Source organism: Ascidiella aspersa, chromosome 9 (genome assembly GCF_963924565.1).
Source record: "Ascidiella aspersa chromosome 9, kaAscAspe10.2, whole genome shotgun sequence".
In the NCBI taxonomy this organism is placed as follows: Eukaryota; Metazoa; Chordata; class Ascidiacea; order Phlebobranchia; family Ascidiidae; genus Ascidiella; species Ascidiella aspersa.
In genome coordinates, this window is record NC_139455.1 from 24,939,808 (window position 1) to 25,002,815 (window position 63,008).

The 63,008-nt window shown below is 35.6% G+C and overlaps 4 protein-coding genes across 4 annotated transcripts; 3 read left to right on the top strand and 1 right to left on the bottom strand.

Moving 5' to 3' along the window:
* Window positions 1-7,874: 7,874 nt before the first annotated feature.
* LOC146134603 (uncharacterized) lies at window positions 7,875-32,321 on the top strand. The gene is made up of 30 exons (XM_083397855.1): window positions 7,875-8,120; window positions 8,727-8,855; window positions 9,333-9,510; window positions 9,683-9,767; window positions 10,666-10,773; window positions 12,324-12,479; window positions 13,867-13,974; window positions 14,601-14,723; window positions 14,838-14,905; window positions 15,074-15,262; window positions 15,696-15,838; window positions 16,648-16,754; window positions 17,723-17,849; window positions 18,680-18,738; window positions 19,646-19,820; window positions 20,335-20,565; window positions 21,509-21,696; window positions 22,471-22,682; window positions 23,337-23,468; window positions 24,197-24,356; window positions 25,156-25,303; window positions 25,577-25,782; window positions 26,207-26,465; window positions 27,366-27,556; window positions 28,033-28,210; window positions 28,947-29,079; window positions 29,518-29,731; window positions 30,554-30,721; window positions 31,511-31,579; window positions 32,157-32,321. Exons 1-30 carry the CDS (start codon window positions 7,934-7,936, stop codon window positions 32,319-32,321), a joined length of 4,596 nt encoding a protein of 1,531 aa, XP_083253981.1. The 5' UTR covers window positions 7,875-7,933.
* Window positions 31,516-42,904, top strand: LOC146134604 (protein mono-ADP-ribosyltransferase PARP14-like). Its single transcript, XM_083396991.1, has 13 exons — window positions 31,516-31,579; window positions 32,157-32,261; window positions 32,755-33,099; window positions 33,481-33,631; window positions 34,258-34,530; window positions 34,658-34,882; window positions 35,769-35,884; window positions 36,358-36,509; window positions 37,296-37,485; window positions 38,140-38,284; window positions 40,067-40,200; window positions 40,707-40,884; window positions 42,076-42,904. Exons 3-13 carry the CDS (start codon window positions 32,923-32,925, stop codon window positions 42,345-42,347), a joined length of 2,013 nt encoding a protein of 670 aa, XP_083253117.1. The 5' UTR covers window positions 31,516-31,579; window positions 32,157-32,261; window positions 32,755-32,922; the 3' UTR covers window positions 42,348-42,904.
* A 5,476-nt stretch (window positions 42,905-48,380) lies between these two features.
* On the bottom strand, window positions 48,381-51,441 carry LOC146134605 (NTF2-related export protein-like). The gene is made up of 4 exons (XM_083397856.1): window positions 51,433-51,441; window positions 50,295-50,393; window positions 49,594-49,683; window positions 48,381-48,880 (listed from the first exon to the last, which is right to left on the bottom strand). The coding sequence occupies exons 1-4, from the start codon at window positions 51,439-51,441 to the stop codon at window positions 48,665-48,667; spliced, it is 414 nt and encodes a 137-aa protein (XP_083253982.1). The 3' UTR covers window positions 48,381-48,664.
* A 1,015-nt stretch (window positions 51,442-52,456) lies between these two features.
* LOC146134606 (adipocyte plasma membrane-associated protein-like) lies at window positions 52,457-56,839 on the top strand. Its single transcript, XM_083397857.1, has 6 exons — window positions 52,457-52,719; window positions 53,400-53,572; window positions 54,143-54,367; window positions 55,002-55,199; window positions 55,878-56,025; window positions 56,533-56,839. Exons 1-6 carry the CDS (start codon window positions 52,457-52,459, stop codon window positions 56,837-56,839), a joined length of 1,314 nt encoding a protein of 437 aa, XP_083253983.1.
* The last annotated feature ends 6,169 nt before the right edge of the window (window positions 56,840-63,008 follow it).

Below are 63,008 nucleotides of genomic sequence, written 5' to 3' on the forward strand. Positions count from 1 at the left end.
GGAATGAACTAGTTTGAAATGCCTCAGCAGACTGACTGCGCTCAGCCTAGTGCAACGCGATCTTAAGTACAGACCCTTTTTTTCGTGGCTTCTGTAAGAGTAGGCGACAAAAAATTGCTGAGAATCACCGACCTATGAAAGATGCACACACAGACGTGAGTTTACAGCTGTGATCTAGCCCTTCTGAAGCTGCTTTTTGACCAACGATTACAGCTTACGTATAATTGCGATGGCTTTCGGTGTAGCCACAGATCTATGCCCAATTGCTTATTGATAAATAAAACATGTTAGGCAAACCAATAATTTTGTTTGGGCAGTTTTTTTTAAGTTTTTCAAACGGTTAATAAGTGGAATAAATTAGTTTAACTTAATGCAACATATTTGCGCCTTAAATGTAAACTATCGCTGAGAAATCAAATTCAGTCCAAGTTTTGGTGTTAAAATAGTGAATTCCCCATTTTAAATGTGTTTTTTTACTTTTTTCGTCAAAATCGGAATTTTAAATTCACGAAAGCTATTTCGCACTTATTTATTCTACATTTCGTGCAAGTTTAGGGTTGTATAATCATAACAGGCAGTGTTATAGACAAGTCTTTTTAATGTAACTCAAGTCCGTTTCAAGTCATTTTAATATAACTTGAGTCCAAGTCAAGTCATTCGCAAAATAACTTAAGTCGAAGTACAGTCATTTTCAAACAACTTTAGTCCAACTCAAGCCATTGTTAAACCTGGCTTAATATATGTTTTTACAAATCGTTGTACGTTATTTTTTACGGTTATACGCAAATTGCCAAAATACTAAATATATCGATGAGTGAAATGTTATGCATCTCGATTCAGTGAAGTCTAAACCTCTTTGTGTATTGAGTTAGAGACAATGAGCCACGATATAACACAGTTCGGTATAACACCAAAATATGACTAATACCTAATAGTCGTAATAACGTCAAAATCGGAATATGTCCTAAATTCGTAGGAGCTAAATGGTCACAATCGGGCTTAGGTCTTATTCAGACAGTTTATATCTGATTCAGTTGTGGATATTACTGCGATTTAGGCTTTTTAGGTAATTTATCTTAATACTCTGGTATGATAGATTTTTCTGCTTCTTCAGATATTGTTGCCTTGCGGACTAAGTCTTGTTGTGTGTTCCCTCAAAATAACCACAACTTACACACATGCCGGATTTACCTTGAATTAAAAATTGCACAGTAGGCTACACAAACGCGATTTGTGATTCTTGTAGCAGGCCAGTAAATCCCATAACGCTGTAAGTTTAAAAAAATTATTAACTTGAATCTACAAAAAGGCATTTTGTCTTAGTCAGAACCGGCAATGATTGTCAACTTAAGCAAACGAAATTGACACTGTACAACTACAAACACAACATGAATGTTAAAGCAAATGTATGTCAAAGGCCATACAGAAGAGGTTGCATATTGGATTTTAGGTATATTGCAACTGTATAAAAGTTAATTTAGACCTTAATACAATTGCTATATATCGCAAATACGTACTCGCGCCCACGCAAAAAAATTTAATAGCTAGATAAATTAAGCATATAACATCTTCTCTTCTGGTTCCGCCCTTATACACTGTAGCATTTAACATGCAATATTACTCGATTTTGCCTTAATTTGACAAACGTCGAACTGTGTGTTTTCAGCGTTTCGCATTTCAATTCACCTAACTTTACTTTTACTTTCATGAGCTACAAATAACTGCCTGAGTTTTTCTCCCTTTTTAAAATTGCAACACTTAATTTTCACACCACCTTCATTTCAACTTCACCGTGCTGCCAATATTTTAAACTGGCGCCGTTTGTACAAGTTCTGTGCTGCCTTTCAAGGCTTGGCTTTGTGACTGCTGGGACATTTTAAGGGACACAACAATTTCACTCAAGGACTTACTGTCGTTGGTGAAAGTAAGTTAGAAAACGGCTTACGAGACGGGTTTAAAACCAAAATGTGCGCTTGTCATATGTGCACGAATCAAACCGTGCACATTGTGCGCTTGTCATATATGCACGAATCAAACCGTGCACATTGTGCGCTTGTCATATATGCACGAATCAAACCGTGCACATTGTGCGCTTGTCATATATGCACGAATCAAACCGTGCACATTGTGCGCTTGTCATATATGCACGAATCAAACCGTGCACATTGTGCGCTTGTCATATATGCACGAATCAAACCGTGCACATTGTGCGCTTGTCATATATGCACGAATCAAACCGTGCACATTGTGCGCTTGTCATATGTACACGAATCAACACGTGCACATTGTGCGCACAAAGTGCACTTGCGATATTTGCACCAAATGTTCGCTAAATCTGCATCTAATGTTCACCTCACGTGAGTTTGATGTGCTCATCATGAGCATGTGCGCCGAAAGTGGGTAAAAAGGTGCACGATTTGTTTTCCGTGATCACTTTTTCACCGTTTGTGATGGTAAGGCGCTATTTGTCCGGCAGCCGATTTTATTTTCGAACTTAAAAACAGACAGACAGATGTAGGATTTGTACGTGCTAAATTCTGACCAGAAGATATAGGGCCTACAGATAAAAGAAAAACGTTCTCGGTGGAGTAGGACCACGCAGTTCTCGCCAAATTTTAACTTAAAATTGTATGAGAAAATATATATTTTACAAACACGAATAGATAAACACGGAAAGCAATATTATAATGTAATATCACAATGCTATAGCATGCCACGTCAGATAATGTCACCTGTAGGGCTGTTAGACAAACATTGATTGCTCGAAGTCTTTGGCGAAAAGAAAAATGAATACATTCAGATTCAGGTGCCGGGTTAAAAAATTAAGTGTGCAGTTTTGCAGTAAAGGTTTTTATGCAAGCGTGGCTAAAAAAATAGGTTTGCAATTCGCAATTATTTAATGTGAAAAAATTTGCAAACGAATGCTGGGAATGTCAAGTTTGTGTTTGATTGTCAAGTCAACAAAATTAAAATGCAATATTGCAGTAGAATTAGATTTAAAATGGTCAAACATAAATCTTTTTTACACAAAGAAGTGTTGCCTTACGTCTAAAAGGTCCTATCAACATGCAATTGGGTTGGGGTGCCCAAAACTTGACATTTTATTCCGATAACTAATATCGTGGACAAACAGTATCACAATCCAATACCCAATGACGTCATAACCATGCCCACATAAGCAGAATAGATGAAAATTATAAACGTTTAAAAGTATTTTTACAGGTTTTAAAGCTAAATTTGCAGGTTTAGTTACCTCCAGCTGTGAACTTATTTTTTAATTAAATTTATCCCATATATTAAAAAATCCATAGAACTGGGACTCAATTAAAAAAATATATAATAATAAAAATAATTGCACGAAAAATAACATGCATTACTTGACCTTCTCAATACAATACACATATTCGAAAAAAATGTTTAATATGAAATTATTTCTTTTACTGTATAACATGCACTGATACACTGTAAGCTGCACATTGAGCGATAGTGCATAATGTGCACTTTATCGCCACATATCCCAAGTGCACATTGTGTATTGTAATTCTGGTAAATTAGGTCACGTCGATTAGAGAATAGCAGGCGCTTTATCTTTTTGTAGAATGCAGGTTCTTTTTTAATTTAAGTGTATAATTCATTACTTGCTCTTACGATGGCTTTATTAATAAAGCCAAGTGACAAGTTGTAATCTATTAACAATTTATTATTATCACATCGTACTTCTTAGCTATTAAACTTAAGTTTAGGCTATAAGAGCGGCATACTGCGTTAAGGAAAATAAATGATGTGATTGCTGCAACAGGTTTATACAGTACGGTACTGTAACAATGGAGCTGCATAAAGACTTAATTATTGGTCTGACTGGGGACAAAGTGTCTAAAACACTGGACTGTGCACATGTCGCAAGTGTACAATGTGCACAATTTGGTTTTGAGTCCTGTTTGCATCCTCGAATGTATTTCAACTAAGTTTTCAATCGTATATTTGTGCACTACATCTAACGATAACATCAGGTTTCGTAAGGTTACTTGAACTAAGACGTTCAGTTATGACGTTAGTTTGTGGCGTCATCTATTAAAATTGTCATGTGTTCTGGAAAAATGTTTTTTTCATAATTTTTTTTTTCTTTTTCTACGTTCACCCCTGGCAACTGCTCAGTGCTAACTCTCTTCTGTATTTTACAGAAAGACTGGGCATATATTTAGAAAGTTGCTTTACGGTAAAGTGAAATTGAAACCAGAAAGCAAACCAAAAAACGCACCTTATAAATTTCATAGAAATACCGAAAAATCTGGCTTGTTTGGCCAGCCCCTTGACCAGGGGCTGGCAACCTTTTTTACACTGCGGACCGCTTTAAAACTGAAATTTTACTGCGGACTGGCCTTCACAACAAATCTCCTGTGGTGGAAATTTATCACAACTAAAGTTCAATCAAAGCCTTGAGCTTAGTTTACCGTAACTAGTTCTAAAAGTACGTAATGATATTACGACAACATACATTTACAAGAAAAAACTAACTAATGTCAATATGAGAAAGTACAAACGCCAAACCAACACGTAAGAAACCATACTAATCAAAAGCAGATTCTCTGGTTATTGTAATTCTTTACCAACGTTTCGGCAACCTATTCAAGTTGCCTTCCTCAGGGTGAATGACACTGAAAGCTCATAGTACAATATATGGAAAAACACCAAGAACAAAATGAAAGAAAAAACGCGAACAACACCACAAGAAAGTCACTAGAGATAACGTATAGCCTCTCTAGTCCTTCAGCAAGTGCTTGTAGCATGCCGAGAGCATTTGGAACTCTTTCTATTTGGTAGGTAGAAAGTAACGCATAAAACGCTCTACAGATACCGAATAACGCAACGCCCATTATTTGGGTTAGGGTGTCAGTTAAAGTTTAGGTGTGGGTGGTTCAAATATTATAATGATGCTTGGCCCACCCAAACCCTAACTCAAATAGTATGCGTTGTGGTTTGCGGTATTTGTGCACTGTTTTTTTTTTCTTTTCTTTTACGAACCAAATCGATGGAGCGCCGTCGGTTTTCATGTTCATGGTGTTACATGAAGGCGACTTGCATAGGTTGCCGAAACGTTAGTTATGAACGACAATTACCAGAGGAGCTGTTTTTGATTAGTATTACTAGGCCTGGCAACAGTTTATCTACTTGATAAACTAGTATGAACCTACGGTATACGGAGCGGTAACAAACTCCTCGCTGATCGATGGTTGCCGACCACTGCCTTAGACAAACAGTTCTCAAAACGTGCGTCGTTTTAATTTTTGATAAGCGTCGCACACCAAATCTCGTTTTGAATCTAATCCGAGCTGCGGTAAGAGTGCCTACAGATATCATTCAATGAAAGATACACACATATGTGTTTAACAACTGTGATCTAAATGCGTAAGCAGTAATCGATGGGTAAAAAGCAGCTTCAGAATGGCTAGATCACAGTTGTTAAACACATATGTTTGTGTATCTTTCATTAAATGATATGGTACTGTAGATACCGCCAATGTGAAGTTACTTGTACGAGCAATATAGCAAGCATTTACGTACGGTTATTTCTCGACTCGCCCCTCTCTGAGCTAGTGTCTGCGATGGCTTTCGATGTTACCTTCAGATACACTTGTTCCCCCGACATATGCATTCAAACATGTTCAAGCACAAAAATGAGCAATTGACTACGATTTTCTGCACAAATAAATAAATAAAACAGTAGCTCAATAAATTCCCATCGCTAACTGCATCGCAAATCCGACAAACTTTTCCGGAGGCGTCTCTAAGAAGATTCGAGAAGAACTGTATCACATAAACGCCTGCTGTGAGCTTGGTTCATGTTCGTCAGCGTCAAACAACAGATAAATTCACCTTGGCGTCCAAGTGCCACTTGCTTTGTACACGTTGTTTAACGTCTGTTTTTTCCTTTACATATATGTGAAATCTCGTCACTATACCAACATTCAATATTGGTCTTTCTTGGTAGTTTCTTCTTTGGTTGATAGCTTTCACCTAGATTTGTTTCATCAGTTAAAAATAGATTGAAATTAAAATTAAATCATTTCAGTTTTTCTTAATTAAAGTTACATCATCATTTTAGTGTTTTCAAAAGCATTAGAATTAGGGAATTAACGAATTATTGAGTCCAAAGTCAAGTCATCTTTGAACGAACAGAAATCCAAGTCAAGTCATTTTGAATAAATAACAAGTCTCAGTCAAGTCATAATTAAAGCAAGTCAATTTTGAGTCAAGTCCTTGTCAGAAAATTTAACGTTAAACTATTAAAATTGGTAAACATGTCCAAATATGAGCAGTAACTAAACTAAAAATAACACAAAACGCGACAGATAACAAGCAAATAGTTTTACGTGCAAAACGTCAGATAAATAAACCATTTTGTAACGAAAAATTCTAAATCAAACGACTTCATTTAAACCCAAGTTATTTGTCCAAAAGACTTAAGTCAAGTCAAGTCATTTGTCCAAAAGACTTAAGTCAAGTTATTTGTCCAAAAGACTTAAGTCAAGTCAAGTCATTTGTCTAAAAGACTTAAGTCAAGTCTAGTCATTTGTCCAAAAGACTTAAGTCAAGTTACTTTGTCCAAAAGACTTAAGTCAATTCATTGACTTAAGTCATTACAACTTTGCAAAATCGTATCATTATTTTTTTGCATTGCCTTATGAATTGATTTCAAAGCTTATTCTGCATAACGTGCTTCGTTAACAACAATCAGTTTTTGGTAAATAACTATATTTTAGAAACATTGCTTGTCGATATGTTATGGCAAGTAAGTAGGTATTTTTTTTTAATTTGATATTTTTCCAACAGTATGATTAAACGCTTTAACAGACAGAGCTTAATATCTTGTGATTGACTTATTAAACAGTTTAAGTATTCTATGTGTAAATACAAGCTGTCGCTGATGTAATCGGGAAACCCCCTAAAACAAAAGCTTTGTCACTATCGTATTACTTGGTAAGGAACTAATGATGTCATTTTGAATGCAAACCATATAGGCCTGTAGTTGAAACAAAAGGTATTTTAAATGAAATTCAGCAAATATAGGCCTTAGTTTATACGGCGTGTCAGGAAATGTGTTCCAAGTTGCCAGTCTAGTCAGTAAAAGCTAGTTTTTTAAACAAGTGGTTTTGAAAAAACTAAAGTCCCGGCAAAGTCTTTTAAAAGTCTCATTCAGAGTCACCAGTTGCCCAAGTCAATTCAAAGTCCCAGTCAAGTCATAATTAGAGCAAGTCGACTTCAAGTAAAGTCATAACAAGTCAAGTTATTTCGTTCTACGTCGACTTCAAGTAAAGTCATTCCCAGTCAAGTTATTTTAGAGTAAGTCAACGCCAAGTGAAACCACTGATATAAAACTTAAACGATAAACTATTAAATTGTCAGACTTAACAACTGAAACATGCGTAATGTGGATTCTGCAGTCAAGCTGTAGTGGTACTAGACAACAATAACGGCACCCATTTATAGTTGTGTGTTGGACTTAGTCGTTATAACACTACTAACAACGCACACCTGCTATTAGAGTGTAGGCATGTATTATTTTTTCATTTAGCGCACAGTAATTTGGTTAAAAAGGGTTAAAAAATCTTTGTTCTTAAAGTGATTTTAACAAAGTTGCCAAAGGCCTATAGTTGTATTAAATGATTTTGAATAAAATGTTGGTTAATTATGTACCACATAATTATGGTATGTTAGAAAATTTGTTACAGGTTGTCCCTACCAGTCAAACAGTAGCAACTCATACTCTTAAAGCAAGGTCCCTTACTGAAGACGAAATGGCCTCTTAAAATGTCATTGTTGAAAAAAAATTCAAAAGGTTTTGAATGATTTGCGATAATACAGGTTAACTCAGATGAATTAAATTAGTAAAATCAATGAATACGTCCGAACTAGAGTGACCTGTTAAAACTAAATGGCTTCTGGAGATTCGGAAAACGTAGTTCTAGTCAGCGGCTTGCTGGAAGGCTACAGACTAATACAGTTGAAAAATCTGGTTGGAAATTTGCTGGAAGACAGCGATGCTTTGTCGACAATTAATTGGATGAATGAAAATGAACAGAAAACGCCCAAAGCCGAATTGCATTTGCAAAGCCAGCGAGGTAAGTGATTTTTTACACGAAAAGCGGGTCATTTATGTTATGTTTTTTTGTTGTTCAATATAGAGTTTTAGTATGGGTTATCGTTGCTAAATGTTTTACACTCCTTTTTTTAATATTTCTGGACATTTTTTGTTTTTTTTTAACATAACTTTTTAAGCTAAACTGTCACTGCGTTAATGCCCGCCTAAAAATGCCATTGGCCTTTGGTCTCGCATTTCTGTCCCACTAGCAATTAGTTGTCAAGGCAGAACGGTAATTGTACCTTTGTTACGTCACGTTATGACGTACCTTTATGGCGTCACGTCTGAAAAACTTCCCACATTTGCGTCTTAAACCGAAGCTAACACCTAGTATTTGTACTATAAGAATGGGTTTAGGCTACTTTGTTTTAGGATGTTTTTTAACCAGGGGGCGAGCCCTACTTGATATTCAACTTTTTTTGTATTTAATTTAATGGTTTTGTTTGATATTCATACTACCGTCAATATTGTACCTAAAATAACTTGTATACTGATTACTTTGCCCGTAACGCATCAAAAATGAGCTGTTTGCTATAACCAAGTTTGCGGATAGAACCGCTTATGACCAAGTTTACCTTTGATCAAGACAAACGACGACTTTTGGATGTGAAGCGAATCGCGACATTTGTGAACGAGGAAACTCATTTTATCGTGTTCAGCGATGGAAACAAAACCAATCAAGAGAAAAAAGCTGCGGTTTCCGACACTGACGACGGTATGATGTTTTATCTTTTATTGCTGCTGGTTACTTATTAATCGGCATTGCGATATCAGCAAACATTGAGACCAATGCGAGTTTTAAATTGCTCTAAACTCATTGTCATTTAAAAGACCTTAAGTCCCAGTTAAGTCTAATGTAAAATAACTTAAGTCCAAGTCAAGTTATTTGTTAAATAACTTAAGTCCAAATCTATTTTTTCGAATAAATAACAAGTCAAGCTCGGGTCCAACTCATCAGTTGCCCAAGTCAAGTCCCAGTCAAGTCATAACTAGAGCAATTTAACTTCAAGCAAATTCATTCATAACAAATAAAACGTTAAAGTATTAAAATCGTTAAACTCGTTCGATTATGAGCAAAAACTCAACTTAAAATTAACAAAAAAACAACATTTCGCAAGCTAAGTGTTCCACGAGCTAAAACCTAAACTAAAAAATCAGTAAAAATCAACCTTTTCATAAAAACCCAACACAGAGAACGAAGAAGAAGAAGAAATCTTTCAAGACGCCACCTCCACTCATTCGTCTTCCAGGGAATCCATGACGTCACGCAATGATGACGTCACAGTCCAGTGGCAGCAGAAGCGGATTCATTGTGGGGATGTCCCCGATTGGATGTTCGATTGCCGGAATGTGAAAAAGCACTTCGAGAGGTTTGGAATTTTTTATGAATAAAAAAGTGATACCGGTAAAAGCCTAGTTTTTCCATAAAAATTAATTTTTTTTCATAGAAACTTTTTTTGGTAGAATTTGCAAGGATCTGTAATGTAGCTTGATAATGAATTATGTCGATTTACTAATTAATTTTTGGTTGAAATTTGACAGATTCGGGCAGATTACTGACCTTTTTCTTCCGCACAACTTAAAACCAGGAATGAGACCGTTTGCAAAAGTTCGATTCAAAACTCACGTAAGTTAAACATGTCACTTTCAATGTTTCCTTTAAGAATTTTTCACCGTGCAAATGTTGGTTATGTGAGCATGAATATTTTTTACCTAGCAGAGTACTAAATAAATGAAAACCTGGTAGACAAGAATCGTAAAGTTGGTTTAAAATTTTACGGAATTATTTTTTAAACGTTGAATTTACGCACCTTAAAGGGAACACTGTTCACTTTATTTGCTGCTGACTTGTGACTATCATTTATATCAGTGTTTCCCGACCAGTGGGTCGCGAACCATTGGCGGGTCGTGACGATATTTCAAGTGGATCGCAAAGCATTTCTAAATGTTACAGTTTTCTATTAGATATGGAAATTATAGAATTATCATTACGCAACATTTATGCAGCAATGTAACAAATGCGAAACAATTAGCATTAACTATTTCACTAGGTACGCCAGTGGTAAAAATGCAGGTTTTATGTAACTGTTAAATCTTATTTCCAATTAATTGCATATCAAATTATTGCTAAACAATTTGGTCATATCTCATTGTGGTATCACAAAAAAAACTTGCATCTAAAGTGGGTCGCGAACTGTAAAAGGTTGGGAATCACTGATCTTCATGAAGCTGAAAGGGCATTTTTCAGACTAACTATATGCACAAAAGACTGTTTTATTTCATAGGCCTACACGTGCTTTACAAAAATGGTCTCTTTGTATAAATTAGAAGGTTTAGTCATGGGACTCCGCATTTCTATCACTGGACAAAGTGACGTTTTACTTGTTAGGAAATGGCGATAGTCGACAAAAAACAGGAAAAACAGTTTATTTCTTAGGCCTATATATTTGTTTTATAAAAACTGTGTCCAAACGAACAGGCTCAGCAATAGAACTTACTCGGCAAATTTACTCTTTACATTTTAGGAAATGGCGATGGCTGCAATCAGATACCACAACAGCAATAAAGGTCACAGGGACACCAACACAATGTTTGTGGAGTGGGACAGAGTGGAAGGTAAATATAACTGGCTTGTGGGTCCACACAGGCTTTCTAGCACTTAATGTAGTGTTTCTCATCCATGGGTCGCGACCTAAAATTGTGTCGATTTGATTTGGTTGGGTCGCCGACTGCAATAGTTTCACATGGTTAGAATTATTCAGATTGATTCTGAGAATGATTTCTCAAAAAATGAGAGAATTGCGCAAACAATGCGAAAACAAGGCTCATGTTAATAAAATCGCAATGATTCATGCTGATTTGCTGTGATTTGTTTGCTTACAAAAGGTTGAGTGAAGAGAATTGGGTCGCCAAAGGTTCTTCCTTGTACTTACGCTATAGAGATTGGGTTGCCGAGACAAAAGGTTTGGGAAATGAGTTTACGCCTCTTAGGTGAAGTCGCCCGTGATACTGTTACCCAGCTCGCCTTTATGGTTATTTACATCCGGGGGGGGGGGGGGGGGGATACTTGCGGGGGGGGCACTTGCCCTCCTCTGAAATTTCAAAAATGCGATAAAAATTTCTTCTGATATAAAATCGTAGGTACATATTAGTATCTTAGGTACAGAAGTAAAATTATGTGTATATATACATATTGTCCCCCTCCCCTGGACAGCTTTCTTCGGGCGCCTCTCTTTACCAAAGCTTCCTTGTTTCCACAAAAAGTTCCTTGTTGTTACGCTATACTTACACTATAAAGATTGGGCGCCTAGACAAAAGGTTGGGAAACACTGAGTTGCCTCGTAGGTGATTCCGTTTGTGAAACTGATACCCAGCAGCTCGCCTTTATGAAACCTTCTTTACAGCTGTTTGATTTGCACAAATTATTGAAGATCAAATATAGCTGAATCACCATGAGGCAGTGTACACAACTAATAGTCAAATTATTTCATGTCCAACTCACATTTTCTTTAAAGTGCCTTTAAAAACATCTAAAAAATGTTTGTGAGTTTTTTTAATTTTAGAAAATTGCAGGAGCGAAGACGTGGCTCATTTTAACTAATTCCAACTTTTTTATGCAAATATCTTGTTTCTTCTTCGTATACTTTAAGCTTACAAAAAGTCCAGTAAAGGGAATTGTATCTCCAAAGCTACTCTACAATACTTACGCTTTGTATTTTTTTGTCGCCGTGTAAAAAGGTTGAGAAACACTGATTTAGCCCAATCATAATACTTTTACATTTAAACTGCAATCTAATTTGTCACGTATTTGTCAAACAGAACAAGGAAAAGGGTTAATTTTGCGAAAGAGTTAGTTCAACAAAAGTTGTATTATGGAAACAATATGTTTTTTTATAATTTGTTTTACAATTTGGAGTGAAAAGTTGATTAATAAGCATTTTTCTTTGCCGTCCAGGTGAACGTTTTCCCATATTTTGCCACACGAAATTATGTATTCTTGTTTTTGTTGTCTGGTTATGTGACCGAAAAACTTGAGTTGCCTAAGGTTTATTGCGCTTAACGATGACCTTTAATGATTTGTCTGAATTAAACCTCATGACTGCTTTATGGTAGGTATATGATATTCGTTGCATTTTTGTTGCATTAGGAACCTTACGTTATACAACTTCCATATTTTTCGCAGCCCGACAGATCCGCCATGAAATATCATTCCGCCAGGTGGAGCACTTTCGCGACAACTCTGAGTCACGTGCTTCGTCTTCGATTAATCAGAAGCCGCGACCTTCAGGACAGCAATCGAGAGCGGGAAACAAATCGTCAAAGTCAAGCGTTTATTCTGGTGAGTGTTTTTTCATCTTTTTTCATTTTTTGGGGGACATTAAATGCGTCTTGTTGAGTTGTGTTATAGGTTTTTATAGTAGCAGGTAAAATCCTGTCACAATCTAATAAACAAATGCCTCATATTGTAATAAACATATGTTCTTATTCCTCTTATTAAAAAAACTTGAAAAGAATAGAGAAGTACCTTATAAATAACACTGCCTCTATAAAAATACCGCTAAAGATAAAAACTACGTTTCGCAATATTAAAAATGCATTTGAAAATGAAAAATTTTACCCAAAAGCTTTTCACGATAAATAACTTTTACCCTTTCACCAAAAAAACAAATATTTTCACAAAATAAAAACATAAAATATATGCCTCTTGCAATATTTTCATACAGAGAGCTCGAAGCGAACCGGTAAAAAATTCACGAAATCACGAAGATCTCACCATGATGACCATGATGACCAGGAGTCTCACTACAGCTCACAAGATGAAAGCAGCGAATATTATGGCAAGTCCTATCTTCAACGTAACGTATTTACATGATTATCATTGAAAATTAAACCAGTAAAGATTTACGACATTCACTACTGCGTTAGTTTTTTATAGTTTAATTGACGCAAAACCCGCAACAGAACCAATCCACATAAAAATTGACTCTTCTTTTTAACAGATGATGTTAAGACTGTTGATAAAAATAGAATTTTACAGAAAGATATAAATAGAATCTCTATTAGAATAAGAAACTGATGATGCCTATTCATAAGGCGAAATCTTAAATTTCTGTATATTTTTAAGAAATGATTTTAGGTGTTATACCCGTTTTTGTAAACAGTCTTGACATCATCTGTTACTAAACCAAGAATCTTTCTTTTGCATTTCATTGTCTGCGGGAAATTCCTTACTTACAAAAGTTTTTCGGCTCTTCAAATCAAAGTATAGCCACCGCCTTCCTAACCCGTTTCCAAACCCTAAAATTAAGCAGATAGGTTTTCTTTAAAATCAGCAATAATTGGGATATGGTTGGTGAAGGTGGTTATCTGTCGGTTTACTTTTAGTGCTGATTATAATTACTTTGAAATATCTGTTTTGTTTTAGTTTATTTAGCGAGTTTAAACTGCGTTTCTGCGACCGAATAACTATATTTGAGCGTGGCAATCTTTAGGGGCAACATTACAGCAAATTTGAATAAAATAAATATACAAACCTGTAGTAAGGTGGATGGTAGTATGATCGTATCAAAGTTAACGCCTTTTGTTTCGTTAACCCGATAACAAAGTTTTCTTTTAATTTTTTATTTTAAATGCCAATATATTTGCCATGAAGCTTCTACTTGCTTTACCATCAAGCTATACTATTTTTAAATCTTTTGCTAATTGAATTGACTTTTCATTAACAGACGAAGCAGACAAACCCAGGTCTGTTGTATCAATGCCGAACTCTTACAGATCAAATACCAGAAGAGACCAAGATATACAACGTTACGATGACCATCGTGGCAATTACGGTGGGTCAACTCTGATTTGCCCAAAACGTTGTACGCACAAAATTTCGCTAAACTTATGAGTGGGATCAAATGGTGCAAAGTTCCACCATTACGCGTTTTGTGTTAAAGGTTCCTATTCGTTTCAAAACAGTTTTGGATTATTTTTACCGCGGCACCCTTGATAAGGTTTTTATTTGTGTGGACCAGGATCGGCAGGAATTTTTTAGGGATGAAGTCTAAATATATTTAAGGTGAAGGCGCAAAACCTTTTTTTATTAAACCATATTTTTGCATTGTGTAACCTTTTTAAACATGTTCTTAAACTTTTAAAGCTTGCAGCACACTGATTACTTTTTTATAAAACAGGTTTCAAAACTGCTATTCTGCAAAACATAACATAGAGTTCATGCACTCCAATAACTAAGTGTTAGTCAGCGTGTAGTCAACATGGTAAAATATGGACTTTTTATTTCACCATATACCATTATATAAAAATCAAAGAGAATTATACCTTTGTTATTATTTACTGTGCTTAAGGCTACACTTTTGACTCTCTTAAAAACTCTGGTTGGCGAGAGTTTCACACTCACTGTTCGATAGGGTTCTACTAGTTTTAAATTCGCCCTGATGAGCCGTTATATTCTCAGCAGATAAATATGGTCAATCTAGCAAATCCGGTGCAGCCCCTGTACCGAAACCACGACGTTCAGTTGCTGTTTCTTCAAAATCAAAGCCCAAAAATCAGGACGAATACACATCCAGCCAATCAGGTAACACATCGACTTTATTAGTTGATAAAAAAAACACTATGTTGTTTCCTATTGGAGCAACGTTTATTTTTATTTTTTGGTGATAATTTAAAACAGAGTGGTTCATAATTGCAGCATCTAGGTCCAGAATACTATTCCCTGTTTTCAAGCGGCTGCACACAAAACTTGCCTGCTGATAATTTGTATTTTATATGTTTAATTTGTTATACTGTTTTTAGCTTTTAGATTTTTGAGACTTCGTGATACATAATATTTGCGAGCATTGTAAGAAGCACATGAATGTTAAATGACTTGAGAATATTTAGAGCTTACTTTCAGGCTAACGTCTGACCCTTATTTTACCCGTTCAGTTTCCAATCTTGTTTTGAAAATTCTTGCTCAGAGGAATTCGACGAGTGCAGCGCCGATGAGATTCATGCACCACCTCGCCAAGACGATGGTGATTTTGGCGACCAAAGTCCTGCGTTTGACAGCAGCATCCACACTTGGTCAGAGCTGGTGCTGAAACACAGCGGACTTTTCACCGGCGACCCCGACAGGTTTGTACCAGTAATGTCCGATAATATGGGATCGTAGCCTATACCCGATGCCAAGTGTTAGTATCGGTACTTGCCCGTTACTTGAGTGTAGGGATGTCCGGGAGCCTTCAGAGGGTCTAACCGAAATCAACTGAATATTTTTTGTTATTTTTTGGTGAGGGAATCATAATCAGATGATTAAAGCAATTTTTAAGGCTTAACGTTCTATTTTAATATCGATGGCTTAAATTGAAATCGACTTACTTTAAAAATGACTTGTTTGACTGGGACTTGACTTGTTATGTTTTTAAATGACTTGAATTAAACACAAATATTTATTTTTACAAAAAACTTGACTGGGAATTAGGTCATTTCAGAATGACAACGGAAACAAATGTTGTAAAGTCGTGCACTAGATCATTCAGAAGAGATGATTTATCTTACTTTTTTACAGATGTGTTTTGTTGCAAGCCACCAGTGGTGAAATCCAGGTAGACGAATTGCGCAACTACCTGGACAGCACTGACCTTCAAGCGAAGCACAAGGGCATTTGGAACTTGCCGGACGGGACACTTCTTGAGCTGGACAATCAAGAAAGTAGGGATGAATTATATTGGTGAAAAGCAGCACGGCAGAGTCGGTTAAAAATAACCCAAATCCGACTCAGGCAAAAAAGATGAACCCGAGTTCGACTTTCGAGTCCGACTCCGGCCAAAAAAAATAAACCCGAGTCCGACTTCGGCCAAATATGCGATTTTTGTCGAGTCCCGAGCCCCAGTCCTACTCTACAGAATGCGTTTCATCTATTTACGTAACTAAAATACGGTTGATTTTAAGCAATCCACTCATATAAGTGTCATATACTTGGTTGGACAATATTCCACCATTTGCCATTCCACTTTTATAATTTAAAGGTTTGATGCCGTATGAGTTTCGAAATTTGGAACTGCGCATGCGCACGTCAAACCGGCTCTATCGAGTCCCGAGTCCGACTCCGCAGCCCTGATATGTACAAAGCAATGTACAACATGAGAACTACGCAAGCGGTGCGAATAAAAATATAGGATTTGTTGGATAGCGACTAACCCTATTTAATAACGTAAAATGATGACCTGCAGTTAATTTAAGTGAAAAATCGCAAGAACAGCATAATATAACATCGTGCAGTTAATCGCCTTTCTACATTTTGAAGAACTGGAAAGTCAATATAATTTTTTGGCATTCTGAAAAGATATTAATGTCAGAATTACCCAGCACTCCGAACAATATTAAATTCAAAATACTCAAAAGTAAATTCGAGGAAATTACCTTTAGTGAAATAATCCCTAGTATGTGACTTTTTTCGGTCCAAATGTATTGTGTGTAGTGCATGTCCAGCTAAACTAATAAACTGTCTTACTTTTAAGCTGCCTCAAGATTCCAAAAGAAGGGCAAGATCAACCTTGGCGATCTTCAGATCAAAATATTGAGGAAGAAAGTTCCAGAAGTGTTTGAAGATCGCTTTCTCTTGCAGGTTTTTAACTTATTACTGTGTGGACGATTCATATTTTAACTGCGATAAGCCAATGTTCACTTTGCTTTTTGTCTGCTTTATGATTGTTGTTCGTTTTTTTTTGGATTTAGGTTCTTTTTGCTTTTTTGCATCAATTTGTTTGCACATGATATAAGCAAAAGGGTAATACCCTAAACGTAAAGTGCGTAATATGTAAGCTAAAATACGGTTAAACAGATAAATACAAACATGACCGAATCAAACGGTGACAGAATTTTGAGCTATGACCCATGGATTGAGTAGGCCTAACACTGTTTTATTAAAATGATCTCACTATAACATTGGTTTCTAAATATGCTTTTAATTATTTGTTTGGTTTATTAAAAACAAAGCAACCTACTTCTAAATGGCTTGAATATAGGCTAATGGAAAGTTCAACTTATTAGTGTGGACGTTTCATATTTTAACTGCGATAAGCCAATGTTGACTTTGCTTTTTGTCTGCTTTATGATTGTTGTTCGCTTTTTTGGATTTAGGTTCTTTTTGCTTTTTTGCATCAATTTGTTATTTTAACGACGATAATCTGGTTGCTTTTGGAATTCTTTGCCTTTGCCTGCTTTATAAGTTGTTCGCTTATTTTGGGATTAGGTTAAGTATATTTATTTAACAGTTGAACACGCCTTGAGCATCCCAGCAATAAAAATATTGTGTTCCAGCTACTATTTGTTGCTATCAAAAAAGTGTCGCGACTTATCTAACACTTTTGAGTAATATATTTTTAATAGGCTAATACAACAACTAAAACAATTATGATCGAGGTATTTCTGTTGATTTTTGATTATGTCTTCTAATTTTTCAAGGAAGTGAAAGTAATCGGCCAGGGCGACAAAGTTGCCAAACGCTTTTTAAGGTTTATTTCGATTGGAGTATTTTCAAGAAATAGAAGTCTCAGCAACCAAATTTAATTTTAACGAATTAAAACTCTTTAGGGCACATTTGAAGACAGCGAAGTGGTAGAGACCTTGCTCGAAGGTTGCGATTTCGATGATGACGTAATACCTGACGTCACAGAATTGGATGAATCGAAGTACCTGGTCGAGTTTCACAAGAAAATTGGTGAGTTGTGAAAATTTGGGAAAAAGACCGAATGCTTTTTTTAACGAAACCTGTATTCTTATCACTATTAGCAAAAGTAGATTTTCGAATTAAATAACCTGGATTGCTTTTTATAAAGAAAGGAAAACGATATCATTTAGAATTGCGTTGAAAATTGCTGGCACTTTACTATACTGTTTGTCATAAGGGCCACGCATGATATAAAGCTTTTAACTAAGATAAACGGAACTATCAACGAATAATTCAATTTAACATCCTAATAATGCCTTCTTAAGAGTGAATAATGAAATTTGTATTCATAAGTGCAAAATTTATGTTTGTACATCTCTTAAAGCTGTATCATTCAATTGATCTATATAGCCCTAAATATAGTAGTTCAATCCTCCTTTAAACCAGTGGTCGGCAATCGCCGGTGCCGGTCCGCGAGGAGTTTATTACCGGTCCGTAGCAGGGTTGCCAGATGATATTTTGATAAAAATCTAACTCCTCGTACGTACAATATATCGAAAAACGGGCCATATATAATGTTTTTTTGATATTTTAAGCGTGCTCACCTCAAAGTGCAATATAATCAAATCATGCAAACAATGTTTATAAACAATGTTGATGTTCAGACAGGAAATTTTAGAAAAAACGCATGCATTTTAATTGGGACATTGAAAAAAGTTGTTCCTTTACTGAACATTTGTTGCTTTTAAGGCCGCTCCGCGACAAAATTTCAGTTTTAAACCGGTCCGCAGTGTAAAAAAGGTTGCCGACCCCTGCTTTAAACAATCAACAACACAGCCTTTTTATACAAAGGGTCGCATTTTTATGGTTTATTTCTGCAGATGTTCGCCAAGTAATGAAATCCCTTGAAGAAACGCCACTTGAAGAAGTCCAGCTTAAGGTGACGTCCTTTTAATTAGAGTAATAGTAATTCTTGACTTTTATATACAGACGCTTGTGCATAATTTTTTATCAAGCTAAAATTTGAGACTGACCCAACCAATTACTTGGGTCTATATTTGTAAACACGCGCGCCATAAAGCTCAATAATGTGTATTATAGGAGATCCCTTGTAATGACGTCATCAAACAGAAGGGCATAATTTTTGCCTTAATAACAATGGTGCCTATCGGAATATAAAAATTATAAATCGTATATGTCTACAGAGCAGAAAAGTCTAACAAAGCTCACAATTATGGTTAGATCACTATTTATAGATGTTAAAAATAATGACATTCTATTTGAAAAAGATAAACTGACATTGCATTGCCGGCGAAACATTTATAATAGTATCTAACCTAGATTATTAGCTTTGCTAGACTTTTCTGCTCTGAAGACATATACGATTTAATAATGGGTTACAGTACTACTAGATAATTCTAGTTTTCTAAATCAATGAATTGAAGCAAACTGCGATTTGTTATTAGTACACCGAAAGCCTTCGCAGAATCAAATTAGGATTGCTTTTTTAAGTGATCGACAGAATCGGTTAGTTTCACGAAAGTATTTCTTTATAACCTATTGTAGTTTAATTGGTTGGTTTTATGGGTCTAGAGTACTCCGCTGTAAAATTGTTTTTAGGCATAAGACACTATTTATAAATGGTGAAACATCTGTATATATATACACTAAATAGTGTCTGATCTGAATTACTAGCTATACTCGACTATTCTACTGTTATTGATCAGAAAGTGAGGTCGACATTTATCTTCCAAGGGTCAAGGTGATTTCGAATATCACATATTTAGTACAACATCGTATTTTTCTCAACTTTTTCGTCGTGTTTTAAACATTTTACTTTCCGCCAGGTGTCGCTCGTGTGCCGCAGCGACTGCGTCAAAGTCGAAAACCTGGACGATGACGTAACTAATGACGTCATCAGGATTTCGTTTATGAGCAAAAAGATCGGCGGCGGTCCGGTGACCAAAGTTGAGAGGCTCGAGGAAAATGACCTTGTGCTGGTGTTCTTCTCAAACTTTCAAGGTCACACATGGTTTGCTCGTAGCAGATGATGTTCCAGCTCTTGTTGTACAAAAACAGCCAGACTTGGACAACTAAATTTGTTTTATTTTCTAAAGGAGAGAGAAACCAAATTAGAGCATTTCACTTTTTCCCAATTAAATTATAAATGAAATTAATTTTTTTTTTTTCAAAATTAAATTAGAAATTAGATTTACCAAGTTCTTGAAAACTTAAAACTTGAATTTGAGCTAGAATTACATTTAATTAATTTAAAATCAATGTGGTTTAGACATGTCTAATTGTCCAAGTATGGTTTCGACACAATTTTTTATCCTAGTGTGATTGTATTGGATAATTCAATGCATGTGGCGTAAAACGAGTTTCTTTATATGGGGAAATGCCTGTCAAACGTTTATGAATAAGGAAGCGCGTTTTACCTAAAAAGAGTAACTGACAAAAATTAGCACGGCAAAATGGGCACAACAAATTTATGTAATATAACAAATGTTTAGAGAGATACTTAACTCATTCATAGATGCCGAACGTTTGGTGAAGAAGTCTGAAAGCCAGGACATATTAGTCTCCAAGCAGCCGGTCTTGGTTTCTCTCTATTATCACAGCTTATCTGACGACCACGTGCAACCACTGGAGGCACCAAAGCGCAAGGCAAAGTCCAAATCGAAATCTGGCAACTCGAAAAAATCCGTCGTAGCTCCGCCGACCAAGCTTGAAAAGAAAGTTAAAAAGGAAACTTCGTCTAAGAAAGGTTCCTAAATATACCGTAGAACTATAAAACTTTGTTAGTTTTGAAGCATAATGGTTGGAGGTGGTAGTAATAATTGTTGGAGGTTGTAGTTGTCACGACGAACATCACTAATCGACAAACGTAGTAAGAATATCAAAGCCCATACAGAAGTAGGTAGCATTTTAAACGTTTCGAATATTTCATTTTAAAAAAAAGTTGAAAACGTTCAAAATGTTTCCTACTTCTGTATGGGCTTTGTTACTCTTACTACGTTTGTAAGTTATGTACCTCAATGATGTTCGTCATGACATGATGACACATATGCATTCTGTAAAGATTTTTTTTTGTACAACATGATTGAGGTAAATCTCTAGTATTCCAGCAAAAACGCCTTATATAATTTTAATAGCATACTTTATTATTTTTAACCTGTACCGCTAGACATGTAGATTAATTTAACTCCAAATACTGTGTGTTTTTATTTTAGGTTAGGGGTAAAATTGTAGATATATTTTATTACGATAATTTTTATAGAACTCAAATACAAAAAAATGGTCGCATTTTCCAAAAATATGAAATATATACACGCACCGTGTGGAACATACAAAAACTAAAAATTTTATAAGGATCCTGTGAATTACTGAAGAACAATCTAATTTACAACAAATGCTGGTATTATTTAGGCATGGTAAAAGAGTTGTTAATCCTTATAAAACAACGCAGTATCGTAAGCTTATAAAATAATCCTAATTTCTCAACAGACTTGTATGTTGATCAGGCGCCGGGCATATCACAAAAAAACAAATTCTGAAAAGTTTTTGCTAAAAAGAGGAAAAAGGCGTTAGTAACATTGTTGAAAATAACTAAATAATAACAAGTTTCGAAAAAAATATATTCACAAGTTTCGAAATAGGCCACTAGTCTTACAAAAGCTTTCCAAACGTTTAATTGTATTGATTTGCAGCGCGACTGGTGGTAGAGTTTAGGGACACCCCCGAACTGGAAACCGACTTGGTACATTACATTCGCAAGTCAAGGAAAAGTTTCGAAGCATTGTACAAATATCTTGAAGATCTTGCAGAACTTGAGATCACTGAAAAAACGACCAGCAAGGGTCCTAGCTTTATTCTCAGCTACAAACCAGAACTGAAGGTATAACATATTGAAGGTATAAAATATTCCAGCCATAGCCCAATGCCCTCCACGGGCGCCTAATAAATTTAAAAAAATGCACAACAAATGCTCTTAAAAAAGTAAAAAACAAGCTTTAAATGCTGTTGAAGTCAATTCGTAGTCTTGACTTTTGCTTTTTCTTTTTTCCTTTTGCTTTCTATCTTATGGTGGAAATGAAAACGTTGTTCTGACAATTTTATTTATTAATAAAATTCAAGGTAAAGAATCGAGCATAAATAACACAAGTTTAACATTCAAAAAAAAGGGGGGGCACAGTTGTTGAGGGTTTCTGTAAAGAGTTAACGAAATAAAAACGGGATATCAGAAATGCCATCACCACGTGTAATAGTGTACAGTTGCATATTTTATAAACACTTTATCGCTAAGCCCATTTACAGCTATTGCGTTATGTTCTAAGCCAGTGATTATCAAGTAGCCTAGGGTGTTTAAATATCACAATGAACCTAAAAACATTTTAACAAGTTTTTTTCGAGCATTTTTTCTGGTATTCGTGTTTGTCAAAGATCTCCATTTTTACGTCCTACTTCTATTTTCGTATATTTACTATAAGAAGTATTAATTTTTTTTATTCTTAGGCAAAGTTGAATGTATATTTACTACAAACAAGTATTAATGTGCCTAAATCCGTTTCGAGATGAATGGTTGGTAAAAACTAACGTTGGTGGAGAAATATTTTCACCACAAGTGTATAAACACTACACCATTCAACCAAAAAAAACTTATTTTTTGCAGAAACTGCCGGACAACCTAAAGCAAAACCAGAAGCGTTTTGAGACAACTTGTCGCGAAATTTCGTCCAAGTTTTTTGGAACCTTCGTCTCGCGTTCTGCCACATACGACAAGGCCAACCTTGCAGCCGTGCGAAGGTCAAATCGATGGAACGAGGACCATGACCTTCTCAAGGTCGAAGTAGAGGACGAATCTTTCGCTGAAGCTTACGTCAGGTGTGAAGAGACCTACTTAAAATAATAATGTTCACTTTTAATTTGATGTTTTGTGTTTATAATATAAGGCAAAAAAATAATTGTTTAACAAAAAATGTTTTTATAAAGTAATTATTAGGCAATCTAAATTAGTTGACTTTTTTTAAATATACCAATTTACTTATAGAAAATTATGTTTGGCCAAACAAATATTCCACATTAAAGTGTCTGGAAATGTTAAGTAATTATGAATTGGTTACCTTTTCTTCCAAAATAACCGTCTACCGTACGTTTCGTAAATTGTCTTAGGCTAAAATAATATTTAACAATATACGTTATTTTAACCGATACATAAAAAAAATACTGAAAAATATCGAAATTAGTTCAATTACTTTCGGAATGAAGTCATTTACCTTAGCAAGTGAAATGTGACAAAAATAAAAATAAAACGTACAAAATAAGGCACAAAATTAAAAAACAAGAACACCAATAAGAATAAGATAACCATGTGACACCATAAAGATACAATTTATCTTTTTATAGTGCCTCCTGATTTCCCTTATTTAAAATTAGACGAATACTGTCATTTACAAAGACCAATAAAAATAACCATAAATTCTGTTAATAGAAAGAAAAATCTCGGTACATTTTTAAGTTTTTGTTTTTTCATTTAAGATGGAGTGTAACGAACCCCGGTCACGTGATAATAACTGGCTCAGAACATGACGTCACAGCTGTGCTGACGTATTTGAAGGACAAGTGTGACATCACAGACGAAAGCGTGCCGTTCTTGAAGTGGCAATACAGGTGTGATTAATGATTATTGGATATGTGTAAATTAATCTTTATGGATACAACACTTTTCACACTAAAAAAAGCAAATAAAAATAAAAATTGCTTAAATATGCCATGTAAGCGTTATATTTTTGAATTCACATGTTTCAGCTATTGCTAATGTATTTAAACTGCGGTATGCCTTCAAATTGCAATACCTTTAAGAAAGGATGCTTGAGCATGCTTGGCCATATTTTAGTTTAGTTTGTTGTACAACTTTTAGTTTGTTAACACCACTATTACCTAACCTAGCAGTTCCTTACTTTTCGGGCTTACCTAACATATAAATAGTTCGCAGCACCCTGGCCATTATTTTCGATGAGCAATTTACTGTAACGTCATATTAAATAAGATTTAAACCACATACATCAAATGTTTACATTGTAGGAAATTAGTTTTGATTTGTTGCACTGTGGTCCTACACAAAATGTTGTTTAAGAAATAGTTTCAAGTATATCTCGGCACCATTGAGAGTCAAAATCCCGTTTCGGAACCTTTGATCTAACCAAATAAAAACGTATATTATTAATAACTAAATGACAGCAAAAAACAGATTTATTTAAAATCAGTATCGTGCTGTTTTGTGCAAGGTAAAACAGTAAAAGGACAATCAATTGGAGCACGGGTACAGTAAGAACAAGAAAACTTTGCTGCATTTCAATGTTAGGTTAAGATCTAATTCTCTTTTAATATTTTTTTAGGGCCCTGGTTGAATGTGACGTAATTAGGGAAATCACCGATCAGCTGAAAGACAAGGTCAATGTTAAGCATTCGATGAAAGATGATGGTGGGTTGGTGACATTTCGTGGTCCGAGCACTTGCATGCACGAAGCAAGAACGAAACTCACCAACGCTTTAATGGTAGGCGACATTTTTTAATATTTTTATCCCGTAGAACTACTTTATTAACACAAAATATGTAAGGCTAAATAGTTGTGTTATTGAAGAACGGGAACATCCGACCTACACTCTCATGGTGGGCTACATTTTTTTCGAGTTGTTATTTATCAAGTATTTTTTTATAAATCTGAATCAAAAGTGTTGTATCACTTACCAGAAAATAATACTGAAATCTCAACGTAAGCGTATAATGTACGTAAAATTCATTTCGGGAATGGTTGTTTTTAAAAAAAATCTTTTTGTTTTTAATCATGGTAAAACGAGTTGTAAAATAAAAAGTTAACCCTTTGTTGCCTGAATTTGTTTCTATAGGCTAAAAGTTTTTTTTTCCTCTTTACACTGGTTTGGCCCTAACTTGAAGAAAAAAAAAAAACTTGATGTTTTTTAAATAAGAGATTTGTGACTCTCAACCAAAAAAATGCTAGAGCGCTTGCAGTTAACATTCAATCTATATCACATTTATCAATTTTATAAAAGTTTGTTTGGACAAAGGCATCTTTAGTGACTTTTCCCGCAACAAACACACTATTTGTGTGCTTCACCTGTGTCGATAAAAATGACACTTCGAAACATTTGATTGAAATTTACAGAGTTGTTATGTAGTTTCTGTGCTCAAACTACAAAAGTGATGATATAACCTACCTACTTTCAGTTAAACTTAACAATATTGTAAGAGATGTTTTCACTTAAAACCGTTGCATCTCGTTTAACATGCACGTATTGGAGACTGGTAAAGTATGAGTTTTCTGATTATTGGCAGAACGTTACAACTTCGCCTTTAAGAGAAGAAGGAGGTCGAACTGAGTTTCTTCTTTCTTCTCTGAAAAGCGAGAGAAATGGATTGGATGAAGATAAGGTGGACGTAAGACAGAGGATTCAGGAAAAGTTTAAAAACGACAAAGTTCTCGGTGAGTTCATGTGTAAAGCATACAAATATATACAGTTAATTATTAAGAGTAAAATATTTATAAATTTTGGGGGGGGCCATGGCCCCTCAGCCCCCCCTGGCTACGCCTATGCTATAAACCAGACAAAATGTTTACTTTAAGGCGTAATGGTTTTCGTTTGTAGTAAGGCGTAATATGAATTCGTGAAAATGAATAAGAGTTATTCGAAACGTCCAAAATGATACCTACTTTTGTATGGGCTTTGATATTCTTATTACATGTTTTCCTTTACAGCTTCGCTCCAGCTTAGAGGGGAAGAGGTTTGTCTCCTTTACACGAATCCGGAACAACATCGTCGGGCTCTTTCCTCCTTGGAAGATCTAGTGAAGATCGACTTGATGGAAGTGAGCGAAGGATTTGAAGGGGTGGTGGCATCCAAGGAGTGGAAACGACTCAGTCAGAACGTTTCTGCAACTGGCAGCACTCAAATCTATCTCAACGTGAGTTCTGCGCAAGATTAACAAGTTTATTACCAGGTTTTTGTGCATGTTTTTTTACTTGCTCCCCTCTAATCCTGCGTAGCTCAGTTGGTAGAGCGACGTTCCGGTATGACCGAGGTCGTGAGTTCGAACCTCAACGCAGGCTAGTTTTACGAACCGGATGCAGCAGGCAACGGCGCATGGTTGTTTTTAGATTCGCTCCCCTCTGAGCCTGCATAGCTCAGTTGGTAGAGCGACGGTCCCGGCTTGACCGAGGTCGTGAGTTCGAACCTCACTGCAGGCTAGTTTTTTTTCTAGCATGTCTTACTTTCATCATTGTTCGACCGATTCAGTGAGTCTGCATTGGCTTTCGGTGTACATTTAACTAGAAGTATGTCTTCATAAGGTAAAAAAGCCTGTAAAAACCCTACCTTTTAACATACAGAAGCGAACTTCCACCATCGAAGTGGTCGGCCTCTGCTACAACTTTGACGAAAACCTGCGCCGCGTCAGAGGTCACGTGGGCCAAAACGTCATCGTGACGTCACGCCTTGAGGAGCGCCATGTAGTGGTAAGGTTCCTGCGTGAGTTCCGGGGGGTGTTCCGGGACGCAGCCTCCCATTTGGAGGGGGTGCAGGTGGATTACGTCACTGAGGAGAATCCGTCCATTGTCCTGAAGGGAAAAGCAAGGCACCTGGAAAAAGGTTCGGTTTTTTTTTCGGATAAGTTTTTGTTTTACCCGAGAAATTGTTTGTTGTACTGCAATATCTTTAAGTAATTTATTCGCTTGATAGAGATTAGACGCGTAGAAGAATTATTCAACAACTTGTGTGAGCTTCGAACTTACCACTATAGAAATACGCAACCATTGTCGCGGCCCAAACTCTTTTGAGAGCTACTGAAGGCCCAATACGTAAACCCACTACGAAAACAGTGGCGGATTCAGGATATTGGATTTCAAAGGGAAATATTAGACGGCGCGTTAATGCACAAAACACTGCTATTATACCAAAATGTTAAACATACATACGCGCGAAGTGCGAAAATTTTTCAATTACATATAGTTAAGTTGGAAAAAGTAAAGTTCGACAGCTCTTAGGATCAGATATGGCACGTGGGCCTTTCCAAGCTAAGCCAAACTAAAAATTCTATGCCACACCAACTTTAAAAATAAAGTGCAATGAATGTACGGCTATCACGCGGCCCAAAACTACATGATAACACTAAACTATTCAAAAATAACTCGCGGCCCATTAAAAATGTGTCATTTAGTTCGACTCTTACCCAGCACTAGTCTTTTAATGACCTGATAATGCTTGGTCATACAAATACCACATCCATAAACTAGTCTTACTTCCTTTTATTTATATTTTTACTAACCAAACGAAAGCAAAGAAAGTATGAGTAAAGTAAAGGGTGAAGGGGTAGTGGCTTCTTCTTCCAATTGGCCAAAAGGAGGCCGGGAATGTGTGAAGTGTCAGTAATAGGTTCTGGCCCAGTCCTCAGGACAACATTTCTCCCAAAGGGAATGCCAGGACACAAACCCCACACTGTTCCAGTTAAAGACCCCCGTCAGGCTAGTATCTCTTCTTACTTCCTTCCAGCAAAAACCTGGCTCCTAGAGCAAAGCCGCGTCATCCAAGTGCGCAGTCACGTGATCCAAGATCCGGGGATTCCCCGCTACTTCCGGGATCGAAAAGGAAAAATGGAAGTGGAAGAGATCGCTAAAGGGCAGCAGAGCATTGCGATTGTCGATCCGTCGGAGCTGGAACTATCAAGAGGTCGGAAGAACAAGGTAAAAACTTCCTTTACTATTAAAATATAATTTGTTTTGGGTTAATCTAAAGAAGCGGTTCCAAAACCGGGGTCCGCGGACCAACTGGGGCCGTGCAGTAATTTCAGAGGGTCCGCATTGGGAATTAGTCTCTATGTTTTTAACCAATAGGCTTAGCGAGTGTTTTTGAATATTAGTCTATGTTTTTAACAATAACTATCATCAATATATATATATTTTTTTGCTTTATTATTCGATAATAAGCGCGTTTTTATGACGTCTCTTGTGAGTTGCGCCTTCGTGGATTGTTTCACCACTGTTTGCTGGGTTTTAAGCTCTTCTCCAAATTACCTACTCTCCTTCATTCTTTTAAAACATGTTTTCGTTTACCTTTAACGAACGTCGCTTCGAAATCATCAGTTTCTTTCCGCAAACTTATTTTAGTCGAGGCGTTAAAAATGACTTAAATTAAAATTCTACAAAACTTTTAATTACAGCGCACAAAATCTTTTCGCGCAAAACCGAAGTTGATGGTTCGAATCCCGTCAAGCACCGTCACCTTGCGGCTCATCCAGTGTGACATCACAGACTCCGATTGTGACGCAATAGTCAACGCGTCTAACGCCAAGCTAGAGTTGCGACCTGCTGGAATTTCTGGAGCAATAATGAAGAAAGGTTGGATTATTTGTGCTTGTCAAACTAAACACAAACTGATGTTTAGACTATTTATGAAAACAGGTATAGAACATGAACTCATTTCTTAAAACTTTACACAATTTTTTTTCGTAAAAGTTTTTATTTTTGTGAAATTTTAGGAAATTGTTTTGTGTTTTATATCTGTTCTAATAAACAGGCTCAACATCATTTGACACAAAAGCAAAAATCTTTCTGTTAAATTTTATGTTTTGCAGAAGGTTCCTTTGTTTCAAAGGTATTTCAGCGTAAATACAAACTGCTAATTACCTGCTTTTGCAACCGAAGTAGGCTAAATTTTTAGGAAATCAATCGAGAAATTTAAGAGACCGTTTTGGTTAAGTCCTGTCATCGAATCCTTCATTATTTTACTGAAACTTGGTTTCCATTCAAAACAATAAATCACCAGCCTTTGCAGACCAGTTAAAAGTAAACAGGTCACAGGCCGTATCAAAACATTCGAACAAATTAAACAGTAAGGCTTGCGCTACCTATGACAGTAATTTGATAAAGGATTCTTACGTCAAATCTTGACCACACAAATTTAACCTTTTCTATTATTCAACGATTCAGCAGCTTCATTCAGCGAAATACAAGATACATAAATTTAACGGAATGGGCCAATGGTAAAAATAACTTATAAATACTAGTATTTCAAGGTGGCGAAAGCTGAATAATAAACAGTCATTATAGCACTAACTTTACGTAATACTTCAAGGTGGCGAAAGCATACAAAGTGAGATGACCAAGTGGAAACATAACCATCGGGGTGATCTCAAGCCTGGAGAAGTGGCTGTTACTAACGCCGGAAGATTGCCTTTCAAACGTATTATACACGCCGTTGGACCAATGTATGTATTATATGGTGTATTACGAATGTACTATGTAGTATAGTATAGAGTTTAAATAATCCTATAAATTTTTTTCGTCCAGTCGGAGGTGTGCATAAATGGTGTCAATTTTGTTGGTACGGCACTCTACTGAACTTATTAAATTAATTTAGTAAAGAAAAACTTACAATCAATGAATTACATTCTACATAGCTACTTCTACATATTACTAAAATATTTCTACAGTCTCACTAAAAGCTTGATATTTTAAGTCAAAAGTAATACATATTTCGTTGTAAAATGTACAATGACCAGAAGCAGAAGGCACAACAATAGTACTGCCTAGATAAAAAACAAATTAATTCTATTAAATTTAGCCTTTTATTTTGTAACTGTGGCCATTAAACTTTTTTTTCCATTCTTTCTTTCTCTTATTAAACTATTTTGACTTAAATTTAGTTGGAGACAAGGAAACACATTTAACAGCCTTGGCCAGTTGCGCAAATGCGTGAAAGAAGTCTTGCGAGCGGCAGACGCTGACCATTTAACATCGATTGCGATTCCTGCCATTAGCTGCGGCGTGTTTGGCGGGAAACCGCACGTGTGTGTTCCCGCCATTGTCGAAATAGTAAAGAACTTTGCCGTCAAGAACGAAATGTCGTCCGTGAAACGGGTAATTTATGATTTTTTTTAGTTTATATATTTTTTAAAACGACGCTCTCCTATCAAAATCGACAAACTGTTTTATCCGCATTCTTGTTACTTTCAAGGAGTCGAACCGTTTGACTTTTCCGGTTTAGGTTCGGTTCGGGTTCAAGGATTTTTTCGGAATCCGGTTCAGCTCCGGTTCGACTAAATTTATTTTCAAAACCGGTTTATATAGTTCCAGTTCGGATGCAATGTGAGATGAAAATGTGGGTCAATAAATGTAAAGTTACGCGGCGTAAATAAGCTGCTCGTTATTAACCATCTTACTATTCATTATTTTTCATAAAATTTCGAACATGGCATAGATTAACTCTTTAAAATACAAGTTGTGACGTCATGCTGGAGTGAACCGCTTTTGTTGACAGGTTCGGGTTCGGTTAAGGTTCAGATTTATTCAAAATATCGGGTTCGGTTCCGGTTCGGCTCCTTAAAATCTTACAAAAAACGGTTGAGGTTCGGTTATGGTTCGGAAAAAATTGACCCAAAACCGGTTCATAAAGTTCCGGTTCGGTTCCGTTTCGACTCCCTGGTTAATTTGGTTCTAGCTATTCTTGTTAATTTGGTTTCAGCTATATCCTGTAGTTAAATATAATCCAGATATTTTTTTAGAATATTTTCAATTTGTGCGATTAATAGCCTAAAGCTCATGTTGATTTATTGTTTTTTTATAATAAAACTCATTTGGTAAACAAGGAAAGTTCTAACATGTTTACAATGTATTCTATATTTTGTACTTTGAATAGCCATGTTTATAATAAGTCACTTCTAACGTGTTTTTTTTTTCAAGGTGGATTTTGTGGAACGTTCGAATCAAACAATCGTGTCGGAATTCCAAACTGCCCTTTCCAAATTGGGAGATCCCCTGGATGAGGACGATTCAGAAGATTTTTACGAGTGTGGCCAAGAAGTTTACGAGACACGAAGTGGATCGCCACCCAGCCATACTCGAAAAGAGGTGCGAACTAATCCTGGTTGTGTGGCTGATTTAAAAGTAGTCAGACTTATTTTGCGACTTTTTATGTTGCAATTTTTTAATCATCGTTATCAATCTTCAGAAAAGGGAGTCGAACTGTTTGACTTTTTAGTTCAAGCAAAATCAGAAGCAACTGTTTAAAATGGCTGCTGTTAATTCCGTCGGATGTGTAAACTACCCCGTAGTTTAAACGAAGCCCCTTGCAACCTTGTTATCACACTTTTTTTAATGTCAATACTTGATGTGGAACATTATGTTTTGCTATAATTTTTTTTATCAGGGAGCTAGAAATTTGGGAAAACAGCGGTTGAAAACAGAAATACAAACCGAAAACCTTTCTGAGTTTTTACGAGTGCTGATTTAAATGTAGTCAGACCCTTTTTGCGAACATCATTTTTTGTCTTTAAAATGATCATTATTTTTTGTCTTTGAAATGATCATCATTATTTGTCTTTAAAATGAACAATTAATATGGGAGAGGAAGTGAAATTGACGTAACATGCTAAAAAGGTAGTTATTGTTTGCCCTGGTTCGATGAAATGGTGTTTAACATAAATTACATTCCTGTCACGGTAAAACGCAAAATCAGAACCACAATTGTATTAAATTTACTTTTTTCACCTAAACTTATGCTATTTATGCCGCTGTCATTTACGCCTGATGTGTAACCTACCCTGTAGTATAAACGAAGCCTATATTTGAAACCTTATCAATTTTAAAGGTTAATGCTTGATGTAAAACATGTTGTGCAATGAAATGTTTTTTTAATAGAGAGCCAGAACTTCGGGAAAGCAGCGTTTGGAAACGGAAATCCAAATCGGAGACCTTTCTGAGTTTGAGGTAAGTGAAAAAATGTTTCTATTTTGTTTTCTTTGCGGGGTGGGGGACGAAACCATTAATGCATTTTTGCCTCCGTTTAGGAATACTTGTTTATTTTTAACACATTAGTTGTTTGAAAATAATCTTAAAAAGGGAGCGTGGGTAAAGATATCCTATACTGCATTCCGATAGTGATGTCCCTTATAATCGGGGCAAAACGTTTGGCCGTTAGATCCGATACCAAATAACGTCATTATTATGCTAAAATTTATTCAAATTGCGACATGGTAATGTTTTCAGCTTACTGGGTTATATTTACTTTTCTGAAGCTTGTTTATCTCCAAGTTAATGTAACTAAACTTCATCTTTTCGCTATAGCAAATTGTGTCCTAAAAACCTGAAGCGAATTTCCTTCAATTTCATCATTTTGCTTGTTGAGCATAATTACGTCATTTGGTATAGTATCCGATCACGATACTTTCCGCCCAATCAGTATAAAATTTATATGTAAAATATTAAATGTTAAAAATCAGACATCCTTAATCGTAACCTCTTCATAATTACGTAATTTAGTAAATTTTTTTTTTATGTTTACCAGGATGCTGACGTAATTGTGACGACAGCTGCTCCAGTAAATTACGTCACTGGAAGAGGTTCGGCAATATCAAGAGCCTTGTACGACAAAATCGGCCAAAAACTTGAGGTAAACATTGGTGACGTCATCTACTGCTATTTAACTTTAAAAATGTACCTTAATAATTGATGTATTTCCTAATTTCGCTCATGCGAAACCAATAATTGTAGTTTGGTGTAGAATTAAGTTTAAAAGCGTTTTGTCAGACCCACTTTGATAAGCACTGGGATAGCTTATTCTAACCAATGTTGCACTGAATGTGTGATATTGGAAATCACCTTGACTTTTGATAAAAATGTCGACCTCAATTCATGATCCGGAACAGATATAGTCTAGCAAAACTAGCAATTCATATCAGACGTTATTTGTAGATGTTTAAAAACATATGTATATATATTTCGCCGACAAAGGCATCGTTAGTATATTTTAATTCGCATCAAATGGAGATATATAGTAAAATATAAATACTTTTAACATCTATAAATAGTGTCTGACCTGAGTTACTAGCTTTGCTGGACTATTTTGCTGCTATATTAACCAAGTTATTTCCCAACTTTTGCAGAAATCTTGTCGAAAAAGCTGTAAGAACTGCGACCCCACTGTGGGTCAAGTTTTATCCACTCCTGGGTTTAACTTGAGCTGCAAAGAAATTTACCACGCCATCCTAGAGGACTACAAACCAAAATCCGCTGAAGATCTCATCAAAGATGTCTTCGAGACTTGTCTGAAAATGGCTGACGTCCAAGGCTACACTTCCATTGCATTTCCTGCTCTTGGTGCCGGAAACTTTAACTATCCACCAGGAAAAGTTGCACGCTGGTTCAATGAGGTTGTGGGTGGGTTTGAACCCTACACCCTTGGAACTGTGCACGTTGTCTTGTTCCCAGGCGACCAGGCTTCTATTGCGGTCAGATTTTGTTTCTAAATATGATTTGCTTTTTTTTAACAAATTGCTTGCTTTATGTTGCGTTTTTCTTGTTTTTTTGTTTAGTTATTGTTCATAATCGTACGAGTTTAAAAATTCTAAGAGTGTAACGTTTTATTTTTATGACAAGGACTTGAACTTGAAGTTGACTTGTTCTAATTATGACTTGACTGGGACTTGACTTGCGCAACTGATGACTTGGACTGGGACTTGACTTGTTATTTATTGAAAAAGACTTGAATTGGACTTTAGTTGTTTTACAAATGACTTGACTGGGACTTGAGTCATTTAAAAATGACTTGTTTACAACACTGGATATTTTACCGTTGTTTGTATTTACATTTTTGTTTATTCTTTTGACAGGCTTTTCAGGAAGATTTTGATGACGACACTTCAGGCCTTGTCAATCAACAATCGAGTCAAACACCTGGCGTCATCACGGTAAACGTCACACAAGGTGACATTACCGCTTCTACGTGTGACGTCATAGTTTCAACCACCATCAATTTGTCAGGTGAAATGTTTAGCAAGGTCTATATTTGTAAAACTGTTACCCCATGCAAACCGACTTTTCTAAACGTTAGTTTTTTGGCCCAATGTCATAGTTAATATTCTAAGCCAGGTGTTCTTCAACTTTTTTTCACGCGGACCACTCAAAAAATCTTTGGTCCGCGTTGGTCGACATGAAATTTTTAGAGATGACGTCATAAGACAACCACTTAAACGCTGCTGTTTTCGATCCAACATATGTGACGTCTAAATACATTCTAAGAGAAGACACCAAAGCGTTTGTTTAATTTATATGTTTTCTTTCAAAAACTCATTCCATTTTTAAATACCACGCTAATATTTGAATGAGGTTTCCATGGACTCCTTAAACTGGCCCAAGTACCCCAAACCCAACAGACTTCCAGTTTAAAAACTCCAGTCCTAATCTTGTGATTTTACTCATTGCCAATTAAACTACAAAGGCCGTTATATTTTTGAAAGAACTACACGAACGAAATAAAAGCAGTCATAGTCGAAAGTAGGATTAGTGGTATACTCGTTCGCAAAAGTCGGAATTTAAGACATTTTTTCATTTCTAACAATTCACCGTACGAAATAAAAAAAACTACAATCAATGCTTGAACGTTTTAGGTGCTATCGGAAAAGCAATAGTAAGCAAAGGTGGCCCAAGCATCGCAGCCCAACTGGCGAATCGCAATCTGACTCATCAGAAGCCCCCGTCTCGTCAGTTTAAGTCCCAGACTTCCAACATGATCGTCACAAATGGAGGGAACCTCGCTTGCAAGTACATCTTCCACATAAACCCTCCAAACTCTCAAAGTGTCACTCAAGTCTTGCTCGAGTTGTATAAGAATGCAGACGCACTGGGAATGACCTCGTTTGCAATGCCTGCTATTGGAACAGGTAACTTGCATGCTATCAGTATCAAACTAGTACTTTGCTGTATTTACCATGATTGAAAAATCGCTTCTGTTTTACTTGCATAGGGACCCTGTTTAATTGTATGACATTTAACTGGATTTTTGTTCAGGGGGGGCAGGTTTGAATTGCCAACACGTTGCAAAATGCTGCCGAGAGTCGATCATCAAGTTTGAGAAAAGCCATCCAAACTCATCACTGCAACACATCGAAATCGTGATCTTCCAGCAGAATCTGGTTTCCGTGTTTCAGCAGGAATTTGCCAAACAACAAAAGCAGCAGCCTACCGATCAAGGAGGCGTCATCAATACTATAAAGGGGTGGATGGGACTTGGCGGTAAGCTGTTTTCCCCGGTATTTGTAATACAGACATTAATCAAATGCAACTAAGCCATGGAATACACCGTGGTACATACTGGAATTAGTGCAGGATTAACTATCAAGCAAAATAAGCAAGTGATTAGAGGACCACAAAAGTTTACAGAGCTGATAATTAGGATAATAGTGTTGTAGTGCAAATAAGGCAAGGCTAGAAAAATCTAGTCCGCGGTTAGGTTCGAACTCACTACTTCCACCAAACCTAGACTTGCCTTACTTGCAACACAACCCTGATTTGATTAAATGATTTCGGTAATACCATTCCCGAACGTATACCACGTGTATTTGTTTAAATTAACTTACGATCATACTATGGCTAAACCATTTGTTCTACGATCCTTGAACCGCCAAAAAAGATAGACATCCTGGTATTTTTTGGTAATGATTGAGTTGTTCGATGCTTTAAATTTTAATCATATACCGATATCCAATATCATTTGTCAACCTACTATATTTTCTGGTATTGCCGGCCATCTCTATTCGTTATCACTTCCTTCTATTTATACTATGACTTGGATAATTTGCCTGATGTATTCAAGTTATAGTATATACAATATAATTGGATGAAGAAAACAATATACTATACTTATAGTATCTTAAAACATTCGAATGATTCGATTTAAGAAACTGACGATGCCTTATAGGCGTAATATATATTTCTGAAAGATTTTAAGAAATGATTTTATGTTTTGTCTGTTTTAATAAACAAACAGTCTTAAGATCTTTGGATACGAAGACAAGAATCTTTCTTTTACATTTTATTGTCCGCGGGAGATCCTTACTTTTCTAAAGTGTTTCAGCTTATACTTATAGTATATCATTTCTTTTTGTCCAATTTTATTTAGGCAAGTCGCAAGCCATCAAAAAGGAACCTTCAATTTTACCAAAACGAGGAAGTTCTGTTGACTCGGACTCTGTAAGCATCCTCATCTGTTCAAAGAACACAGAAAGTGCAAACAAGGTTTGTACCAGTGTTGTAATAACTTAACTCAATGACAATGACTTAAGTGCACTTGAGTCGCTGTTTTTAAATGACTTGAATTGACTTAAGTCTTTTGGACAAAATGACTTGACTTGGACTTAAGTCATTTTGTCGAATAACCTGAGTTAAAACTAAATGCTTTTAATAAACATTTTTAATACAATTGGGTTGTAATTCAATTCGTGCACGTGAAACAATTTTCTTGCTGTATATTATGTTTTTTTATTTTTAGGTGTGTTTTTGCTCATAATTGACGACTTTACAGTTTTTCATAGTTCAATGTTTAATTTTTACTACAAGGACTAGACTGGTACTCGACTTTGGCAACTGAACCGTTTTAACCACACAATATCACATTCTGTAAGACCTTTTTACTGCATTGATAAGTTGGCTTTACTTCAAAATTGGTGAGCCCTGTGCCATGTTGTAACGTACCTTTATTTCGTTCAAAGGTTTGGAAGTCAATCCAAAGAAAAATTGACGACCTCAGCGCTTCGAGGAAGATTGAGGATGAAGCAGTTGAAGAACTGGATCGGTTGGAACAAGAGGAGATCTTGAGAGTCATGAAGAAGAGAAGTGTGAAAATCGAGAAGACTAAAAGAAAGTAAGTGACTAAATCACAAAACACTCCAGTTTGAAAGACAAACCTTTTGCGATTACAATGCACTTATTTCTTGTCTTAACATACTCATTACATTAATATGCAAATTTTACCACTTTTAGTAACCTATAAGAATTGAATATGTAATGGTTTAACGTTCAATCTTTTTTTATAATTGAAGAGTTAAACACGCTTGTGTGATTTAGAGAAAGTTCTGTGGTTTTTATGAAAAGCTTCACACACGAAATGTAAAAGCACTTTATTTAGTAGGCAAAATATTACTTTTTTAACATACATATTTCTAAAAATTGAAATTTAGGGCATTATTTTAATATCTTTTATCGGCATTATTTTAAAATATTTATTTCAGCCATATTGGTACTGCATTCCAACCGACATTAATTTTCAGATTTGTTTCTTTTTTTAAACTACCTGAAGATTTCGGGACAGCAGACAAATGTTTAGGAGCTAAATCGTTTCAAAAATTACAACCTTCTTAACATGATAAAAATCATTTTTACAATACCTATATATTTCAGTACTTTTGTTAACTGTCTGCATTTTTTATACGAACTGATCTGCGGTTGGAATTTTCTTTCAAGTGTTCTAAAAGTTTTGTCATTGCGGACAAATGTTTTAAAACCAGTGAGAAAAAAGCACTGGATTTTTAACTCATTAAAAAACGCTGGGTTTTTAACTCTGAAGAGTTATTTCAACATCAGTATATCAGCGTATTTGTTAACTTTTTGCAAACCGGCACTTAATTTTCACTGTACATTTATTATTAAGCGTCCTGACAATCTCTGGACTTCAAACGAACGTCCTGGAAACGTGCAACGACGTTCAGAGTCTCATCCACGAGTTTAAGCAAGCCCAAACATGCGCCCAGTTCATTCAGTGGAAGTACGTCGACCCGAACGACAATGTCGCCAGAGACTTTCCTCTGAGAACCAACCAACAACTGGAACTCGATTTTAAGGTGTAGTATTTTTCTACTTTCAAATTCAATTTTTACAAAAACTCTATAAAATTAAACAAAATTTGTAAAAAATCGATATGCAGTGAAATATTGAAGTCTCACCGACCAACGAAAACAGCGCATATTTCATAACCGAAAGCTATTAAGTGGCCTGACCGACGTCAGATGATCCATAAGGATTTTGTGCAAGCAAGGCCCGACTGGATAAAAAACTGGCCTGTGATGAGGTTCGAGCTCACGACCTCGGTCATACCCGGACCGTCGCTTTACCAATTGAGCTACACAGGCTCAGAGGGAAACAAGTCGAGAAACAACCTTAGCACTGTTTCCCGCTGCATCGTGTATGTTAAACTAACATGCGGTGAGGTTCGAACTCACGACCTCGGTCATACCGGGCCTCTACCAACTGAGCCACACAGTTAATGGTGTAATGCTTGTTTCTCGACTCGCTCCCCTCTGAGCCTGATAGACCCACCAATGGTTATTTTCATAAAACGCACTGATTAACGATAATTTGGGACCTAACGGGATTTGGGTAGATAAAAAAAATTCTATAAAGAGTATAATGGTTTAACTCAAACATATGTGAAAATAGACAAAAAACAATTTAAAAGTTGTTTCATATTTAAAGTTGTGACGACCAATTGTGTTTAGAAAAACGAGAAAGGAACGATTGCACTTGACGTTTACTTGAACCAGAGTTTTGTTCGATATTCCATCGACTTTAGCAAAATGGAGCAGACTTGCCTTAACGACCAGAAGACGTCCAAGATTGAGAGAACTAACCTTACTGGTGAAGGTATGTCCTAGAATCATATGATATGTAATGAAAGGGTGGCTACCTCATACTGTTGCCAAAAAGGGAACTTAAAATATAAGCTGGTATGGATGTCCAAAAATATCGGATCGGAGCCGATATCCCGATAACAGTGTTGTAATGACTTAAGTCAATCACTTATTTATTTATTTCAATTTGTGCACGTAAAACAATTAGCTTGTTATATGTTTGGTTTTTGTTATTTTTTATTAGAGTTATCGCTCAAAATCGAACTAGTTTATTAATTTTAATAGTTTAACGTTTTATTATTATATTAATGACTTGACTTGAATCTGGCTTCCTCTACATCAGTGGTTCTCAACCTTTTTTATCTTAAGGACCGGTAAAATTTCAAAACAAATTTTGCGGACCGATGAACATTCAAATATCAAAATCAACCCAAAATGCAAATATGACAAAAGTATGCAACTTAGAAGCAAAGAATGGAAACTTAAATTCAATGAGCAATTTGCTGCTGTCTTTTCGATATCATACGTGTTATTAAACGAGTTGTCGCCTACTTTGAAACAGTTGGGCACAACACTTGCATTGTGTTGTACGATAAAGTCCAAATCAGATGATAAACTCTATGTTACGTCACAATGGTGCAAATTACAAAGCTGGCGAAGTTCTAAATTTAATGGACAAGCCTTCAGCATCTTGCATTTTGTAGTTGAGATTTAAGATAGTAATATATTTGGCGGACCGGCGGTTGAGAACCGCTCCTCTGAATGACTTGGACTGGGACTTGAATTGTTTTTTTTTTAATACTTGACTTAGACCTAAATTATTTTTTAAATCACTTGACTTGGATTTATGTCATTTCAAAATGAATTGTTTACAGTCCTGCCGGATACCTAGTGGTGGTATACTCGTCCGATACAAGGTGGTATCACTGTCGATCAGATACTAAATTTTTATTGCTATGTTCACCTTATTTGCAAACCTAGAATCCTATCATATGTGATGTATATAGCTTGTACCAGGTATAAAAGTAGATTAATTGTTCTCACCAGAACGTGGGCCAATGTTGTTTTTTACAAAGTTACGTTATAAAGGGACGTTAAAATAACCTAAAAATAATTATCGCTCGGTGTGGTGCACAAATATGCAACTGAAATCTTAGTTAAAATACCTTTTAAAACATGGCGGGACGGCCTGATAAAATAGAACATTTTTTGTCTGTACGGCGTAGCTGCAAAATTCACACCAGGACGCATTTATGGCATAAGGAAGAAAACACTGATTTGTACGGTTAGTGTTGTATACAGGGGTTCAAGTTTATAATAACATTTGCTTGAACAAGGCTATGCGTAGGTGGCTTGATAGTAAGCAACCTGCCTGACAGAGAATCTGTAAAGTGAAGCCATTTTATATTTCCCGGCCTGCTAAAATAACAATTAAATCAACATTTGACCTGTTGTTTTATTATTATAGAAATGTTTTCAGATAAAAAAACATTGTACATTTTTAAACCAGAATCTACTTAATGTTTTTCAATTATGTTGTGGCAATAGACTACATAACTTTCGCGTAGGACTAACCAGAATGTAAATCTGAAATCAGAAGACGTGCTAAAGCTTTTACATACAATAAGATTAAAGTTTAATAAAAAATTAGGTTTTTAAATCTGTCTTTGCATGTATGCCTTATTTAAAGGCAATTGTTACATCCACTTATTGTTAAATAGAGCATTTTTTGTGTGACAACTGCATACCCTTACAAGTCAAAAGACACGCTTGTCAGATATTTGTACGTTTTCAGATCCGGGATTTCCCCCGACCTGGGAAGACATGGGTAAGAGCCCTTGGAAGAAAATTACTTTGACCCAAGGAGCGGAGTACAATGCAGTATTGCAAAAGTTTAAAGCGACACTCCCTAGCATCAGGGTCGTGCAGGTTTGTTATTTTTGCATTGTATTTTAACTAATTTACTGGCAGAGATCGTAATTTAACAAAAAATAATCACAAAACGGATTTTAAAAAGAACGATCAGTGAAAAAAAAAAACTTTTATAACAGGGTACACTTTTTTAAACGCGTAAACAGTTAGCACTAGAATTTTTCTATTAACATTGTAATTCAATTTTAAAGTGATTGACAAGTAAATAGGCATAAAACCAAAAGTCTTATCAAGGTTTTAGGTCCTTCCATCACTTTTTCTAAATAGTGATTCGAAAAAATATTCCTAGCTTGTATTGGAGAGTTTACAAGTTGGTTGGTTACTGACTGCCACTTAAAATTAAACATACCGTCAAATAGCCTAAATGTTATTTTCTCCTTTAAATATTAAAGTTTCATTTTAAACATTGTTGTGGGGATAAAACGATCAGGGCAATTATTAATGAAAGTGCGTTATGGAACCAATGTATTTAGAAGTACTTTAACAGGATTTTTTAAACATAGCTTGAGAGAATACAAAGCAAAGCACTGTACAAGCAGTTCCTGGCCCAAAAAGCAAAGGTGGAGTCAAGGATGGGCGCCGGTTCAAATGTGGTTCGCGAGCTCTTCCACGGAACAGCCGGCAATGTTTGTGACAGCATTTGTTATAACGGCTTCGACAGAAGTCACGCAGGAAAGAATGGTAAGATTTTATTGAGTCGAAATACTTTTTGGAATTAAGGAATTTCCCGCAGACAATAAAATGGAAAAGAAAGATTCTTGCTTTAGTATCAGATGATGTCAAGACTGTTTATAAAAGAGATATGAAGTTCCACTTTTTATTCCTATTTTTGTAAACAGTTTTAAAATCAAAATTAAAATGCTGAGATTTTCCGAATTTGCTGTTATCTGGCTATAGTACTCAGATGATTTTATTGTAAGTAAGAAACATATTTGAACATGATTAGGAGGGTTTTTAGTACGGTGTGGCTTTTGTAAGGAGTTTAAAACCGGAACTATTTTTATCTTAAAATGTCAAAATTAGCATTGCAAATTGTCGCAGACTAGTTCGAAAAACGATCCCCAAAGTAGATGCTAAGCATAAGGATTGACATTACTTATATTGCACCAATAGATGTTTTTCTTTTTTAAGAAAGGTGAAATATCAAATATTTACAGATTAAATTAGTCTAATTAGGTCTCATGCCAGTGTAGAGAACCTCATAGCTTGGCCATAGCATGAACAATAAAATTAACCTAACTACAAGAAAAGTTGCTGTTCAACATAACATGTGCGTTTTACGTAAATTAAGATGAAAATGTATTTTGTCATTGGTTCCAAATAAACAAGGATTTTAATGCTTGCAACATCTAGAAAGAGTATACTTGATTTGACTGAAGTCGTTTGGGTCACTTGACTTGAGTATTTGTGATAAATGACTTAAAAAGTCTTTTGGGCAGATGACTTAAGTTAAAATGAAGTGTTTTCATTACGGAATTTGTCATAAAATTTGGCTATTTAACCTAATTTTTCACGTAAAACAATTAACTTGCCATAAGTTACGTTTTTGTTTCTAATTGAGTTTTTGCTTATAATCGGACAAGTTTACCAATTTTATGGTTTGCCGTTTTATTTTATGGCAAGACTTTAATATTGACTTGCTCTGATTATGACTTGAATGGAACTTGACTTGGGCAACTGATGACTTGGCAATTTTTTTAAAAGACTTGACTTGGACTTAAGTCATAGTAGAAATTATTTGACTGGTTCGTTTGAAAATGACTTGTTTGCATCCATGAATACGTCCAACAATATATTTAAATAAAACCATTGGTGTGTGACTTGACCACCTGTACGAAAAACGGTTTTACTCTTATAATATTTTCTATGTAGCAACGATGTACGGAAAAGGAGTTTATTTCGCCGTTGGTGCGAATTATTCGAACGGATATGCGACAAGAGATCAAAACAATCATCAGAGGATGTTCCTAGCTGATGTAGTAACTGGTCAACACTGCGTTGGAAACCAAAGCATGAATGTTGCTCCAATGCAGGCCAATGGATCCCCATACGACAGTGTGACTGATAATAACCAAACTCCTGGCATTTACGTTGTCTTCAAAGATGCAAGTGTCTATCCAAGCTATCTTCTCACTTATCAGTAAATTACAAGCAAAGGAGTATTCAGGGCTGGGGGATTTCATCACACCCTCAAAACTTTGCATAATTTACTTTCCTAAATACCACATTTCAAATCTAAATTAAGTTTTTTGTATGTCGTAGCCTATTTTGATCAAATCATTTAAGTCTAAAGACGGCATTTACGTTGTCTTCAAATATGCAAGTGTCTACCCTTGCTATCTGCTCATTTATCAGTGAAAGTTTTTAATGAACATTTTTACCAAGATAATTCTTCATAAGTTGTATGGCATTCACAAGTGACCAAACTTTTTAAATATTTTGTATATTTCCACTATTCTTTTTGTGTCGCAATTACTTGTAATTTCTTTTAACAATATTTGCTATTGCTACTGTCAATTTTATTTGCAAAATGTAGAACATCCGCTAATTTTAAATGTATTTTGTTTAAAAAGAAAAAAAAACACTTAATTGTTTGCTACAACATTTCCTTTTCACCTTCAATTTGTCCTTCTAAGTGATTACACTTTCTGTAATTATTACTTCTGATTGTCCATCTTACAATGTTTTAATAAATTAGATTAGATTAGCTTGATTGATTTTGTGTTATTACAGATTATTTTAAAGCAATTGGCAAACAAATTAGTTAAAATAATCATTGTACCTATTATTATCGAGAAAGGGCAAGATGTTGAAATTTCAAACAATAACTTTTGCGCATTATGTATGCCAGTCTGAGTTGGTTCTGGCAGGTTGCGCTGGAAAAACCTGGTAAACTTGTAAAACAACAAATACATAGAACAGTGGTCGGCAAACTGTTAAAAAAAAAAAAAAAATGTAGGCGCAGAGCCATTTTTCGTGGGCCGCGAGTTACTTTTGAATAGCTTAGTGTTATCATGTAGTTGTGGGCCGCGTGATAGCCGTACATTCATTGCACTTTATTTTAAAACTACATTTGGCTTATAAGTTTTATATTGTCTCAGCGTGGTTCTGGCCCACGTGCCAAATGTGGTCCTGAGTACCTGTCGAACTATATTTTTGGCCAACTTTAACTATACGTAAACGCAAAAAATTTCAACATTTTCGTCAGATTAAAACACAGTTCGGAATAAGGCCAAAATAGGACTAATACTAGTCGTAAAAACGTTTAAATCGAAATAAATAAATAAATAAATAAATCCGTCTGGATAAGATCTGAATGGTAAGATAAGACCTGAATGAGCTAAATGGTAAGAATCAGGCCTAAACAACACTTTACCTAACCCCTAACCCCACCCCTATTTTTCTAAACCCCGTAATAATTTGAACCCTAACCCATTTTCTAACCCACTAATTAACCTACAATAACCCCAAATAGGAACAAAAATCCGTTACCAAAACAGCGGCGCCAGAGGCGTTATTTTGGCCATTTAGGCCTTATTCGGGTACGATTTTGATCTTATTCTGTACTGGACAGTATGCGTGTTTGACTTTATTATGTCGTTGGTTTTATTACTATGGTTTTATAAATTGTTCTGCTTTAGGTTTTGTTGCTTTGTCTTATTGTGTTTTCCCAAATATAAATACCTTGTGGTAAAATACAATAAGAAATTCATTGCATTGTGCTATTAATTTCCGGGTAATTTCCGTTGTTAACACCGTTATTAAAATCGTCGGCGCTATTTGTGAGTAGCAATTGGTTGGCTATATAATAAAGTGTTTACTGAAATTACGAGGTAAAAGTGATTAAACTTATAACAAACAATGGTCTTGTGAAAAAGGGGCGCTGGTCTAGAATCCTACCACTTTTATTTAAAGCAACAAAACGAGCTGTCAAAATTGTACCACCTCCACCACAAACAAAAGGTTTAAACATTTACCACTTATACCTACCTACTAAATCAACCTAGCAGCACATACAAGTTGTGAAACTGTGAATGATAAAACTTGTAATTACCATGATGAAACTTGTAATTACCGTTTGAACTATTTGAAGAAAATAGAGGCTGTTTCTCACTACCTGTTCATTTTTTAGTGTTTTTACCCTTTAATTTGAAAAAAACGTAGACTCTCGCTATTGTGTAGAGATAATAAAAACGTGTTTATTACATTTGGATAACTTCTTATTCGGTACCAAAACATATCTATATTTGCCTATTACGCGAAACGTGGCTACTTTTCCAAAAAAAAAATCCCCTACTCCGCTTTGCAATTCGGACCCTACCTTCGTGGTGGCACCTGTTCCCTGGTAGAGACAGGTTTAATAAAGGGCTTGGCTCAGACCATCACTAACCGTGTTGTGCTATTTCCGGCCCTTTTTTCAGTTGGAAGAATCGAGCCAAAACGCTTACTACAACTTACATTCTATCAGCTAAGTTCCGCAGGCGAAGAAAAAAAATAATTTTACGTTCTATAGTTGAAAAAACGCACTTCGCTTTGCAACAAACTGCAGGTATCTGCATGTTGAGATTTGTTTGTGACTATCTTGACCTGAATTTTTCAATTGGTTTGCTTTAGTAAATTAATTACAATTTACCAAACTCATTGAAGCAGAGCATTTTAGTTAATTTTTGCTACACTTTCCACCAACAAACGAAAGTTTTTTCATACAGTTTATAACCGTAATTTAGCATAGAGGTTTTGCATTACAACAAGCTAATAACACCTGACTGGTGGCTTTTGGGCGCAGCAAATTGCTTCCGTTAAGAGCTTCACTGGATTGGAATGTATTTGGCAACTCGGTTAAGTGCTTACTGTTAATTGTTGCTTTCTAACATTAAGTTTTGGCAGTGAATTAATCTGCACGCAGAAAATCTGACATTGTCAGAATGAATAATAAATAAAATTGTGAAATGATAATATTGAAAAAAAATTTCCCGGAGATTTTTTTCGGGGAAATCCCCGGGGATTTTTTTTTCAAAATTTCGCAAAATTGAAAAAAATCAAAAAAACTTTAAAGTCGTTTTTTGGCTTTATTTTAGGTGTTAGGGGGCTGAAACTTTACCATGTTGTTTCTACGCCCAAGGCGCATCTACACACAAAGTTTCACCCAAATCGGAGAAGGTCGATTTTTAAAAAATGCCAAAAATCGCGTTTTTTTGGATAATTTTTATAAAAAAATGTCTATTTCTCGTTAATTATAAAGAATTGGACTATATAAGTATCGCCGTTGGATTCATATTGTCCTAATGCATCTTCTGTGAAAATTTCAGCCAAATCGGAGCAGGTCGAAAAAAATTCGAAAAAAATCGCTGGTATATGAGCGTCGAAATTGGCCGATTTAGCCCTATGTTATAAGATAAGGAATACTGATGATGTGAAATGCGCTATAATTAATAGTCAAGCGTTATATCAAACAGACAAATCTCGTTCTTATAACTAATTTTAGGCTGCGATAAGCTTCATGTCGTCAACCCGTTATTTAGAAGTCGTTTTGGGAAATTTGTTGATTTTAAAATCCAACTTAAGAACTGTGTATATTCACCAGAAGTCTTTCAACCACCAATCTTTAGGATCCACAAACGCTACTGTTTTTGAGAAAATCACTTCAGAATGAATAAATGATAATTTGCGGTTTCTCCAAGTGCGTTTGGACAAACTGCGAATTTTTCGGCTGGCTAAAAAAATATTTTGTTTTTTTTCTTACTATAAAACAAAATGTACTTTTTATATATATATATTTTGTTTAATATATTTTTTGAAGGTTTTTTTTTAAATTTAAGTTCGTTTTTTTCGAAGATAGTCTTAAGTTTCTTTAGCCGAGTTTTTTTTTCGTTCTTTAGCCGAGTTTTTATAGTGACTTTATAAGCGCGATGTTTGTAACTTTGTAGTATATAGTCTGCAACATCTAGAAAAAACGTTGTCGGTTTGGTTTATGAAACAACCGTTTTCAGTGACTTCTTCTCATTCCATGTAGAGTAGTAGTAACTAACAATTATAAACATGCAAGGCATAATGCCACTTGACATAAGAGCAGTCTTCTCCCAATCGCCCATCGAAGTTGCTAAACTTCCTAGATCGGACAAGCTCCTTTAGCCCAACGTTTAGGGCTTGACGATATGTCAAGCAGCACTCGGCAGATCTGGAAGAAGACATCTTCAAACCTTAAATTTCGTTTTAAGTAATCCGTGATTAAACTTTCGTTTGTTGGTTGGCGACGAAAAGCTTAGTTTCTCAGTGTCCAAAACTAGACTGAGAATTCAAAGTTGTTTATTTTCGTTTTTCACAATTATATTTTTGCAGAAACCGCTTTCACAGTTTGAAGCAAATGATGTCAGTTGAATAAAAAGTTAAAACAAACACTTTCAATTTTACCTTAAAACGTTACTTTTGAAGTCCACAATGTAATGGGCGTTTAACATTCTTTTCTTCTTTAATTAATGGGCCGTATAATAACTTATTTTTATCTTTTCTTTTTTATTTTAACTAGTAATAATAGTGATAATCGCGCCTCGGATAAACCTCACCAGTACGATATCGCCTCCGCTCAAAAGTCAAACTCAGTCTGTTTACTTTTTATTGTCGGGGAAAACCGGATAGAATATTTGTTTTTCGTTAACAAGTAATCTGCGTTTAAACTTTAGTTTGTTGGTTGGTTCTCGTTAAAATATGAATGAAAATATTATTATTATAATTACAACGTTTCACGTAAGCGACGACGCGGTGTTTTTTTTATTTTTTTATAACGCAAGTTAGGTTCAATGTCGAGGACAAGTATATATATATATTTTTTTCATTATTATATAGAAAAAAACTAATTATACCCATATGTTTTTATAAAAAATAAAAACGCTTTTCATTATTTTTGAAGAACAGAAATGCGAAAGCTACAATTCTACGATAAATTAGTGTTATTGCCTTGGTTATGGTTTCCTTCTGGGTTTGTAAATCAGTTTTTTTTTTTTTGTATGTATTTGTGGGCCGCGTAATAGTCGTGCATTCATTGCACTTTTTTTAAAAGTTGGTGTGTTCAAAGATTCCGGAAAATTCCCCATAAAAAAAAAATTTTTTGATTTGAATTTCCCATAAATTCGACATTAAACCAGTTTAAGGCGTTTTTTACAGGTTTATGACAAAAAATCCGGTAAATTTCCCATGAAAATTGGATTTTTTATATTGTCAAAATTCAAAAAACAACAAGGCTATAGTTTTGCCAAATTCTCTAATTTTACCAAATTTTTTCATTTGAATTGCTCCGAATTCTGGATAAAACCAGTTTAAGGCGGTTCTAACAGGTTTTTGAAAATCCGTTGAATTTCTCAAAAATATAGGATTTCTTTATATTGTCAAAAATATTTTGTTAATCCTTAAAAATCGAGAAAACATGAAGTCTATTGGAAAAGCTTTTTTGTCTAAATTGCCCCAAATTCTGGCACAAACCTGTTTAAAGTAGTTCAAACTGGTTGCTTCAAAATAAGTTAGTGATATCCCCATAAAAATTAGTAAATATTAAAAGTCGAAAACGGGCAAGACTTGCCTTAATGTCAAATTTCCTTATAATCTATTGTTCTCTAAATTGAACCGAATTCTGGCTCAACCCAGTTTTAGGCTTTTTCAAATGGTTGCTGAATAAAAACCGGTAATTTCTCAATAAGGTTGTATTATTTGAAACTTTTAAATAATGGAAAAAAGTCAATTGCCTTGCCATTAATTTTTGATTGATTTTAAAGCTTGGTTTGCTTAATTGCCTCAAATTCTGGCACGAACTGTTTACTGAAAATCAAACCAAACTTTCCCTACTTTAAGTGGATTTTTCAAAAGCGTCGGCTAATTTTACAATTTTCCTTTAAAACTTTGTTTTTCTAATTTGCCTCAAATTTTAGCACTAACCAGTTTGAAGTAAATAAAAAATAACTTCAACCTGAAAAGCGCAAATTTCTGGAACTTGAAAATCGAAACTTGGGGCTTCATTTTCTCACTGAAAATTACTTTTTACTTTTTCGAAAAATGCATTTTATTTTTCGCTATAAATCTTGGTTTAAATTCTTTAAAGAAATCTGTTAACTAACTATCTTTTGAGAATAACACCTGGGTAATCGAAAGATTTTTTTTCGACTGGCCTTGTCAATAAACGACAAAAATTAAGATCAAAAAGTTTTACAGCAGTTGCAAAAAACATACAAATGACATTATCTTGTTTAGCATAACTTTCTTAAGCGAAAATGCGAAAATATTTTAAAACAATATTGATATAAAAACTGGAGCTTAATACAACATCTGTCCAAAGCTTGTTTAAAAATGGTAAATTATTTCTTCAAGTGTATTTTTCACCCTTCCATCCCTCGGAAGTCTTTCACGTTTTGCTTGGAGTTGCCATATAGTCTTTCTGTTTCCAGTTAAAAAAAGATGCAGTTGAAAGCTTCTTTTATGGCTTTCTTAGCCTCACTGAATCACTGACAATTTTCCACATTCCATCCACGTTGGTTAAGGTGAAGTTTTGAGTGAAAGCCTGCAGTCCCTGACCATCGTACTTTACAGTTCCACCCACAGCCACCATTATCGTTTCTTTTCCGCCTGTGAATTTTGTTAGCACTGGCTGCGAGTCCATCCAATCGACGTTGTGAAAACATCCTGGAAGTTCCTGTAAAAAAAAAATACATTTGAATAACTTACAGTGGGTGAAAACTTGGGGCTGATAAGACTACGCAAAACTTAACAAAATAACTTAAAAATTAGATGTTTAGCTCATTTATTACATGTCAAATATAACTACCAGCTTTTTATTTCCTCTTTTTTTAATTATTATTTAATAAAATTTAGTTTCATTTAAAAAAATGAAATACTTGACTGACAAAGATTTAAACACCAAATTTTATGCTAAAACAAATGACGATCAAATTTGTGACACAATGACACAATGTGTCAAATTGCTGTCGATAGATCCATAACACTCTGTATATTTAAAGGGGTTTTTAGATATTGGATTGGCAGAAAGTTTTTAGTGTAATATTTGTATTACTTGCATAAGAATTATGACACATTTTTGATTGCTCTTCAAAGTAAAATTGCAAAATCTCTACCAAAAAGTCAGCTGCTCCTTTTACATAATCATAACTATATGTCATAGCAATAACAAAATAGAAAAAGTGAGGGTGAAAAATAAAAAAAGTATTAGGTTGCATAAGATACTGACAAAAGTAAATTCTAATTAATCCAGAGCTGTAAAATAAACATACAGGGCAGTCTGCCATAATCAGACAGGCTCACAGAACAATATGTTTTAATACAATGTTGGAAAACCTTCAATTTAAAGTAATCATAAATTTGACCTCAATTAGTAAATTTGTTACTTACTTCCAGGTATTTCTGGATGGCCTTGTTTCCTTCAACACCATTTCCTTCCCAAACTAGCTTGGCAGAATCGTGGTAAAGCTTTCCAATTTTCTGAAACATTTACACAAAATATAAACAGGTTCTTAACTAATTTTATATGTGGGATATTTTTAAGAGTGTTTGTCATTTAAAATTGCAGAAACCTAAATTCTTAACTTAGGCATGACCAAGTATACCATATTCGTTAGAAAAACATTGGTAGCACTACTGTACGCATAATAATGGAAATTTCGGAAAATTGTACTTCGTTACAATATTACAGATAAACAATATTTCGGGCATAAGTAAAGCAGTAGTGAAAATTTAGTAGCGAAATATTTTTATCTTATAACATCCAAACATACTGATTTTCGGTTCACTAGCTTCTGTACTTAGTTTATTCTTTAAGTCAGCAAGAAAGCAGCAGGCCTATGTTCAATGTGCAATGAAAATGACCAAGTATACCTTATTCGCTACAAAAACATTGATAGCACTACTGTACGCATAATAATGGAGATTTCTGAAAATTTTAATTTGTTACAATATTACAGATAAACAATATTTTATGATGCGATACAAATAAATTAATTTACAAGGTTTAAACAAGTACCAAAATACACCACTTTGCATCGCACTGATCTGATATTCTCGATTATATCTGATTACAGCTAATGTTAACTTACATGTCTTGTTTTGTCGTATGTTGTGTAGAATAATGTACAGAACTTTGTACCAGCTTCGGCCGCCTGCTCAATTTGAAGCTTTAATTCCGGGGACTGAACCTAAAAAAACAAAAAATTCAAACTTTTCGCGTAGATATTGTGTCATTTTCAGGTGTGTAATTAAGGTACTTAAGCCAAAGCTCATCTCAACCGTCATTTACCACTGTGGAATGGCAAGTGCACCCTGCAAAAATTCTGAACTGCACCCCAAATATGTAAAACGCATGTGCATCAGACGTTTACAGTGCAATAAATGCATCGGAAAATGATAAAGTGCACCAGGAAAATCGAAAATGCACCCGAGGTACACTTTTTTGACCTTTGTTACACCCGGTTGTCAGGATTTTTTCGGCTGTGCACCCGCGAGATCTCGTCGAAATCTGCCATACTTTCCAGGCTGGGTCATTTACCGATACAAATTTGGCAAAATGTTTTAAAATGAAGGTGGGTATATTACTGAATCAAGTGTACGCTCATAAATTGCTTTCAAGAAAAGTCGGTTGTGTACCTACCACAGAATGCAGACTGGATACAAGTTAGAAATAAGCACAAGTCAGTGTTGTAAAAAAATAAATTTAAAATGACTAATATATCTATAAGCGAAGTCATTTCCAAAATTACAAGTCAAGTCCAACTTATTTGCATTAAAATGAAGTGTTAAACTATTAAAATTGGACAACTTGTGCCGTGTTTGATTCTAAACTATATTGGGCGCTGGTCTAGAATCCTACCACAACGAAACACCATTTGGGTTAGGGTACAGGTTAGCGTTTGGGTTAAGGTAGGTCAAGTATTATTATTAAATTTGGAATATAATAATACTTGACCCACCCACACCCAAACGCTAACCCGCATGCTAACTCAAATTTTGTGCGTTGATTTTAGAACTGTGGTAGGATTCTAGACCAGCGCCCTATATTGTAATAAGCAAACAATTAAATGTAAAAAATGTATGGGGTGAAACTAACCAAACTTTACTAAAACTAATTCAACGAAAACATATAATTTCACCTTAATATCAACTTATCAAGCCTGTAGAACTGGATTTAAAAAAACAACAAGTGTTTAAAAAGCTTCGTTGTGGGAATAGTTTACTTACCTTTGTCATAGTGGGGACATATATCGGTATGCAATTCAAATAAAATCTATAAATTCAAAATACTTTGATGACAACTTTAAAAAAATACTATTGCGATTGTTGTTAGTATTCTATGGAAACACAAAAAAATACACTAAAACATAGAATACTTATACGCATTTTTTGTTTTCTATTGATACATGTTAAATTTTGATGAATGATGATTGATGGCGATAAGATAAATAGTTTGTTACATTGAAATTACGTTAACGTCGTATTTTATACGTTGTTTTACCTGGACGGCTCTGATCCGTTCAGCGACACCTACCACCTGTAGCCACGTGCCAACTACCTCGTTATAAAAACAAACTGATTTGTGATTTTACCACAGATACGCTAAACCTAATTGAAACATGTGTTTTAATTGCAATGATGTGCATAGTTAAATCAAGCTTTGTGAGTTCGACAAGTGCGGAGGAAATGGACAACTCTTGTCTTACCGTCGGTTAGTAAGCTTTGTCTTCCACCAGATGAGATAAACTTCTAGATTGGTTGTAGGCAACATAACTGCATAAATAATCCTGAAAGAAGTTTTAGTTAAAAACACACTCAGTACAAGAGCAAGCTTATATAAAGACTTACATAGTCATGAATTGAAACGATACTATCACGAATTTTTAAAGCGTTCCCAGTTTTTGAAAGGTACAACAAGTGATGTTATGCATTTTAAGCACTTTTAGTGAAGATAAATGTAGAAAAAACATCTTAAAAGTTCAACATAGTTCAGATTACTTATTACAACCTGTCATGACCCTACTTCTTTTTTATATCTTTGCTATGCGAGGTATCGTTATATATCTGTTGTGAGTTAAACTTGCAGTATTTTGGGAATGGTTCTCACACTAACACAATACCTATAATATTACCAAACCACAGTACAATATTGCAAGGTATCTTATTGTATTTGTTTGCAAGCTACCTATATCTATATTAATGTGTAGCTAGACTTCTAAAAATAATTAGCGTTTAAACCCCAGAAATAGAAATGGCAAAATTGTACGGACAACGCAAAAAGAAGCGCAGCCTGATCTCGCGATTCCGCGACTGTGTAAAAAGCTTTCTCTGGCTGCTGAACCCGAGGGTATTTTTGCCCCCTCTGTTGTTTATGGTGGGGATCCTAGGGTTCCTTTGCTACTCGGCCTTCATTTTCTCAAGTATGGTGCCCATTCGCTTTTCAACTAAGTTCACGAACGGAGGGAATTGGAGCGGGGAAATGAAGATCAACAACGATCTATTGCACGTCAGGAGGTAAGAAAAACTTAAACTTTAAATTAAGTAACAAAATATACATAACGTGTACAACAACTGTGATCCAGCCCTTTTGAAGTCGCATTTTGACACAGTGCAGACTCATCGTATCAATCGATTAATGAGGCAAAGCAGACTGAAAAAACGACTACCGGTTTCTTTTAGAGGGGTTCGAACTCACGACCTCCGGTCATACGGGGACCGTCGCTCTACCAACTGAGCTACACAGGCTAAGAGGAGCTGATAGAGAAACAATCATGATTCAAACTTCACATTGAAGGGGATCCACACTACCATATCGTTGGCTCCACTATTACGAGTTATATAGAGAAATTTACACCGGTCTGTTTGTCCTTTATTTACATCAAACAAAAGGCTACATTGTTCACTAATTAAATGACTATATAGGAAAGTCCTGAAGTCTAAACTGAATAAATGTCTTTTATCGTCACACGGCAAACAAAGCATCAATTTAAATTAATTCAAAAGACTTTAATTTACCTGCAAATTTGAAAACTGATAGCGTATTTCACTTATCCCTAATTCCTTCAGTTAATATGCTTATGGTGTCTTACTATACCTAATACATTGTTCATGTTTAGAAAATATAATAGTTTGAGCGTTGCACAAGTTAATTAAATGTGAAACCTAAATAAGACTTAAACAATACATCTGCTTAGGATACACCAGAACAGGCTTTCATCCCCAAAGGCTCTTGCCTTCAATTACAAAAGAGAGAAGTTGTACGTGGCAGAGGCTAGTGGAAGGATAAGTGTGATCAAGAAGGACTTCTTCGGCCAGCCTGGGATGGGTGCCATAAAGCAGCTCTCCTACACATACGGAAACCCAGTCGGTATAATCAGTTTTGAAAGTAGCAATAATTTGATAACTGAAATATTTTCAAATTTTACGTCACAAATTATACCAAAGTAGGCTAAACATAACTCCAGTTTGGCACTATCTGATATTGCAAAAACAAAATCAACACCATTTAAGTGTCCGTCCTAAAACAATGTAACCATGATAACTGCTGACAAAATGTTACCTAAGCTGATTTGCATGTGAGCTAGAGATCATCGAATTACGGAATTTAATAAGCAAGCAAAACAAAGCACCGTGAAAAGTTAAACAAAGCTGTTGTTTATAAATTTTCTGCTAAATGTCTGTTTGACTTCATTATAAAAATTAAGATTGAAAAATGTAAACTATAGTTTGCATTCATTTTAACTCTAATTATTTATCAACATTTTAATAATTATGCGAATAGAGTAATATTTGCCTACAAAAATTATTGCCGGATTCTGCCCGATCTTAATTATCTTATAGAATCGCTCAATTCAAAGCTACGCAAAATACTTGCACTTCAGATTTCAAGCAAATTACACTTATTTTAGGCCCTAAATAAACCTTGCATATGGTTCAGGAATGCGCCGCATGATGGGAATGCTGTGGGTCGCCGACTCCTACAGCGGAGTTTACACAGTTGAAGAACGAGCGAGCAGGCAGAAGCAATTCCTTAACCTCTCCATAGTAGAACCTCCCATCCATGCTCTTGCCGACATTACGATGGGGCACACTGGGATGATCTTCCTCGTTGATTCAGGGCTGAAGTATTCGACTGGAAACCTTATGTCACAGATACTAGAAGGTAAGGAGCAGTGTTAGGGGTAAGGCCAGTGATTCTCAGCCTTTAATGGCTTACGGCACCCCTCAAAAATAATAAATAGATAATCGGAACCCCGACTGGAATTTTTGTTGAGTATTTTACTGAAATGTAACTATAAAGGGAACTGGAACAATACAATCAACTTAAAATATGTAGGAAAGTACAAAACACTTTCGCCCTAAACGCGCGACTTATTTTTTGTTATAATTATAAAAATTATTTTTTATTAAATTATTAAAATTATTTTTTTGTTAAATTATAAAAATTATTTTTTATTAAACTATTTATGCCGTTATTTCGAGCAATATGCAAATCTGACTTAAGTGCATGTTTCAATTTGAAATTTTTGCCAAACGCTCAGGAACAACAAGTGTTTTAAAAATAATTGTGACGTCATCGCTAAAAATTGCCATGCCCCACCCCCAATATAAAATTTTCAGTCCCTTGTACGTTCACTTGTTTAATGTATTACTTATTATCTATTATAAAAAATGGTGTCTTAATCAAATCTCGCGCAACTCTTTACACACAAAGCTTCCTTGATCAACATGTCGTATAAGTTAGGCTTATAAACTATTAAAACAGGGGTATCTTGATCAAACATTATACAACTCAGGTTCATGCACTGGACGAGTGATCGTGTACCAGCCAACAGACGGTAAGACCCACGTTGTGAAGAGCGGACTATGTTCCCCGACCTCACTTGAACTCACCGCAAGCCAGGATCACATCATGGTGGCTGAAGCTGGAAGAGGAAGAGTGATCGTTATCAACCTGGAGGACTCAAAAGTCACTCATTGCGTCTATTTCCCAGGTTAATATTTGTATAGAACGAAGTGAATCTAGCTCGGGCTCACCAAACTTTTTTCATAAATGGCCGGATAGCTGTAGGGCTGATAAATCGCTCAGTGGGAGAGTTAGACGCGATGGGCTCAGTGGGAGAGTTAGACGCGATGGTTGAGTCTAGGAATGTTCGATAATGTCGAAACGGAGCCGAGACCTGATGTCAAGTGGTAGTGTCGGTACTTGCCCGATACTAAGGTGGTATCGGTAATCGTTAGATACTAGGGTAGTATCGGTACTTGCTCGATACTAAGATAGTAGCTATATTCGTGCCGTACTAGGGTGGTATCGGTGGGTGGTAGTATCAGTACTTGTCCGATACTACGATACTAAGGTTGTATGGTTGCCGATACGATACCAAAGTAATATAGGTATTTTAGGCATGGTTTGACATCAAGAGCTGTGTGATTACAATAGCAAGCTAATTTAAGATAAAGAAAAATTGTTGTAAATATTGCTATACATAGTTTGTGAAATATTTTTAAATAAAGTTATTTTTAATAATTTTTAAACAAAGTTGTTTTTACATAATTTTCAAAAAAGTTTTTAGACATATTTTATTTTTTGTAACAACACAAAAGGATGCACACATACAATCCATATTAACCTCTGATTATACCTTGAACACTCGTATCCTCTCATTTAACAGGAATTCCTGGCAAACTGCGAGCCAACAAGAGATCAAGCGTCTGGCTTTCACTTCAGGCCGTAAACGTCGAATTGTTCGATTACCTCTGGCCCAGGCTCTGGCTCCGCAAGATAATCGGCACGCTGCTGCCACAGTTTTGCTTGAGAAGGTAAGCCAAAGTAAAACACCAGGTTGCCATTTATTTATTACACCGTTGTAGTGTTCCAACCATGGTTAATCTTTCAAAATAAACGGCCCTTTTTGTCAAAAAAATGACTTTTTCTATTATACATTGTGTCACAATTTTTGTCCCTAGTTTCGCCAAACAATCTAAGGTTCTTTATTATACCTAAAGATTGTGTTAAATGGATTTGATTCACCATCACTTCCACCATAGGTCGCAGAATTCACGTGGGTTGTCATGTTTTAAGAGTTTATAAATACAGTTGCCTAATAAACTTGAGTAAAGCCAAAAAAGTTTCCTCAAAAACTAGTTTTGAATTGCATTTGAAAACACTTAAACTATACTTAGGCTAATCTTCATTTAGGAAATATGCCGCGGCCGGATTAGCTGTTTCAGCGGGCCGGATCCTGTCCGCGGGCCCCAGTTTGGTGACCCCCCTGGGCCAAAAGTTCAAGGTTTTCTGCTTGTTAAGGCTTTTATTGCTTTATTTAGTCTCCTCCTGAAACCTCACGTAGCGGTGATGGAGATCCACCAGAACGCGACTCCCATCGATTCCCTCCAAGATCCTTCCGGTTCTGTTCTCTCTTCCATCACGGATGTTGTCGAGGGTCCTGATGGACTTCTCTTCTTCGCGAGCGACAACTCAAAGTTCCTCGGAAAGATAGGCGAGAAGAACGTGGACAAAGTTCAACCTCCGGAAGCAGAGAGTGAGGAAGGATCGTTGGGAGATCTAAGCGATTTCTTTGATGACTTTTCGTCGGATGCTGGGAGCCAGTTCTTGGATAATGTCGAGCTTTAGATTTGCGTTTGAAAGATGGGTGTAAAGCATGGGTTAGATTTATTGTCTGCTGCTCAAACATACTGAAAAATATAGTAAAACTATAAAAGCCCATACAGAAGTAGGTAGCATTTGGTAAACATTTTTCTAATATCTCTTCAAGAATAGAGACATCTTTGAAACGTTCAAGATGATACCTACTTCTGTATGGGCTTTGATATTCTTACTACGTTTTACTACAACCTCCAACCATTACGCTCCAAAGTAGCCTACACTGAAAAATAATAATACACCTGAAATATATTTAAAATGAACGTGCTTTGTAAATTTATCAAGATTTGTCTTTAGATTTATTGTCTGAGCCTAAACTTTCAGCAGATATGAGCAACATATTCTAAATACAATAAAAAATCGAATTTATAAACCGGTTTATATAGTAACTTCAATAAAAATATCAAAGCCATAATATTTAATAAATGCGACATTTCGCAATTTACAGACGTTTCAGCAATAACTCATGCCATCATCAGTGTAAAAATCAAGTGAAGATAAAAGCGATAAAACGTAAAAAGAAAGGAAAAAAGGGACAAAAATAGCAGCGAAAAAAAGAGGCGATGTATGGGTCAGTGCGTAGCGCTAGGTATTAAAGATATAAGGTGCCGACGTTTTATCGCTTTTATCTTCACTTGATTTTTACACTGATGATGGCATGAGTTATTGCTGAAACGTCTGTAAATTGCGAAATATCGCTTTTATCAAATATTATGGCTTTGATATTTTTATTAAAATTACTAAAAAAACTCGTGTATTGTGTTCCACGGTTTGTATAGATGTATTGTCTTTGTAAATATCTAAGTTATTGTATATTTAGTACGTTATGGCCATAATATTGCAGAATTGTGTAGGTGACGTTTAGCCTTGCAATTGAACTAAAATTAAACTTGCATAAATAATAATAAACTGAACTGGTTGTCTTTTGTATGTGTATCATAAAGATAATATAAAAACACATTTGTCTACGTCAGGTTACCTGTTTAATTTGCAGTAAACTAATACACATTTTACGTTTCGCAGTACCAACTATGTATAAGTGCAGGTATAAAACATTCTAGTCCCGAGTCCGACTTAACAGACCTGTTTTAAAAAAGCCATTGTTGGTATTATTCCTGTTTAGCTGGTTTTTGCAAAATATTTTTGTATTTGAGGAGCTGAAATATCACGATTTAAATATTAAAGATAACCAGCAGTAACAACCGCACGGTGTCGCTAATGCGTCGTGCAAATTAAAGTTGCGCTTTTTCGATCAAAAAAACGAAAACCTGCCTAAATGTATAAATGTGCCGTTATTTTGTTTTCCTAAACGCATTGATTTCGTATAATGTTAGGTGGTCCAAGTTTTAGTATTTGTGAAAACGACGATTTTACAAATGTTGACAGTATTTGTGAGTTCGTTTTCCAACAGGATTTTTTAATAGGTTTAGTTAAGTGACATTCCTTAAAAACAACTTAACTTCATATAAGTTGTAGAAAAATAAAGTGTTATAATCGTCATCTGCAAAACATACCTTTCGCCATAACAGTAACTGTTTAAAGTTTAACCAAGAATTCATGCAATCATATATTATTTTAAAATTTCTAAGAATCGCTAAACCGTAATACGTATAGTACAAGTATGGACGCCCGCTGATATAAAAGTAGGTACCATTTTAAACGTTCGAATATCTCTTCATTTATGTTAAAAAATAAAAGTCATTTTAAAAATCATTTTCAACGTGAATAAAGAGTTATTCGAAACGTCCAAAATGTTTCCTACCCCTGTATGGGTTTTGCTATTCCGACCACGTTCAACTAAAATTACCAACCATTATTCAGGTCTCAAAGTCATTGTACTATAAATAAAAGTAAATTAATCGGCGGCAAAAACGTAAGCAAAGCACCTAGGATTTTAATTTATCCACGTGAAATTTCTCGTAGTTTAAGTAAAGCCTACTTGTTCTATTATATTTCTAATGGAACTTTAACCGAATCAAAATTTTAGGTCTGTGCCTTTATACAAATTTTTCAAAGATAACGAGTTCTGGAAGGTCTGTAACTGCATTTCTTTAACTCAAACATTCGGTATTTTGAGTAAAAGAAAGTTGAGTAAATAAACACCAAGTAATGTAGTTGGCCGACGCTCCTCTTGCATGGTTAGTTTAAGTAGTAAAGCAAGTAAACCAACCTCTACAAAGTTATAGGTTGTGGTCATTTAGCATGCAGCAACAACGACGTTCCTGGCGAATTTGAGCGCTCGCTAAAACGTTCTGCTTGTGGTTTTGGAATGCGCCTGTCCACGTTCGAAATGTAAAAAGCAAAGAAAAGGCCGCGGTTTTTGCGAGCCTAAGCCCAGATCGGATTTCACCGACTAAAAAGTGCTCAAACAGACCCTTCTTTCTTGACTTGCGCTTTGGCTCGGGTTTCGGCGTTTGCTGAAGAGGTTACGTTATCTTGGAGTTACTTTTTTCTAACATTCTATGATGAGGGTAAATGCAGCTGAACATATTTTTAACCTGCAAACGGTTAGAATTAACCTCTTATGCGATAAGAGTGCATCTGCATCAATACAAATTTCTGCTTTTTAAGCAGTTCAAAACTGTTACGGTTTTAACTAGCATGAAGTGGAGGGAAATCACTGCTTTATAACTTGCCTTAAAGCGAAATACTTTTAACGTGCTATTTGCATTGCCGCAAATAACAATACAAAGAGGAACTATATCTACACCGTCGGAAAATAAATTAAAAGTTATCTTTACCTTGGTAACTTAAAATCGCCTATTAACAAAGGTGCAAAAACAAATTTTACAATATATTTCCCGAAATGCTGGATGTGTCCAGTCGTCCATTTTACCGCTTCGTGCGTGTGTAACGTCAAAAAATGAACAAGCCGTTGATTTTGAGTGAACGAATAAAAAATTAAAAGCAGTAGTTAAAAAATAGGAATCTTTTGCAAACCACCATTGAAATTGGTCAATGGGTTAAATAAGGAGTCGGCTGCTTTCTATAAAACTTTTAATTGCGCAAATCGGGGTTTGCTGCTATAAACGGATTTGTTGAAAAAACTTAAGTCAGGTTATTTAAAAACAGTGACTTAAGTGCACTTGATTCATTGCATGTCTGATGATTTGAAAATATGTTGAGCAAACCACTTGAAAATTCCCCACGACCAAGTTTCAGAACCGCAGCTGAAGTTGATGTCGTCCGGGGTTTCCAAGGCGACCGCAACAAACTTGTCGAAGTTTGAGCAATCAAGTGGCGTTAATATTAATCTCGAGTCTTTCCTGGCTCGGTAACCAGACACTTCTGTTTTTGCGCAGCGTTCCGCATCGCCGCACACCGACCACGCGCGGTCACCCAAGCGTGGAAGTTAAGGGCGTAAAAAACTGTGTTCTAGACGTTTTGCTAACCACCCGTAATTTTCCACTGTCGACCTTAGACGAGTTTAAAAGCTACTCTTATTTGCAACGTTAAGTGGGTCACTCTTAAAATTAAAGTGACTTATTTTTCCTTTCCTGTTTTTCGAAAAGAAAATACTAAGCACATGAGTTTTGGGGCGGTGCTGACTTTTTTAAGCAAACGCTTTAAAACATTGCAATACAATACACGTTTTTTTTAGTAGTTTCAATAAAAATATCAAAGCCATAGTATTCGATAAAATCGACATTTCGCAATTTACAGACGTTTCAGCAATAACGCATTTACACTGATGATGGCATGAGTTATTGCTGAAACGTCTGTTAATTGAGAAATGTCGATTTTATCGAATATAATGGCTTTGATATTTTTATCGAAACTACTTTAAAACAAATACAAAACTAATGGGAAACCCTTTAAAAAATTACCTAACATTTTCTTTAATCCTCATTTTGTATTTTTCCTTACAGTTCACAGATTTGTCAAATTCGCCTTAACAAAATGCGAGTTCAATTTTATCCGTCATGGTAATGTGTCTTTTTTACATCCTATCAAAAGTTTAGATAGAGTGTTCAGAATGTCATTGCGCGCCAATAAATCACTTGATATACGTCACAAAGCCAAAAAAAAAATCTTTTTACGGGAAATTTCGCGCCATAAAATATTTTTCACGACAATCATTGTGCGCGGTTTAGCTTTAATAAAATAATATTTTAGAGAAATTAACAACATCTGTCGCACGGCCGCATGCGGGACACTCACCTTCCAAGCACAGACAGAACACATTGAGCCGAAACGCACAGACTTTAAAACAGCGGGAAATGTTTACAAAGTCAGGTAACAGCAATAACGTCCCACAACTACGTAGTCCTAGTCCTAGAGGCAGACGGCTTCAGCTGTTGCAAGAATCGAAAGCGTGTATCCCGCAATATTTATATCGGTCCCGCCTCTAAATGTGGTGTTCAGATCCGTATTTACAAGCTAAGGAGGTCAGTTAACGCCCCGTTGAGAGACACACACAATTACCCATACAAATGTCCAGGGGTTTGGGTGTCCATGAACCACTTAGGATATACGCATTGGGTATAGTTATTTTTCCAATCTCTTCCATGTAATCATTTTCCTTAACCTGTTTCGCCCTATTTGTGAATTTAAAAATGGGAAGATAATCGTAATTGATTTGAAAATCAGTTCGGAATGTCTTTGTATTATTTGCTGCATCCTTGGATTATAGGCTTACATCAAATATTTTAAACCGTTTTAAACCCAGAACAGGTATTTTGAAATAAAATTCATTAAATTACCTTAAAATTTGAAATGGAAACAGTGAAAGTTATTTGTCAACAAAAATAATTTAATTTTTTGGTTTTAAAAATTCCGCAAACAGTGGGATTTGGACCATTCGTATAATGGTAAACCCATTTTTTGGGTTCAACGGTTCTAAAAACACCATAGCCGGGCAACCGAAAAATTGTGTTTAAAGAAAAACGACCAATTGCGCAAAGCAAGTACGACCAATTGCGCAAAGCAAGATACCTTTGTATTAATTGCTGCAACATTAACTTATATATCAGTTGTTAAAATATTTGTTAAGAATTTTGCATCATAGAAATGACTTAAACGTGAACTGAAAACACTGAAAGCTATTTGTTGAACATAAATTTTTCAATTGTTTTGTTTCAAAAAATTCTAAAACAGTGGGGCTTAGATTATTTGTATAACGACAAATGGTAAACTTATTTTTGCGCCCAACGGTTCTAAAAACACCATTGTCGGGCATCCGTCCAACCGAAAAAAAAATTGTTCAAAGAAAAACGGCCAATTGCGCAAATAAATCGTTCCGTTGTCCTTAAGCAAGTCGTAGCGTCCAGCGTACTGTCTTGAAAAAACAACCTAATCCGCCCACAACAAGCCGAACACGCTTTCCCAATAGAAGGGGTTAACTGACACCTCATGTATCGAATCCAGGTGACACGCATTTGCCGCAAAACGAGCCCGAATAACGGCGGAGAACAAAAGACGCGGCCCTTGATGCAACAAAGGCTCCAGGACTGGTACATGAGGCCACCACTCGGCCTACGGGAACTGTGCACCGGTTCTTTTCATCAACGCGCGATTGTATCAATGTTTGGACTTTCTAGGGGTCTTTTGTCGCCCCGCCTAGTACACGATTGGGTGAATGGGGTACGCGGGTTGGGTAACGCCCCTCGCGCCTTACAAGCCAAAACGGAAACATGGTTTGCTGGGGAACGTTGCTTGCTAATTGGCGACGTCTGTTGCTGTTCCCACGGATGGTTTATTCTGTTTTTTGGTGAAAGTTTCCACAGGGATTCGTGTTTTGGCTTGCTGCAATGTCCACAAGCAAAACAGCGCCTGTTTTTCGCGACGTAGCGGTTTTTCCAACGGTTTTTTCGGCCGCATTTAACCAAGTTGACACTTTGAAACACTTGCTTTTGTAATTCCAAAAGATCAAAATTCGTCTAATTTTAACATAATTATTTGCATCTTTTAGGGGTTCGTTAATTTTACAGTAAATCCTGAACTTTTACTTGTCAGCATTATTTTTAAGAACCGCCTTAAAACGAAGCCTAACTTAGTTATTTCAATGAAAGATGCACACATATATGCGTTTTCAAAAACTGCGATCTAGCTCTTCTGAAGCTACAATTTGACCAACGATAAAGGCTTACATATCATTAGTACACCGAAAGCAATCGTAGACTCACCGAATCTGTTGATT

Coding starts and splice junctions, on each gene's coding strand:
- LOC146134605 (XM_083397856.1), bottom strand. Junction 49,684..50,294: donor CATACGACAAAACAAGACAT/GTAAGTTAACAT, acceptor TAAATGTTTCAG/AAAATTGGAAAGCTTTACCA. Junction 48,881..49,593: donor CCATCCAGAAATACCTGGAA/GTAAGTAACAAA, acceptor TTTTTTTTACAG/GAACTTCCAGGATGTTTTCA.
- LOC146134604 (XM_083396991.1), top strand. CDS start 32,923: ATGGCTGACGTCCAAGGCTACACTTCCATTGCATTTCCTGCTCTTGGT. Junction 34,883..35,768: donor GGGGTGGATGGGACTTGGCG/GTAAGCTGTTTT, acceptor AATTTTATTTAG/GCAAGTCGCAAGCCATCAAA. Junction 37,486..38,139: donor AACTGGAACTCGATTTTAAG/GTGTAGTATTTT, acceptor AATTGTGTTTAG/AAAAACGAGAAAGGAACGAT.
- LOC146134603 (XM_083397855.1), top strand. CDS start 7,934: ATGGCTTCTGGAGATTCGGAAAACGTAGTTCTAGTCAGCGGCTTGCTG. Junction 8,121..8,726: donor GCATTTGCAAAGCCAGCGAG/GTAAGTGATTTT, acceptor CCTTTGATCAAG/ACAAACGACGACTTTTGGAT. Junction 24,357..25,155: donor AACTCACCAACGCTTTAATG/GTAGGCGACATT, acceptor GATTATTGGCAG/AACGTTACAACTTCGCCTTT.
- LOC146134606 (XM_083397857.1), top strand. CDS start 52,457: ATGGCAAAATTGTACGGACAACGCAAAAAGAAGCGCAGCCTGATCTCG. Junction 53,573..54,142: donor CACATACGGAAACCCAGTCG/GTATAATCAGTT, acceptor CATATGGTTCAG/GAATGCGCCGCATGATGGGA. Junction 54,368..55,001: donor TATGTCACAGATACTAGAAG/GTAAGGAGCAGT, acceptor TATACAACTCAG/GTTCATGCACTGGACGAGTG.